Source organism: Zea mays, chromosome 7, assembly GCF_902167145.1.
Source record: "Zea mays cultivar B73 chromosome 7, Zm-B73-REFERENCE-NAM-5.0, whole genome shotgun sequence".
Classification (NCBI taxonomy): Eukaryota; Viridiplantae; Streptophyta; class Magnoliopsida; order Poales; family Poaceae; genus Zea; species Zea mays.
The window spans coordinates 120,883,451-120,955,539 of record NC_050102.1 but is presented as its reverse complement, the minus strand read 5'-3'; the positions used below and the strand labels follow the sequence as shown (position 1 = coordinate 120,955,539).

The window sequence follows — 72,089 nt, the reverse complement described above, 5'->3', positions numbered from 1 at the left end:
CAGGCGAGCCGAGGGTGCGCTCACTGCCCGAGGAGGCCCTCGGGCGAGGCATGAATCCGCCCGGGACTACTGTTCCTGCCCGAGGTCGAGACTGGGCTCGGATGAGGTTGCGTCCCTTGGTAGACGAGGCCCTGACTTGAACCGCGCTTTATCAGATGTTTACGGTTTGTTCTGAAGATGTTTCCCAGCCGTGTTTAGAAGTATTGGGGGTACCCCTAATTACGGTACCCGACAAAGCTGTAGAAGGGTTTTTACTAGGGTATGACTCAAATACAAAGGCGTATAGAGTCTTCAACAAATCATCAAGTTTGGTTGAAGTCTCTAGCGACGTTGTATTTGATGAGACTAATGGCTCTCCAAGGGAGCAAGTTGATCTTGATGATATAGATGAAGATAATGTTCCGACGGCCGCAATACGCACCATGGCGATTGGAGATGTGCGACCACAGGAACAACAAGAGCAAGATCAACCTTCTTCCTCAATGATGGTGCATCCCTTTACTCAAGATGAAGAACAGGTTCCTCAAGAAGAGGCGTGTGATCAAGGGGGAGCACAAGAAGAACAAAGTGTGGAGGAAGAAGCACCACTGGCCCCTCCAACTCAAGTTCGAGCGACAATTCAAAGGAATCACCCCGTCGATCAGATTCTGGGTGACATAAGCAAGGGAGTAACTACTCGCTCAAGATTAGCTAACTTTTGTGAGCATTACTCGTTTGTCTCTTCTATCGAGCCTTTCAGGGTAGAAGAGGCCTTGCAAGATCTGGACTGGGTGTTGGCCATGCAAGAAGAGCTCAACAACTTCAAGCGAAATGAAGTTTGGAGCCTGGTGCCACGTCCAAAGCAAAACATTGTGGGAACCAAGTGGATGTTCCGCAACAAGCAAGACGAGCACGGGGTGGTGACAAGAAACAAGGCTCGACTTGTGGCAAAAGGTTATGCCTAAGTCGCAGGTTTGGATTTTGAGGAGACTTTTGCTCCTGTGGCTAGGCTAGAGTCTATTCGCATTCTGTTAGCCTATGCCACTCACCATCCTTTCAGGTTGTTTCAAATGGACATGAAGAGCGCTTTCCTCAATGGGCCAATCAAGGAGGAGGTGTATGTGGAACAACCCCCTGGCTTTGAGGATGACAGGTATCCCGACCACGTTTTTAAGCTCTCTAAGGCGCTCTATGGACTTAAGCAAGCCCCAAGAGCATGGTATGAATGCCTTAGAGATTTCTTAATTGCTAATGCTTTCAAGGTTTGGAAGGCCGATCCCACTCTTTTCACTAAGACTTGTGATGGTGACCTTTTTGTGTGCCAAATTTATGTCGATGACATAATATTTGGTTCTACTAATCAAAAGTCTTGTGAGGAGTTTAGCAGGGTGATGACACAGAAATTTGAGATGTCGATGTTAGGCGAGTTGACATACTTTCTTGGGTTCCAAGTGAGACAGCTCAAGGACGGCACCTTCCTCTCCCAAACGAAGTACACTCAAGATCTTCTCAAGAGGTTTGGGATGAAGGACGCCAAGCCCGCGAAGACGCTGATGGGAACCGACGAACATGACGACCTCAACAAATGAGGTAAGTCCATTGATCAAAAGGCATACCGGTCTATGATAGGGTCATTGCTTTATTTATGTGCTAGTAGACCGGATATTATGCTTAGCGTATGCATGTGTGCTAGATTTCAATCCGATCCAAGGGAATGTCACCTTGTGGCCGTTAAGCGAATTCTTAGATATTTAGTTGCTACGCCTTGCTTCGGAATCTGGTATCCAAAGGGGTCTATCTTTGACTTGATTGGATACTCAGACTCCGATTATGCTGGATGCAAGATTGGTAGGAAGAGTACATTAGGGACGTGCCAATTCCTAGGAAGGTCCCTGGTGTCTTGGAGTTCTAAGAAACAAACCTCCGTTGCCCTATCCACCGCTGAGGCCGAGTATGTTGCCGCAGGACAGTGTTGCGCGCAACTACTTTGGATGAGGCAAACCCTCCGGGACTTTGGCTACAATATGAGCAAAGTCCCACTCCTATGTGACAATGAGAGTGCAATCCGCATGGCGGATAATCCTGTTGAACACAGCCGCACTAAGCACATAGACATCCGACGTCACTTTTTGAGAGACCACCAGCAAAAGGGAGATATCGAAGTGTTCTATATTAGCACCGAGAACCAGCTAGCCGATATCTTTACCAAGCCTTTAGATGAGAAAACCTTTTCCAGGCTGCGTAGTGAGCTAAATGTCTTAGATTCGCGTAACTTGGATTGATTTATAGCATACATGTGTTTTATGCCCTTGATCATGTTACTTTATGCATTTATGAGATTTGTTGTTTATTTATGGTGCTCAAGTTGTGCAAGGGATCCCCGAACCTCACAAGTTCATGTGTGAGTAATGCACATATTTAGGGGGAGAAGTGCTACAACTTGACCCTTTGAGACTAACCTTTATGTGTAAGTGTACTTAATGTAGTCTCAAGGGTGAATTGAAAGGGAAAGGTGAACTTGGACCATGCAAAGACTTCCACTACACTCCGATATTAGTGTACTCACCTGCAAGTTCATTCTTAAGCTCCTATTGCCTTTTTGCTCTTAATTGACATTTTTGGTGAGGCAATGGGGTTAAAGGGCCAAGAAGGATCCCGTTTTGGTGCTTAATGCCAAAGGGAGAGAAATTAAGGCCAAAGCAAATGGATCAACTACCACTTGAGAATTTTGAAAATAGTATAGTTAGAATTTTTGATTTGTCCAAAATACTCTTATTGCAAAATTTGGTCTCTTGTGGAGAGAATATATGATTATGGGAAAAAGGGGGAGTTTTTGGCACTCGATCAATTTTTTAATTGGAATATCTCTCTTTGTGCCTAAACATGTGTGTTTGACTTAGAGATAGGAAAATGATTTTGATTTGCAAAAACAAACCAAGTGGTGGCAAAGAATGATCCAAATATGCCAAATTAGAGTCGAAAACAATTTGGTCTTCAATTTAAATCGATGTTGCATTGCTTTTTGATGTGTTGGCATAAATCACCAAAAAGGGGGAGATTGAAAGGGAAATGTGCCCTTGGGCAATTTCTATTATGTTTTGGTGATTAAGTGACCAACACATTTAAATAAGCTCTCAAGTGCTAAATAAAGAGAGAAGTGATAATCAAAGCAAAGGTTTGTTTCTAGACTTAGTACATTGGTTTTTGTGTACTAATATATTTGTCTAAGTGCTAGAAATAGAGAAAAGAAGAAGAGAAAAGAGATGCAAAAGACTTGGCTTGGTACAACCAAGACTCAGCTCAGTCCGGCACACCGGACTATCCGGTGGTGCACCGGACAGTGTTCGGTGGTGCATGCTGAAAGCCGGTGAACATGCCGCTCTCGGGAAAATTTGGAGGCGTACGACTATAATTCACCGGACTGTCCGGTGGTGCACCGGACTGTCCAGTGAGCCAACGGCCGCCAGCGCAACGGTCGGCCCCTCAATCCGCGGGCGACGCGTGGCCCGCGCCAACGGTCGGCAGTGGGCACCGGACTGTCCGGTGCGCCAACCAGCCCGGAGTTGCAACGGTCGGCTGCACCAGAATAGAAAGGAGATCGCACACCGGACATGAACAGTGGTTGTCCGGTGGTGCACCGGACTGTCCGGTGCGCCACCCGACAGAAGGCAAGAATTGCCTTCCTTGTTGGCCTCCAACGGCTCCTAGCTGCCTTGGGGCTATAAAAGAGACCCCCTAGGCGCATGGAGGAGCAATCCAAGCATTCACTAAGCAATTCTAAGTCTCCACACTCCGTCTCCACGCTCTTGATCGATCGTGTTAGTGATTTGAGCTCCGTTCTAGCTGTGAACTCTCTGTGCTTCATTTGAGCTCAAGTCTTGGCTTGTGTGCGCGTGTGTGCTGCGGATTTGTGTGTGTTGCTCACAACCTTACTCTTGTGTTTTCTTTGTGATCAATCTTGTAAGGGCGAGAGGCTCCAAATTGTGGAGATTCCTCGCAAACGAGAAAAGATATAAGGAAGAATATCGTGGTGTTCAAGTTGATCATTGGATCACTTGAAAGGGGTTGAGTGCAACCCTCGTCCATTGGGACGCCACAACGTGGAGGTAGGTAAGTGTTACACTTGGCCGAACCACGGGATAAACCACTGTGTCTCTTGTGTTGTTTTTCTTTGTGATTATTGTGATTCGCAAGAGATCGCTCTATAGCCACTTGGTTCTATTTGCACTAACATCTCTATAACCAAGTTTTGTGGCTATTAGTTATTGAATTTTACAGGATCACCTATTCACCCACCCCCTCTAGGTGCTCTCACTTACTAAGATAAAGTGAAACTAATCTAGGCTTGAGAGGTTCCTTTGCTTATTCCCTTATTTTAAGAATGGAGAGGGAGTTGTACCCCTCTATTTGTACTAGTTGAAGTGGGTCCAAGAATTCGTGTGATCATCATCTTGAGTTATATCTTCAAAGCGACTTTAAATGGAGGATTGAGATGTTCCATGAGTGTGCTTTCTAGCATGTTCACATATTGGAACGCAGTGAAGCTGAGTGGACACACTAGGGTGGTGGTCCGACCAAGGGGGATTGGCCGACCCCTTCACTTCCATGTGGATCCACCCCCTTTTTTGTGGGTCCTCTTTAGTGTGTCTTGAGTGGGTATTCAACTTCCAAAGTGTGTTGTCACCTACTTTTTTTATTGTGGCCCAATAATCCATGTATCTTCATCTCATACCTTTAAGAAGAAGCACGAGTTTGATCCAAAGGTAGAGAACCATTTTTAGAGTGCTTCACATGGATCATAGTGGCTTGGAAAGGCTTGTGGGCCCATAGGGGTGGTCAGCTGACCCTCTTATGGTGGTCCCACTAGCTCATTTCTCTCTATTTTGCTATGTCTTGCATAAGAATAATAAAGATACATGTGAAAATTATTATTTCATAAAATATGTTTATAATATGCTTATCTTCCTTTTATTATAACACTTTTGACAATGTTTTAAGTACATTTTTATCGTCAACAACTCACAAACACTTCTTCAATTGCGACGAATGGAACATGACATGTGTACTCTTGAAAGACTTCTAGGTAACTCCAGCTGAAAAGGCACCTATTCTTTTCATTCAAGAATCTAATTAGTTTGATTTCTCCACAAATTTGTAATTCTAAATAACTTTATTGTAAAATTGTATTTCATGGTTTATCTAATGATACTTGTCGGAGAGGAAATCTCTGGCCGGGTGGCGGAATGCACCCACCCTAAATCCTAAGATGAGGAGGGGCCTAAGCGTTTTGCCTGTCTGCTAAGCGATGAACGAACACAAGAACACACAAGAGTTTAGAGTGGTTCGGGCTGCCGGAGCGTAATACCCTACTCCACTGTGTGATGTATTGAGCTTGAGAGCTTGTATGAACTTGTGAGCCTGAGCTGGGTCTAAGTGTGCTTGAGTCTGCCTTGTAACGCCGTGTGCCCTCCCTTTTATAGCTCAAGGGGGGCACGTACAAGGATACTGAGCCCCGACATGCAGGCCCAGGGACATAACAGATGTAATACTTGGAGCAGTTGATCCTGGTCGCCAGTGCAATCTCCTTGTGTCCTGATATCCGCAGTCTGCGTAGCATTGGCGTGCAGCGAAATCTTCCCTGGCAACGTACGAATGATGATGAGCACAGTGCAGTCCGCAACACGGGTGTATTGCCTGCCAACGGAATGGACAGGCACGCTGCCTGCGGGACGGCCTGGTCGCCGCCTGCCAGTGGAGTGGACATGGCACATTAAATGCCGAGGCGGCACATCCGTGCCAGCAGAATGGACTGGGCTCGTTAAATGCTGAGGCGGGACATCGTATGTCAGCGGGACGGACAGGCGGCGCGCCTTATTGTAATACCCAACTTTAGAAAATAAAGAGAGGAATACAAATTTATGTGTAATGACTCCTCATTCTTAAAAATTATTAAGAGACGTGTTTAAAATAAATAATACCTCAATAAAATTTGCATCATGTTGAGGTTTTGTTTGTTTGTGCATTTAATAATAATATAATACTAATATGATACTAATTTGAGAATTTAGATTTAACCCAAAAGTACAATTTAGGGAACTTGAAATAATATAGAAAAAAAAGAGAGCGATGTTATGAAGGACAAAATAAATTTACAAGAAAATAAACCCATCCCATAATGTCATGTTCAAAACACACAAATTTTAGTACAAATTCGCCACAAGATTTGAATTCAAATTCTAGGTTTAAAATAAAAAGGAGAAACAAAGCAGGAAATAAAAATAGAAAAAGAAAAAAGGGACAAAAAACACTTGGGCTGAAACCTCCCTGGCTCGGCCCAGCTTGGGTCTTTCTCGGCCCAAGTGGCCCGCGCGCGCCTGAACCCTTATGCTGGGCACAGCCTGCTTCCTCGCGCCCACTTTGTGTGTGTGACCGAAGAATGGGTCCCACCTGGCGGGTTCATCACCAACCTCGTGAAAATACCGCAGCAAGGTCGCGCGCATCTCCTCCATGCCGAAATCTCCGGTCACCAAACCATCGGGGCGAGTTTTGGGCTCGGACCCGATTCCTCCGGTCGTGCTTCTCGGAGTATAAGAATCAAAGCCGCTCCTCCCTATCCGCTTTTCTGTTGGGCAGCATTGCCAAACCCCGCGCGATGCGCGGATGCCGTTGAGGTTACCCCGATTTGCGAGCTAGGAAGTATGGGTCGGAATTCCGTCGCCCATGGTATATAAATTGATGGCCGCCACCCCTGCCCAACATCAGAGAGTCATCAAGAGCTTCATCATGTGCAGGGAGGAGAAGGGAGAGCGAACCGAGAAGGGAGAGAGAGGAAAAAAAGGTGTAGTCGCAATGGTTCTTTGCCCCCGCCGACTTTCGGTGTACTCGACCTCGCCGCGGGTAATCGCCAGGAGGTATGGAGTCCATCACCGGCGTCGATATGGGCAATGTCGACCTCATCAGCAGTGGATTGATCGTTGGATGGGCAGTATCCGTCCCCTCCGTGGCTAGGATATTCCCATGTCCGCCCTGGGTAAGAAATCGTCGATGAAGTTCTCGTTGCCCTCCTTCCTATGATGCACCAGTTCAATTCAAGTCTCGTGCGTGGACGTTGCTCGGGCTTGTGCCGGCCATGGCCGCCGCCGCGGTCTATGGGCAGAACGCCGCCGCTACCTGGGATTGGCCGGCCGTGAGAGAGGTACGGGAGAGAAGCTCCTGGCCGTCCGATCTATGATGGACAGCCCAGATGTGTGCACGCATATCCTTTCAGTTTGGGCTCACCTCCACCGTAGATCGGGTAGTGTACGTAGTGGATTTGGCTCAGGTATTTTAGATCTGGGCGGTCGATAGCGAATCTAACAGTGATGATTGAATACCGTTTCAGATTAAAGACAAATTTAATCCGAGCCATCTATGGCCGTTCCAACGGCCATGATCCTTGCATACCCCTTCGCGTGGCAACTTCTCAAAAGAGTCCCTCGGGTTAATATAAATCAACCTGCGGTCCACTGTGGGGTTGGACTGAGTCTATGGGATTTTATACGTCAACCCCTAGTCTCTCGCAAAATAGTGTCCCCAGTCCAATCAGAGAATAAAAGGGATAAAACAATTCAGAAAAAGGATTTTTAGTTTAAAAATAAATCCATAAACTTGTTTAATCCATATTTAATTCATTCTAACTCTGAATTGACCCATTCCAGTTTCTATAATTTTTTTAATATTGTCTACCACCTAGTAACACTGTCTAACCATGAAACTTACATTAAAATTGTTCATTTGAATTAATCTATTCTAAGTGCTTAATAATTTCATAAATTCATAATTTAACAATCGTAGCTCCGAATTTAGTGTTTCTTGTTCCTACAATCTTGTTAAGCAGCGTAGAATATTATTATGCAGTTTGATCTTATGTTTGGTGTGATGTTCATTTTGCCTATACCATGTTTGTTTGTATTGCTACGTTTAGAAGTGAGGACACGTGTCATCTGAAGAGCAAGTTGGTACCTGGAATCTCAAGTGCCAGGCAAGTTGTGCCCTTGATCACTTCTTTTTACCCAATCATGTTCTAATTAATCATAATGATCTGCATAGGTTAATTTTGATGGGACCCAATAGGTTACCCTAGTTTGACTATCTTTATACCTTGTTTACCACTGAACTTTTTGGGTAGTACTTACTAGTGCTTTATGTGGTTTTGGGTATGAAGATACAATATTCATGATCACACTTTTATTATCTATTTATTATTATTGTTCATGATAAGATCATTATGTTAATTGGAACATGGAGCGACCACCCAGGAAAACAGTGCTACCACACGGGTTTAATGGGACGCCCTTGGCTGATTAATTAGGAAACCTAGTGGAAGACTACCTTACTCGAAAGGGGCAAGGGCAGTAGGGGAGTGGTCAGTGTAGGGAGGCCCTTGGGATGATTTTGTTGCGATGGCGGTCATGCGAGGGGTCCCTGCATTGGAGCTTCCTATAAACTGTAGCGGGTTTTCTCAAGCTAGTGGAACTTTGTAAAGGCCTCGTAGTGTTACCCTGCCTCGCCTCCTCGGTAGAGGTGTATGGGAAGTCGCGATCCCTTGGCAGATGGGTAACATGACTTGTGGGTAAAGATGCGCAACCTCTGCAGAGTGTAAAACTGGTATACTAGCCGTGCTCACGGTCATGAGCAGCTCAGACCCTCACATGATTAATTTATGGAACTAAATTCAATTTGTCATATGCATTGCATCGCAGGTGATGTTGTTGTTCTACTACTTAATTGGGTTTGGTATTTACTTATACTTAGTAATTGCTAATAAAATTTTGACCAACTTTAAAAGCAATGCTCAGCTCTAACCATCCTCTTTGGTAAGCCTTACACTTCACATGAACTCCCACCTTTGGCGAGTTCATTCACATTATTCCCCACAACTTGTTGAGCGATGAACATATGTGAGCTCACTCTTGCTGTCTCAGACCCCCCACAGGTCAAGAACAGGTACCGTAGGATGAGGCGCATGAAGGATGTGGCGATGTTTTCGTGAGAGGTCTAGGCCGTTGTCTCCCAGTCAACTTTGGGTTGCTGGACTGTTATCTCCTTATAATGTAATTAATTATTTATTTTGTATAGAACTCCTATTATATAGTAAAGATGTGACATTCGATCATGTGCCATGATTCATCATATGTGTGAGACTTGGTCCCAGCACACCTGGTGATTATGTTCGCGCCCGAGTCTTGGTGCCCCGAAACCCGGGTGTGACAGAAGTGGTATCAGAGGAATGTTGACTGTAGGACGAAACCTAGATAGAACTGGACAACCAATACTTACTTATCTTTGCTACTCTGTTCTTTTCTGAACTTATCTTAATCTTTTATCATCTATTTCCGCTTTACTCTGATTATTCTTACTTTTTTCTTCTAAAGACAAATGTGGATTTCACACTTTGAAATCCTGTGCCCAAAGTGACCTTTAGGGATAGGATACCTACTCTTAGGAACAAAAAAATAAAACTAACATTATAGGTATCTATGCGCTTGAGTGTTTGTTCTTATGATATTTTTCTGATTTGGATCTTTGATTAAGTGTGATGAGTTGTGGAGTAATGTCCACAATTACATCTGCATATACATATAGGCATAAATAGAATTCATAAGATAACTAAACAACTTAGATTACCCTCCATTACAGTGTACCAATTTCATATAGATCCATCTTATCTTAAAAGACTCTCCCTTATCTTAACGGATTCTCCCTTATCTTAAAGATTCTTTCTTATCTTAATAGACCCATCTTATCTCGAAAAGATTATATCCTATCCTCATAGATCTAACTAATCTCAAAAGATTCTACCATGGTCTTAGAGACTCATCTTGTCCTAATAAGCATACTTATCCCCACCACTTTGCTTATCTCACAATAGTGTAACACATATGATCTATTCCAAAATAAATTAAGTAGACCTTATCTAGTCTAATCTGATTACACCAATTTAATTCTGACCCCATCTAATCGGAACAGATCTAATCTAATGCACAAACATGTTAGATAATACTAGTAAAATAAGATAGGATCCTACTATGACAAACATGTTTTAATCTAAATTGGAGTCTTAGTCCAACCTGGCCATATGCCACTACCTTAACCATTCGATGGTTGCATAACCACTCTATTTCAGCCTCACAACAAAACATAGATTATGACCAACCCATCTCATGAAATCTATCCTCCCCACAATTATCTTAACTACAAGTCCTTAACTCGCACTACAGGAAACGCCTAAATTTTCGTAGTCCGATATATTTTCGTCGGCCTTTGGGACCGACGAAAATGCGGCCTATTTTCGTGGGTCAGGCTGTATTTTTGTCAGCTTGCCGACGAAAATACGAAAGTTATTTTCGTCGGCCTCTAAACCGACGAAAATAATCTGTATTTTCGTCGGTATCCGCTCGGCCGACGAATATACGGTGTTTATTTTCGTCGGTCTCTGTTCGGCCGACGAAAATACGGTGTTTATTTTCGTCGGTCTCCGTTCGGCCGACGAAAATAAACTTTGAACGGACCACTATTTTCGTCGGCCCCAATGAGGCCGACGAAAATAAAGGCTGTTATCTTCCATCCCGGCCTTCTCTCTCGTCTCTCACGCGACCTCACTCTCTCACGAATCCGCCGCCGCCGCCGCAACCGCGCCGCGCGCCCGCCCGCCCGCCCGCAGCCGCGCCGCCGCGCGCCCGCAGCCGCGCCGTCGCGCGCTCGCCCGCCCGCCCGCGCGCCCGCAGCGTTGCCGTCGCGCGCCCGCCCGCCCGCCCGCGCGCACGCAGCCGCGCCGCCGCGCGCCCGCCCGCCCGGCCGCCCGCAGCCGCGCCGCCGTGCAACCGCCGCCACGCGCCTGCCCGCCGTGCAACCGCCGCCGCGCGCCCGTCCGCCCACCCGCTGCGCCGCGTGCCGCACCCTCGCCGCGCCGAGCCGCCTACCCACGCCGAGCAACCGCACCATCGCCGCGCCGAGCAGCCGAGCAGCCGCACCCTCGCCGCGCCGAGCCGCCTACCCACGCCGAGCAACCGCACCATCGCCGCGCCGAGCAGCCGAGCAGCCGCACCCTCGCCGCGCCGCCTACCCACGCCGAGCAGCCGCACCCTCGCCGCGCCGCGCGCCCTCGACGATTGCCCTCGCCGCGTTGCGTGCTCTCGCTGCGCGCCCTCGCCGCGCCGCGCCACGCCAAGCCGCCTCCCCACGCCGCGCCCACTCCGAACAGCCGTCCCACGCCGCGGCCCCCTCCACCTTGCCACGGTAATGGTTTTACTTAATTTATAGTAATTAGTTAGCCAAATTATTTTATATAATGTATAGATTGATATCTATTTACTTGTTAGTATAAATAGTTAGCTAGGTATTGATAGCTGTTCATTATGTAGCTATCGTGCAGTATTCTGTGTTGGCAACCATCGTGTTGTTGTTTTTTGCAGGTTTTAGAAACATCACTTTATAGTGGAGGTGCTGCCGATTTTTTTATTGACAATTACATTGTTTTCGTAGTTTCGGTTAATGTGTCATTTATTATTTACTATATAGTTATTAGTCACCCGTTCGGAGGGTGATCGGAGGGTGATGTCTTTTGTTTAATCTCCGAGATATTTTTTAATGTTTAGAGTTCAGTTTTAATCGTTAACCGTAGTGAACCCTATGCGTCACCCGTTCGGGAACGGCGAACGTCACATTGGCTTGTGAGGTTCGCCGTTCCGGAATTGTCCACGTATTTTGGACAGCCTGAGAGTGTAAGCCGATGCTTGTGATTTGTGACATGTGCCTTACGATTGACGCGGAATTTCGGTTGTGTAACCTAGTTGTTCTCCAACACACCATGTTCAGGCGTGTGCTTGGAGAGCAGCGGGGTTATGCTGCCGAAATTTCGCGGCAATCGTAGGCTACACGTCATAAATCACAAGCATCGGCCTACACTCTTGGGTGGGTTTTATAACACCCCAGGATCCACAAACACCCCAGAATGCTACTAAACTACACATCTAACATTCGTATATAAAATTTCGACAGCATCTCCTTTGAAAATGGCATAAACGGGGAAGCAACAAAGTATAAATAGATATCATGATAAGAAAACATAATAGACATTAACAGTCTGCTAGCAATGGGAAGACAACCATAACAGCATGAGCTAAATTATCCAGTGCGCACAACTAGTTAGAAACAAACGTCCTTTGACAAGAAGCTTCTAATTAAATCATGACTGCGCCTAAGCAGTGTTATTATAAGAGTGAAGGTGGATGTGCTGCTACTTCCCACTTCCCTTGATGAGCAACAAGCACCTGCATTGAGTAATGCAAGAGTGAGATGAAACATCTCAGCAAGTGAATAATTTTGACAAGATCTTTAAACCACAAATTGAATTCATCAACATTTTAAAAGAGTCACAATTAAAATCAAAAATACTTGTAGATATGGAACTCAGTAGTCCCACTATAACCAATACCATCTCATTTCCTCGAACAACCACAATAGGTTCTATAACACTTCTGTGCGTCAATAATACCTGCAAATATCACTTCAATGTATGCATAGGAATGCAATGTGTAGGTACTCTATCTTCATACCTCTGAGAGTATAAAACCACATCATCTGCAAATATCACTTCAATGAATGCATATGAATGCAATGCATATGTCCTCTGCCTTCATACCTCTAAGGGTATGAAGCCGCATCGTACCCCTCCTCGGGCAACGTACGATGCTAAATTGTATCGGTACGGTCGGACCATAGGTCACGACAAAACTTCAGATGCAAATGAGTCATGCAATGTATATGGCATGCTGCATTTATCAATAACCTTCACTTCCTTCAGATACAATACAAACCTCAAATAATACTTTATTTACCTTCAGATACAATACCAACCTCAAATAATACTTCATTTACCTTCAGATACAATACCAACCTCAAATAATACTTCATTTACCTTCAGGGGTGTGAATTAATCTCATGAATCATACTCGAATCATAATCATCATCAATATATGATTGAGCATCAGTATAATGCAAGCAAGTAAAGCATCACCATAGAGTCCAATTATGAAAGAATCCAATACTTCTGAATATTAGAGTGTAGGCAATAGAAATAAAAGGTTAGAACGGAAGCAACCACCGCTACATTCACTTGCCTTCATCGAAGAAGAAGAAATGTACTAGACATGATCTGAAGTATAGCCACCTGCTAGCGGGCATAAAACTTAGTACAAATATTTCACAAACATTTGCCATCAATCAACAAAACACTCCTACACTTGAAACCAAGACCCAGTGGAAAGACTCCCACCCTGAACCACATGCCATACATCAGCAGCGCTGTTTGTTAATTTTTTATCTTTAAAATTAAAACAGCAGTGATATCAAACAAATACTCTAGGAGTATCTACACAAAATACTCTACAACTTCAGTATTCAATGGATAATTAAATTCTGCCATCTACAAGTTCTAAAACATCTGACAAGATAACTGACTGAATCTGTTTTAGACAGCAGTATGGTTAACTTTAAAATTCGATATCTCCCAAACTACTGAACCAAAAATTATGAAATTCTGTTGGAAGTAAGAACTTTTATCCCTCTACAAAAGTCTCCATAGTTGGAAGAGCCAATTTGGCCATTTACTAGATGAAACCCACCAGTGAACAGACCCACTCATTTTTGTCAGGCAAACAGGAACAGCCACAGTAAAACAAACATAACTGGAGTTTCACAAATCATATGAATGCACTCTTTAACAATCTAGAAAGCTTATGAAATTATCTACAACTTCTTTTACCAACCCACAGTTTAATTCTGTTGATAAAATTGCCTAACTCTTAAGAGAACAGATTCTGCACAGAATTATGAGACTGAAAAACTGCTATAATCAAACTGTCATAACTTTCTGTTCTGATGTCCGATTGATGTGTTCTTCGCGGCCACGGAAAGATCTACAAATTATCTACGACTCATATATAGACTTTTTATTTTTTTGAGGCCACTAAGACCACGGAAAACTGACATGAACAGAAACTGTCGAATCTGCCATTCTGCAGAAATTAAATTCGAGATCAAAACCTAACCCGACATCTAATCCAACCTCTAATCCTTCAATCCACATGATCCACAACCTCCAAAAGCATATAATTATAGGGAGGAACAAGGATCCTATCCTTACCTAGGGTTTCCCCAAGAAAATCTGCAAGAGATGGGGGTAGAACATCTCCTTGATCCTCTCTTCCTCTTCAATCCATCTTGCTCCTCCTCTTCTCGATCCTTGCTGCGTGGGGGGAGATCTAGAGGGAGGAGGAAGTAGTGGAGGGTGGCTGCAAGGGGAAGGGGGAGGGGCGGCCAAGGGGGGGAAAAGGGGGGGTTGGCGGCCAAGAAAAGGGAAAAATAGGGGGGCGACCACTAGGGTTTTGTGGGAAAAAGAAACGACGCATCAGATGTCTCTTGACTTTGCATCCAACGGCCCACAACTCTTTCCCCACATCCACGCACCGAAGATAAACCTTTGGCAACATTTTTTTGGGATATTACACTCTACCCCCCTTAAAAAGAATTCGTCCTCGAATTCGACCACTCCAAGCAAAACACCCAAGGTACCCCATATAGCACCACCATTCGAAACATGGGTCCATTATTGGTCTTAATTAACACAAGAACTTCTACCTTGGACTAATTGTCTAAGGAAACTACACAACCTGACATCAAGCATGAACCAACATGTAATGAAGCTCAAACCAAGTCATAGATGCAATCAACACTACGATTTCACAACATCGAATTTGGATGCAGCCATACATCAGCATCAATGTCTTAAAACGACACTCTTTTATGAAGGGGTAATATGCACTAAGCACAACCTTTACCAACTTCAACAATTCATTTTAATTCAATGGTGAAACATCCACACTAGAGGAATATATAAGAAGATCAAACACCTCACCTCACAGCACGACGAAACAAGTAGTTCTATTGAAACAAAACTCCTAATCTTCCTAAACCTTGTTCTTGCCATAACGAAAAGATAATCATGTAATCTAACATACTTTGCACTCCACCTAAAGGGAGAAAATCTATAGAACTAATGGAGCAATAAAGCCGACAAGAAGCCAATAAAATCTTGCGCGGCACAGTTCATCGAAGAAATGTCAAAAACTCTACATAGAGCACTGACAGCCCAACAACAACACAATACTTGCTTAACCCATGTCACTATACTTCATTCAGCATCTCAACTAAGAAAAATATCCAACTACTAAAGTTAACATACACATAATATGAGTCTTCATCTATTGTAGTTCAGAAACTTACATTTCATTCTATCATATGATGCACTTAGAGTACCAGACATAAAGGGCCAATACTAACCCTGTAATCCTTCACACATTTGGCAAACATCCCAAGCTGATGTAAAAACCACATCATTTAGGAATAGGTGAATAACCACACACAACCAACTCTAGGCTAGGCAATGACTTCATTCAAACCAATAGATAAGTGGTCCAACAATGGCTCCACAAACATGCATCAGGAAGAGAACCATCAAATCCTCAACGTATTCATACATAATCAATGGATCAAGAAAAATCAAAGATTTATTCTACAATTATCATGACTAACATGCAACCACTTTAAACCACATCTAGGCTTTGTGGCTACTAAAACACACGATAGAAGAGAGACATGTAAGCCATTCTGGCTATGTAAAGACTTCCCCCAAAATCCATATACAAGTACCAATATTCATTTCTTTCAGAACTGGTTTCTCAACATAAACAATCATTCTTTGCAAAGATAGTTGGAGCTATCCACCAACCGCTCAACAACTTAAATTCAAATTGATGATTACCTTGTACCCCAAAACACGCAATTCACACTCCTCTTAGAAACATCCTCAGTCAAGCATATATAACAATATTATTGTAATAAAACTCAACCATGAAAAACATAGTGAAAACATCATAGGCATACTTGTATATCACAAGCATAATAAAAACTTCATTCTCACAAATGATCAGCGATATTTACCGCATTAATAAAACAATATCAAAATTTCAGAAATAAATTATATCAAGCATTAAGCCATAAACAACTTACCACATCACCGTAAAGGAATCGAGAGGGGTGAAATTATTGTCATCTGCACTTCAAAGTCACTAATATATATCAAAGATACTTGAACCCATACCCTTCCTATATGTGCAAGTGTGTCAAATTTATCTTCAAATTGCCAAGAATCTAAAGCCTAAGCTTTGATACCAACTGTAACACCCCGGGATCCACAAACACCCCAGAATGCTACTAAACTACACATCTAACATTCGTATATAAAATTTCGACAGCATCTCCTTTGAAAATGGCATAAACGGGGAAGCAACAAAGTATAAATAGATATCATGATAAGAAAACATAATAGACATTAACAGTCTGCTAGCAATGGGAAGACAACCATAACGGCATGAGCTAAATTATCCAGTGCGCACAACTAGTTAGAAACAAACGTCCTTTGACAAGAAGCTTCTAATTAAATCATGACTGCGCCTAAGCAGTGTTATTATAAGAGTGAAGGTGGATGTGCTGCTACTTCCCACTTCCCTTGATGAGCAACAAGCACCTGCATTGAGTAATGCAAGAGTGAGATGAAACATCTCAGCAAGTGAATAATTTTGACAAGATCTTTAAACCACAAATTGAATTCATCAACATTTTAAAAGAGTCACAATTAAAATCAGAAATACTTGTAGATATGGAACTCAGTAGTCCCACTATAACCAATACCATCTCATTTCCTTGAACAACCACAATAGGTTCTATAACACTTCCGTGCGTCAATAATACCTGCAAATATCACTTCAATGTATGCATAGGAATGCAATGTGTAGGTACTCTATCTTCATACCTCTGAGAGTATAAAACCACATCATCTGCAAATATCACTTCAATGAATGCATATGAATGCAATGCATATGTCCTCTGCCTTCATACCTCTAAGGGTATGAAGCCGCATTGTACCCCTCCTCGGGCAACGTACGATGCTAAATTGTACCGGTACAGTCGGACCATAGGTCACGACAAAACTTCAGATGCAAATGAGTCATGCAATGTATATGGCATGCTGCATTTATCAATAACCTTCACTTCCTTCAGATACAATACAAACCTCAAATAATACTTTATTTACCTTCAGATACAATACCAACCTCAAATAATACTTCATTTACCTTCAGATACAATACCAACCTCAAATAATACTTCATTTACCTTCAGGGGTGTGAATTAATCTCATGAATCATACTCGAATCATAATCATCATCAATATATGATTGAGCATCAGTATAATGCAAGCAAGTAAAGCATCACCATAGAGTCCAATTATGAAAGAATCCAATACTTCTGAATATTAGAGTGTAGGCAATAGAAATAAAAGGTTAGAACGGAAGCAACCACCGCTACATTCACTTGCCTTCATCGAAGAAGAAGAAATGTACTAGACATGATCTGGAGTATAGCCACCTGCTAGCGGGCATAAAACTTAGTACAAATATTTCACAAACATTTGCCATCAATCAACAAAACACTCCTACACTTGAAACCAAGACCCAGTGGAAAGACTCCCACCCTGAACCACATGCCATACAGCAGCAGCGCTGTTTGTTAATTTTTTATCTTTAAAATTAAAACAGCGGTGATATCAAACAAATACTCTAGGAGTATCTACACAAAATACTCTACAACTTCAGTATTCAATGGATAATTAAATTCTGCCATCTACAAGTTCTAAAACATCTGACAAGATAACTGACTGAATCTGTTTTAGACAGCAGTATGGTTAACTTTAAAATTCGATATCTCCCAAACTACTGAACCAAAAATTATGAAATTCTGTTGGAAGTAATAACTTTTATCCCTCTACAAAAGTCTATATAGTTGGAAGAGCCAATTTGGCCATTTACTAGATGAAACCCACCAGTGAACAGACCCACTCATTTTTGTCAGGCAAACAGGAACAGCCACAGTAAAACAAACATAACTGGAGTTTCACAAATCATATGAATGCACTCTTTAACAATCTGGAAAGCTTATGAAATTATCTACAACTTCTTTAACCAACCCACAGTTTAATTCTGTTGATAAAATTGCCTAACTCTTAAGAGAACAGATTCTGCACAGAATTATGAGACTGAAAAACTGCTATAATCAAACTGTCATAACTTTCTGTTCTGATGTCCGATTGAGGTGTTCTTCGCGGCCACGGAAAGATTTACAAATTATCTACGACTCATATATAGACTTTTTATTTTTTTGAGGCCACTAAGACCACGGAAAACTGACATGAACAGAAACTGTCGAATCTGCCATTCTGCAGAAATTAAATTCGAGATCAAAACCTAACCCCACATCTAATCCAACCTCTAATCCTTCAATCCACATGATCCACAACCTCCAAAAGCATATAATTTTAGGGAGGAACAAGGATCCTATCCTTACCTAGGGTTTCCCCAAGAAAATCTACAAGAGATGGGGGTAGAACATCTCCTTGATCCTCTCTTCCTCTTCAATCCATCTTGCTCCTCCTCTTCTCGATCCTTGCTGCGTGGGGGGAGATCTAGAGGGAGGAGGAAGTAGTGGAGGGTGGCTGCAAGGGGAAGGGGGAGGGGCGGCCAAGGGGGGGGGAAAGGGGGGGTTGGCGGCCAAGAAAAGGGAAAAATAGGGGGGCGACCACTAGGGTTTTGTGGGAAAAAGAAACGACGCATCAGATGTCTCTTGACTTCGCATCCAACGGCCCACAACTCTTTCCCCACATCCACGCACCGAAGATAAACCTTTGGCAACATTTTTTTTGGGATATTACAGGTTTAGGGCCTTTACCTAATAGGGAGTTCACCTAATTAAGCCACGGACGATCGTTGATGTTTTTTACTTTTGTTTAGCCTTTGAAATGGACGGTGATCGGAGGGTGATGTATGACGGGTGGAGAAAGGATGGGGCACATTCGAATGAATGGATGGGTGTAACAAAGGATTTTCTTGAGCACGCTTTCAAAGATGCAACTGGTCGTCTAGTGAAGTGTCCTTGCAATCGCTGCGAGAACAAGTGGCCTCAGAAGAAGGAAGAAATGGAGAAACACCTTTGCAAAAGTGGGTTTATGCCGAACTACCTTGTATGGTACCAGCATGGAGAGTCTATTAGACATGTTGACGCGGAGGTGGAGCTTGATGACGATCATGATAGGATGGACGATATGTTGCATGATCTTGGTAGGGAGGTTGAAATGAACGCTGAGGAGCCGGGGCAGCTTCCACGCGATGCTCAAGAATTCTTCCGGCTACTCGCCGCGGGAGAAGAGAGACTGCACGAGCACACTCCGATGTCAGTTCTTGGGACTCTCACAAGACTAATGGCGATAAAGTCGAAGCACAACATTTCAAACAGTGCTTACAACGACATCGTCCAACTTATGGGCGAGGTTCTCCCGGAGAATCATAAGTTGCCAAAGAATATGTACTTCACAAAGAAGATGTTGGCTGGTCTTGGGATGACATATGAGAAGATCGACGTGTGTCCCAACAGTTGCATGCTATTCTTTGAGGAGGATGACAAGCTGGACCGTTGTAAGCATTATGAAGCTTCTAGATATGTCGAGGTGACAAATGATGAGGGTGAATTGGTAGTTACGAAGGTCGCAGCTAAGCAACTTCGTCGGTTGCCCATCATACCTCGGCTTTCAAGGTTGTTCCTCAACAAGGAAATAGCTCTGCATATGATGTGGCCAAAGAATGGTGTACGTCTCGTCACTGATCCATACATAATGGTCCATCCGTCGGACGGTGATGCGTGGAAGGCATTTGACGAGTTTGATCCCGAATTTGCAAACGACCCTAGGAGTGTACGGCTTGGTCTATCGACGAACGGATTCACACCTTTCAATACCAGTGCAAGCCCTTACTCGTGTTGGCCTGTCTTCATTGTGCCATATAATCTTCCTCCTGAGTTGGTCAATAAAGAAGAGTTCATGTTCCTTGCACTAGTCATCCCAGGCCCCGAGCATCCAGGGCCAAAGCTGAATATGTTTGTTCGCCCTTTAATTGAAGAGCTGAAACAATTGTGGAGAGGTGTGAAGGCTTATGACAGCCATACTGAAAATGAGTTTACCATGCGCGCTGCTTATTTGTGGTCAGTGCATGATCTTCTGGCGTATGGAGATTGGTCTGGATGGTGTGTCCATGGTCGGTTGTGCTGTCCCATATGTATGAATGATACGGATGCATTCAGATTGAAGCATGGTGGGAAAGTGTCATTCTTTGATGCTCATCGACGTTGGACTCCATTCAAGCATGATTTCAGGAATTCGCTTACTGCATTCAGAGGTGGAGCCAAAATCAGAAATGGGCCACCAAAGAGGCAAACTGCACCGCAGATAATGGCATGGCATGCTTGTCTGAAGCAAGGAGAAAATGATAGGTTCCAAGGCTACGGGGAGGACCATAACTGGACCCATATTTCATCAATATGGGAGCTTCCGTATGCAAAAGCCTTGATCATGCCGCACAACATAGACTTGATGCACCAAGAGCGTAACGTTGCTGAAAGCATCATAAGCACATGTTTCGATGTGACTGATAAAACGAAAGATAATATGAAGGCAAGAAAAGACATGGCTGAAATTTGTAAGAGGCCGATGCTCGAGTTGAAAGTAAGCGATGAAGGGCATGAAAGTAGGTCGCGAGCTGATTACTGCCTCAAGCCGGATGAAAGGAAAGAAATATTTAAGTGGTTGAAGAATCTGAAATTTCCAGATCGGTATGCGGCAAATCTGAAACGGGCAGTCAATCTGAAGACCGGTAAATTGATCGGTTTGAAAAGCCATGACTACCATATTATTATGGAGAGGCTGATGCCCGTGATGTTTCGAGGCTATTTTAAGGATGAGCTTTGGAGCATATTTGCAGAGTTGAGTTACTTCTATAGGGAAGTATGCGCAAAGACGGTATCGAAGAGGTTGATGCAGAAATTTGAGAAAGAAATTCCAATTCTTATTTGTAAATTTGAAAAGGTTTTCCCGCCAGGATTCTTCAATGTGATGCAACATCTAATTGTGAATTTGCCTTGGGAAGCTTTGGTAGGCGGACCAGTGCAATTCAGGTGGCTGTATCCTATAGAAAGGGCGTTGAAAAAGCTCAGGGCGTCTGTTCGAAACAAGGCTAGAGTCGAAGGGTGTATTGCGGAGGCTTTTGCCCTTAAGGAGATATCTCAATTCTCAACCAGGTATTTCGCTCGAGCCAACAATGTGTTTGCGCCTTCAGTGCAACTTCATGTCGAAAATGAATCACCCCAAAGCACCCTTCAAATTTTTGCGAATCCGGGTAAAGCAGTTGGAAAAGGGAGTGTACGTAACATTGAAGCATCAGATTTGAACACGCTAATGCTATATATGTATAGCAATATTGACAGCACACAGGAGGCGTTCGAGTAAGTTTTCCTCATAGTTACGTCCATTTTCTCATCTCATAATTTCTATAGTGTGTAATCTCCATGTTTGTAATATGTCCAGCATGTTTGATGAAGAATGTTGGAAATCTACTAGTAAACCTACGGCCATCCAATTAGAAAATCTTCGACGTGATGGGTTGAAAGGTGGACCAAACTTCGTGCAGTGGTTTCGTAATTATGTTAGTAATTGTCGTTCTCTCATTGTCCATACTTAATCTTTGAATTTTGGACTTGGAAGATATAATGCATATACTAATTACTTGTATAGGTTTCCAAAAACTCTATGCACCCGGACTTGCAGCAAATGGCACATACCTCTGTGTCCGTCCGAAACTATACTCGCTATGATGTAAATGGATATCACTTCCGAACCGCGAAATTGGAGAAGAGTCGACCATTGGCAGCCACCACCAATAGTGGTGTGTTGGCAAGTTCATATGTTGACGATGACAAAGTAGTGGACTATTACGGTGTTCTTCAAAACATTGTAGAGTTGATTTTCGATGGCCCCAAAGAACTTAAAGTCGTGTTTTTCGAGTGCGACTGGTTTGATGCTCATAGTGGGACTCGTGTCGACAAGTATGGTAATGTCGAGGTGAAGCATAGCTCTAGGATTCCGAGCAGTATGAGCGATGTTGTCCTTGCAAATCAGGCAAAACAGGTGTACTACCTGCCATATCCTCACCCAAGCCTTAGGGCTTGGTGGGTTGCAATCAAAGTCAACCCACAAGTCGTCGTTCCAGAGAGTGCTGACTACGTGAGTACGAGCAGGGACAACGATGATGCTGTTTTTCAACCAGAAGCGGCGTCGAATCAAGACATAGCTCACCGATTCCATGTGACCAATGGAGAAGGACTTGAAAATCTCTGTTGCAATTCAAGCGACTTAATTGAAGAACCTAGGTCAAAGCGCAAACGACCTGTCGTCGTTAGAAGATCAGTAAGGATCCAACGAAATCAAGAGCGTATGAATAAACAACGAGCCGACGAAGCATCATCGGATGCGGATGACTTTTGATTAGTATGTTTCTTTTAGTTAATCAATTAAGCTATGTATTCCAATTTCCACATTATTAATTTTCATATTATTTGTTTTATATACTGTGGTTTGACATTAATTTATCTACAGTTGAACATGTTCAAGCATAGGAGATCGAGGAGGAGTGGGGGCAGCGCGGCCAGCGAGGACAGCTCGGGCAATGGGCTTTTTCAGGGCACCTCACAGAGCCGACAGAGGCAGCAACAACTTCTCGACTGTCTAGACGAAGTGCAGGGTGAGGAGGGTGAGCAGGAGACTCCTCAGCAGGATGCTCATGTGCAGGGTGAGGAGGGTGAGCAGGATGAGGAGGGTGAGCAGGATGAGGAGGTTGACCCAATGGGGGCAGGCAGCGCGGGCGACGCGTAAGATGGTTCTACGTCCTTCAGGTATTATTATGCATATTAGTTTAATTGATATTAGTTTCTAATCATTTCATCATATTGAATTTACTTGTATACTTAGGTATAAGAAGAGCAATGCGCTTGGTCCGAGACCTGCCGAGAGGAGGCTCATCCGGCCGCATGGAGAATGGTGGGGCTTATTTCTGTTGTGTTAATTTTTTAATGTGAACGTGATTGCACTAGTTTACTTGTTTTATTAAATTTTGTAGGTCATGGGAAGACTTGACTTGGGACGGTACAGGCAGACGTCCCAAGGTGAACGCGGTGTTGGGTAGCCTCTGTCGCTTCTACTACCCTGGCATGGTGGAGCTGAATGGCGAGAGGTTCGCGGCTATGCAGTGGGCTGACTGGGGTCTAAAGGACTATGTCGAGCCAGGGGAGTCAGGGGAAAGCAGTAGCGGAGGGGGAAGTTCGGAAAAAAAAACGAAGGACTTGTTAGGTGGCTGTGTGGGACGAGTTCTGGGTGAGTTTACTTTCGTATATAAGCAATTCATTGAATTATTGCTTCTCCTAATCTTACTTTAACTTAACTTCTACATTGATATGTAGGGGAGGTTCCAATTGCCGGATGACATCGAGGAGGATCAGGCTCAGTGGACACGTGTGAAGAGGCACTTTCGGAAGTGCGCTGATAAGATAATCAAGGATGCCATGAACAATGCTCGCATCGCGGCCGTCAACTACTACTACAAGAAGATAAAGGGGCAGAAAATGAGCAAAGCATTAGGGGCCAATGAGATCTACCTCACAGAGGAGCAGTACCTGGAGAGCGTTGTGGATTGGCTGGCGAAGGACATGGAAGCCTGGAGGTGGTTGGCTAAGAGATGGGCGTTGCTTGAGTGGATTGCAGAGTCCAACAAGCACCGTGCCAACCGTGGCACTGAAGGACCGGGGCACAGGTACGGCGCCGATGGACACCTTGGTACCGCACGCCGCATGGTAAGTATATAAATCAAACTTGTATGTTACATCTATGAAAATTATATGGTTTAACTCTTCTTTTTCATGCAGGAAGCTAAAAGTGGAGTTGCTCCAAGTTTTATGGAGGTTTACGTCCGTGGTCACCGTGGCCCTGATCCGGCAAACCCTGATGTGCTATGCAGCGAGGCGGCAAGGGAGAAAATGGTAAACAAGTTTGTATTTACGAATTAAATTGCATGTTTTGTGTCTAACTCCAACTTTCTTTGCAGAATGCATATGAGGAGGAAATGACTCAACGCCATGGGCCTGACTTCGACTGGATGCATTCAGACTTAGATGCCTCGGCGTTGTACCATAGTGGTGGGGGTAGAAAGCATGGCAGGTGAGGTGTTTGTGTTTGATTCGACGATTTCATTAACAAGAATGTGTCCACTTAATGGCCCAACTATGTGTATCATGCAGGTTTGCCTTTGGCACCGGCGTTGTGGAGTACAACAGGACATTAGGTCAAGGGAAGGCATCGTCTTCGGGAGGGAGTTCTCGCTCCTCCAGGTCTGCTCGAGAGGCTCAGCTGGAGGAGGAGACTCGGGCAGCACAGGAGCAGGCTCGAGCAGCACAGGAGCAGGCTCGAGCAGCGCAGGAGCAGGTTGGGCAGCTGACACAGTATATGGCTTCTTATTTTTAAGTAATTCGTCTATCTCATCACGTGTCGTCATTGAATTCAAAGTATAATGTTGCGATTCTAACGTTGCATCCATTTGCAGGAAATGACTACTAGACTCGGCCCTGATATGAACTTGCCCGCTTTTCGCCCTCCCCAGGTAACACTATCTGAACACTTCAATTCCATAGCAACTCTTTCTTTATTATCAAAAATGGCTCGCAGGCACAAGGATGGGGACAGTGGCCAGGACAAGCTCCAGCGTCGCAGCCACAGTGGACCGGTGTTGGGTGGACGCAGGCACCTCCAGGCACTTGGACGCCTCCACCCCAAGGATCGCAGCCAGTCCCGGGATGGGTGCCACCGGTCTCCCAGCCACCGGCGGGCTCTCAGCCATTTCAAGCGTGGATGGCACCTCCACCGACGGGGTGGGTGCCACCACCTATGGGGTGGCCACCACAACAGTACCCGTGGATGCATGCACAACCTCCTCCTCACCATGGATCACAGGTGACGTTCCATGTTTAGTTTTATGCAAATATTGACCAAACACAACAATGTATATGTATAGTGATAGCAAAATACAGCCTTATTTGAATGATTGATGAATTGCAGGGTTCAGCGTCACATGCTCATGGATCGGAGGGTGGTGTCAACGTCCAAGACTTCCTCGTCCATGGTGCTGGAGGGAGTGGCCACCTTCCTGGTGGCGGAGGAGGGAGTGGCCAAAACTCCCACAGCCCGCCGGAGTGATCAGTGAGGAGTGAGGAGTGAGTAGTGAGTAGTGAGTACCTTATGGACTTATGGACTCTAGACTTATGGACTAGAGTTTTGTGAATTGTGTATTTGAATGGACAATGGACTTATAGACTCTAGACTTATTTGAATGGACTATGGACTATTTATGTATATGTGAATGTGTTTTGTGAATTATGTATTAGGCTTGTGAATCTGTATATGTGAATTGTGATATATTGTGTATATTGTTGTGAATTATTAATAGGTGCAGAAAAATCTGTTTTGGGGGGGGGGAACCATTAATTTTCGTCGGCCTCGGTGGTGGCCGACGAAAATATGTTCCCAGACTATTTTCGTCGGCCACCACCTAGGCCGACGAAAATATCCTGCACGTATTTTCGTCGGCCACCACCGGCCGACGAAAATAAATGGTCGACTGCCTATTTTCGTCGGTACCGACGAAACTAGCCGCCTATTTTCGTCGAACTTATTTTCGGCGGCTATTTTCGTCGGCCTGCCGACGAAAATTCTCTATTTTCGTCGGTTTAGGCTTATTTTCGTGGGTTTTTGGCCCACGAAAATTTAGGCGTTTCCTGTAGTGTCGGATGTCAACTCCAAAAAGAAAGGCCAAACAAGACCAACTACGTCAAAGAAGGATAAGCATCAACTCAAGTCTTCAAAGATCAAGTTGAATCGTCAGCGAAATCAAGATCCACAGTTCTGGATGAAGTCTTTCCTTATTATACTCTTCCTTGCCACAACCTATACTTGCCATAACTGTACCTCATCTGACATAATAAATGGCTAGACATATATATCAATATTTTCCAAATCATCTACTAACATGTATAAAAAAAAGCTTCAAACATAACTTTTGATTCCTAAACCAAATGAGAAACTAAATTTCAAACCAAACTGGTTGCCCCCCTTTTTCTTACAAATCTCGAGGACGAGATTTCTGTTAAGAGGGTAGGATTTGTAATACCCAACTTTAGAAAATAAAGAGAGGAATACAAATTTATGTGTAATGACTCCTCATTCTTAAGAATTATTAAGAGACATGTTTAAAATAAATAATACCTCAATAAAATTTGCAACATGTTGAGGTTTTGTTTGTTTGTGCATTTAATAATAATATAATACTAATATGATACTAATTTGAGAATTTAGATTTAACCCAAAAGTACAATTTAGGGAACTGGAAATAATATAGAAAAAAAGAGAGCAATGTTATGAAGGACAAAATAAATTTACAAGAAAATAAACCCATCCCATAATGTCATGTTCAAAACACACAAATTTTAGTACAAATTCACCACAAGATTTGAATTCAAATTCTAGGTTTAAAATAAAAAGGAGAAACAAAGCAGGAAATAAAAATAGAAAAAGAAAAAAGGGACAAAAACACTTGGGCTGAAACCTCCCTGGCTCGGCCGAGCTTGGGTCTTTCTCGGCCCAAGTGGCCCGCGCGCGCCTGAACCCTTATGCTGGGCACAACCTGCTTCCTCGCGCCCACTTCGTGTGTGTGACCGACGAATGGGTTCCACCAGGCGGGTTCATCACCAACCTCGTGAAAATACCACAGCAAGGTCGCGCGCATCTCCTCCATGCCGAAATCTCCGGTCACCAAACCATCGGGGTGAGTTTTGGGCTCGGACCCAATTCCTCCGGTCGTGCTTCTCGGAGTATAAGAATCGAAGCCGCTCCTCCCTATCCGCTTTTCTGTTGGGCAGCATCGCCAAACCCCGCGCGATGCGCGGATGCCGTTGAGGTTACCCTGATTTGCGAGCTAGGAAGTCTGGGTCGGAATTCCGTCGCCCATGGTATATAAATTGATGGCCGCCACCCCTGCCCAACATCAGAGAGTCATCAAGAGCTTCATCATGTGCAGGGAGGAGAAGGGAGAGCGAACCGAGAAGGGAGAGAGAGGAAAAAAAAGGTGTAGCCGCAATGGTTCTTTGCCCCCGCCGACGTTCGGTGTACTCGACCTCGCCGCGGGTAATCGCCAGGAGGTATGGAGTCCATCACTGGCGTCGATATGGGCAATGTCGACCTCATCAGCAGTGGATTGATCGTTGGATGGGCAGTATCCGTCCCCGCCGTGGCTAGGATATTCCCATGTCCGCCCTGGGTAAGAAATCGTCAATGAAGTTCTCGTTGCCCTCCTTCCGGTGATGCACCAGTTCAATTCAAGTCTCATGCATGGACGTTGCTCGGGCTTGTGCCGGCCATGGCCGCCGCCGCGGTCTATGGGCAGAACGCCGCCGCTACCTGGGATTGGCCGACCGTGAGAGAGGTACGGGAGAGAAGCTCCTGGCCGTCCGATCTATGATGGACAGCCCAGATCTGTGCACGCATATCCTTTCAGTTTGGGCTCACCTCCACCGTAGATCGGGTAGTGTACGCGGTGGATTTGGCTCAGGTATTTTAGATCTGGGCGGTCGATAGCGAATCTAACAGTGATGATTGAATACCGTTTCGGATTAAAGACAAATTTAATCCGAGCCATCTATGGCCGTTCCAACGGCCGTGATCCTTGCATACCCCTTCGCGTGGCAACTTCTCAAAAGAGTCCCTCGGGTTAATATACATCAACATGCAGTCCACTGCGGGGTTGGACTGAGTCTATGGGATTTTATACGTCAACCCCTAGTCTCTCGCAAAATAGTGTCCCCAGTCCAATCAGAGAATAAAAGGGATAAAACAATTCAGAAAAAGGATTTTTAGTTTAAAAATAAATCCATAAACTTGTTTAATCCATATCTAATTCATTCTAACTCTGAATTGACCCATTCCAGTTTCTATATTTTTTTAATATTGTCTACCACCTAGTAACACTATCTAACCATGAAACTTACATTAAAATTGTTCATTTGAATTAATCTATTCTAAGTGCTTAATAATTTCAGAAATTCATAATTTAACAACCGTAGCTCCGAATTTAGTGTTTCTTGTTCCTACAATCTTGTTAAGCAGCGTAGAATATTATTATGCAGTTTGATCTTATGTTTGGTGTGATGTTCATTTTGCCTATACCATGTTTGTCTGTATTGCTACGTTTAGCAGTGAGGACACGTGTCATCTGAAGAGCAAGTTGGTACCAGGAATCTCAAGTGCCAGGCAAGTTGTACCCTTGATCACTTCTTTTTACCCAATCATGTTCTAATTAATCATAATGATCTGCATAGGTTAATTTTGATGGGACCTAATAGGTTACCCTAGTTTGACTATCTTTATACCTTGTTTACCACTGAACTTTTTGGGTAGTACTTGCTAGTGCTTTATGTGGTTTTGGGTATGAAGATACAATATTCATGATCACACTTTTATTATCTATTTATTATTACTGTTCATGATAAGATCATTATGTTAATTGGAACATGGAGCGGCTACCCAGGAAAACAGTGTTACCACAAGGGTTTAATGGGATGCCCTTGGCTGATTAATTAGGAAAGCTAGTGGAAGACTACCTTACCCGAATAGGGCAAGGGCAGTAGGGGAGTGGTCAGTGTAGGGAGGCCCTTGGGATGATTTTGCTGCGATGGCGGTCATGCGAGGGGTCCCTGCATTGGAGCTTCCTATAAACTGTAGCGGGTTTTCTGAAGCTAGTGGAACTTTGTAAAGGCCTCGTAGTGTTACCCTGCCTCACCTCCTCGGTAGAGGTGTATGGGAAGTCGCGATCCCTTGGCAGATGGGTAACATGACTTGTGGGTAAAGATGTGCAACCTCTGCAGAGTGTAAAACTGGTATACTAGCCGTGCTCACGGTCATGAGCAGCTCAGACCCTCACATGATTAATTTATGGAACTAAATTCAATTTGTCATATGCATTGCATCGCAGGTGATGTTGTTACTTTTGTTCTACTACTTAATTGGGTTTGGTATTTACTTATACTTAGTAATTGCTAATAAAATTTTGACCAACTTTAAAAGCAATGCTCAGCTCTAACCATCCTCTTTGGTAAGCCTTACACTTCACATGAACTCCCACCTTTGGCGAGTTCATTCACATTATTCCCCACAACTTGTTGAGCGATGAACGTATGTGAGCTCACTCTTGCTGTCTCACACCCCCCATAGGTCAAGAACAGGTACCGCAAGATGAGGCGCATGAAGGATGTGGCGATGTGTTCGTGAGAGGTCTAGGCTGTCGTCTCCCAGTCAACTTTGGGTTGCTGGACTGTTGTCTCCTTATAATGTAATTAAATATTTATTTTGTATAGAACTCCTATTATATAGTAAAGATGTGACATTCGATCATGTGCCATGATTCATCATATGTGTGAGACTTGGTCCCAGCACACCTGGTGATTATGTTCGCGCCCGAGTCTTGGTGCCCCGAAACCCGGGTGTGACACTTATCCGCAATAAATGCAGGGGCCGCGTAACCCAGAGGCCTTACGTCAGGCTCCGCCCGCCGGCTTATGTCACGCACAGTAGGGCACGTGGCAGCATCGGGTCTCCGCCAGGGCGGGGGGCAGTGGCTCAAGCGGACAGGTCCGCACCAGGCTGGGTCCGGACACATGTCGTTACCGGACCCCCGCCTGGGTCCTGTCCAAGGCCCGTGCATGTTTCGTCCTAGGACCTTGCTGTGCGTGGCCCGGACCCTGCACAGGGGGGGTCCGGGGCCCATCCCAGGGGTCCGGGCACGCCCGTGGAGGTTCTGGACCTTACTCGGAGGTCCGGTCTGTACGTACAGGGGTCCGACACTTCTCGATGGGGGTCCGGACCCACTGTTGATACCTTGGAGTATATCGTCTTTTCTGGCCGCGTGGCGACCCGGGAGTCGACCACGTGGTGGGGTCAGGCGCTGTTTACCACGCGACTAGAGGTAGCCGCATGGGCACCGCGCTTTCACACTGTAGCAAGGGGTACCCCTGTTTCAGGGTACCGACAGTGGCCCACAGACCCACCATAAGGGAGGATGCGAGCTTGCGGGTGGGACCAAAACTTGTACTTCGCATCAACGTGGCATGACTGGTGACTAGGGCGTCTCTTCTGCGAGCGCTGCATTAACTCAGTGCATCTGGTGACGTATGCGCTGTCAGTTCGCCCTCGGTCATGTCGACTGCCACATCTATCCCCGCGGCTGACTGACCCACGACCCCACGTCTGGCGGTTCCATCGGGTCATGCGCGGGGCGCCTTGTTACCACCACCTCGGTTAGAAAAATATCTTCCTGAAGCGCCGGGTCATGCCGTTGCAGGGTAGGTCGCGTCTGTGTTGCTGGTTCACCGGCCTCAGTGACATTGGTAGGATCCAGCGCGGGCCGAGGACCGACCTGTCCTGGGAGGAGCTGGAGGTTTTAGTGAAGGGAATCACTGGTGAGGCTTTTATCCCCGAATCCTTGATACCTCCCCAGGGCATTCCGCTGCTCTGTGATGATCCAGGGATGCGGTCGGCGGTGCTGGACTGGCTGCCGACTCTTGATGAGAGCGGCGTGGCGATTCGCCAAACCGGCGGCCGGGACCCCCACCGGGGGATCCATATTCCCGGTGTACCAGCCGGGGGTTCCTAGCCCACCGATGCGGGCTCTAGGGCTCCCCCCGTGGCCCCCAGCTCCTTGAACAAGGGCAAAGGGGCTGTGGGCGGCTCTTCCTCTCTGGGTGCCACCGGGAGGTCGGAGGGAGAGAGGCGACACCGACTATGCCGCGCCGACGGGTCTTTCGTCATGGACCCGCCCCTTGATTCGGACCCCCCAGAAGCGTCAGAGGACAGCTGGCGGGGCCGAGGAGGCCGGCTCCCAGGCCCAGGGCGCGCAGAGGCGCGTCAGTCCTCGTCCACCACCACCATCAGACCCGCCGCCACCGCCACCGCCACCACCATCGGGCTCGCCGCCACCACCCCAGGGGCAACAGCAGCATCAATAGCAGCAACAGGAGCAGCAGCAGCAGGGGCAGCGAACGTCCCGCTTCCAGGGTCGCTGGAAGGTTCAGGGCCCCAAGTAAGTGTAGCCCTTTTTTATTTCTTCACTGGTCTAGTTATCATGTCAACGGGTATTAACCCATCCTTTGCTCGTCAGGGCATCTTCTCCCTCTGCATACAAAGTCGTGCCTCCCTCGCCTCCGGCTGCTGTCACCGAGACAGTGCCACCGGGCCCCCAGGCTCCAGCTATGGATCCGGCTGCAGCGGCGCCAACACCAAGCGGTGCTGCAGCGGCGGAGGGGGTCCCCACTGCCCTGACGGCTGCCACAGCCTCAGCGACGGTGGTGCCATTGAGTACACCGTCGGCAGCGGCAGAGGAGGCCCTAGCCGCGTCCGTCACCACTATCGAGCCCGACAGAGGGGGCGCATCCATCTCCAACCCGCTGCCCACTCCGGAGGAGACGGAGGTGATTTTCGGGCGGCGGCTCCGATCCGGCACCGAGCCAGAAGCGGCGTCGATTCCCCTCTCCCGGGTGCTATCTCGCGCCCATCAGGCCCTCCAAGAGACTGGGGCGGCGATCCTGTGGGAGTGGGAGGCGCTTGAGACCGAACACCAGTGCCTCAGCGACTGGCTTACCCAGCTGGAGGAGTGCACCAAGGCAGCGTCCCACCAGTTCGCCTTTGAGCGGTCCGAGCTTGAGTGGGACCGCAAGGACTACCAAAAGGACCTCTAGAAGGTATTCACCCGGGAGCTGGAGGTGACCCGGAAGGAGAAGAGGCTAGCCAAGAAGGAGGTGCACTTGGACCAGAGGGAGGAGGTCATCATGGAGCTCCAGTCGAAGCTGAATGCCTACAACAAGATGCTGGAGGAGCAGCGGGACCAGCAGGCCGCGGCTGTGGAGGACCTGCGAAAGGTGCAGCAGGGGCTTGATGACAGGGCCAGCAGCCTTGCCCTGGCCGAAGAGAACCTCAAAGAGAAGGATGCCTCCCTGGATAAGCGGGCGGTGGATCTCGCCTGGCGGGAGAAGGACCTCGCCTTCAAGGAGGAAATGCTTGAGAGGCGAGATAAGCTGCTGGCCGATTATGAGCTCGAGGCGGAGGAGAAGGAGCGGACGCTGGAGGAGAAGGAGCAGACACTAGGGGAGCGGGTCCGCCAGTTCGAGGCGGCGCAGGTGGCCCTAGGCTCCCAGGCTATGGAGGCGATGAGGAAGACACTTGAAGATCTTCGGGCGGAGCATCGCGCCGGGGTCCAACGTATCGCCGCCTAGGCCGATGAGGCAAGCTCGACACTGGTGCCGCTGAGGGTGAGCCCCAACCCAGTGTCGGAGCAGCCGACGTCCATCTCCGACGCGCTCCCGGTGCTGGATTCCGCCGCCGACCGCCTCCGACGCCTGAACCAGATCCTTGAGGCCCGCCTAGAGGCCGAGGGCAGCATACTCTGCCGGTTGGTAATAGAGTACATCCTAACGTGCTTCCGGAGCCATGACCCGGCCATCTCCTTGGTGTCGATGATCGCAGGTCTGGTGGTCGACACCGAAGATGCCGCCCGGGAGGGCGTACTAGATGTTGTGGATGCAGTGGCCGAGCGCTTCCAGCGGGATCCCGCTGATGATGAGTAGCTAGGTCTGCAGGGAGAAAGCAAGGGTCCCGCTGGGAAGCGGCTTGTAATACATTTTGATTTTGTAAGATACTTTTAAGTACTACTTATCAAGCAATATTACAACTTATCCGCATGCTACTTTTGTTTTGTTATGTGCGTCGTTACCAACTTCTTCCCTGGTACTTGGCCCCCCTGGGATGTGGGCTCAACATGTCGAGGTTGGATGCCAGCATTCTTAAAAGGAATTGGTGATATAGCCCCCAGGAGGTAATCTCGACTGGGACCCGGACCTGCACACAACCTTGGCTAGGAAGTTTTATTAGCGCACCCGTAGGACCCACTAACTGGTATCTTTTATCCTTTGATTTACGCAACAGGACCGGTAGGACTTGGCCTGGGAAGCCAAGCCGTGTGCCCGGACCCCCTGAATCACATTTCCAGATACTAGGACACCCATCACAGAGTGGTGGAGCGTGTAGGCTTACGTACGGGACCAGACTAAGCGGATTCACGGCTCCGGACCACCCCAGGGAACGTGCGTCCATTCTCTAGAACTGGACCCCAGGTTCCCAGACCCACAGGGCTATAGTTCCAAATATTAGGATACCCATCGCAGAGTGGCGGATCGTGTAGGCTTAGGGTGCAGGACCAAGCTAAGCGGCTACACAGCTCCGGACTACCCCAGGAGACAAGTACCCATTCTCTAGAACTGGCCCCCAGGCTACCGGACCTGGCTACTCAATGCGGATGTCACTATACCAGCAAGGGAGGGAAACCGTATGGGTGGGTTAGATAAAAATAATGGTTGTAAACTTAAGCAGAATAAAATCATCACAAAGCAAATCTGGGGGGTGAATCTTCTCTTTATAACTTGATATTCATGAGCGTAAACCAACAGATCGGGTTTATGAGGGCGGACCTTACCAGGCTGGCGTACATATATGCGCTACCTAGTTACAAAGGAAGAAAACTGAATTCCCCAGCTTTGCTTTTATGGGAAAAACTTACGGAGGTGCTCTATGTTCCAGGGATTGGGCAGAGGCTCTCCTTCAGCTGTGGCAAGACGGACACACCCGGGTCGGCACACTTCCGTCACCTTGAAGGGTCCTTCCCAGCTGGGGGAAAGATTATGGAGCCCTTATCGGTTTAGTACTTGCCTCAGGACTAGGTCCCTGACCCTGAGCTTCCTACTATGCACGCACCGTTGGTGGTAGCGCCTGAGCGCTTGGTTGTACTGTGCATTTAGGATTGCCGCTTGCCATCTATGCTCATCGATGAAGTCCATGTCTTCACGCTGCAGCTGTTCCTGCATAGACTCATCGAAAGCCTGGACCCATGGGGAGCCCATGATGATTTCCGGGGGAAGGCAGGCTTCGGCCCCGTAGAACAGGAAGAATGGGGTCTCCCCGGTAGCTCGGCTGGGTGTTGTCCAGTTCCCCCATAGCACAGACGGAAGCTCACTGACCTAATTTGCACCATGATTCTTCAAGCAGTCGTAGGTGCGTGTCTTGAGTCCCCTGAAGATCTCTGCATTTGCCCTTTCCACTTGGCCGTTACTCCTGGGATGAGCCACGGACGTGAAGCAGAGCTGGGTGCCGATGCCCTCACAATACTCCTGGAAGATCCGACTTGTAAACTGGGTTATGTTGTCCATAATGATACGGCTTGGGACCCCAAATCTACAGACGATGGACTTGAGGAAGGCGACAGCGGCACCCTGGGTGATGCTGACTACACGGGTGGCCTCTGGCCACTTGCTGAACTTGTCGATGGCAATGAAGAGGTACCGGTACCTGCCGACGGCCCTGGGAAATGGTCCCAAGGTATCCACCCCCATACAGCGAATGGCCAGGAGGGCAGAATCATCTTCAGAGCCTGAGCTGGTGTGTGTATCTGCTTTGCGTGGGATTGACACGCCTCGCGGGACTTTACCATCTCAGCTGCATCCTAGAGAGCGGTTGGCCAGTAGAAGCCATGCCGGAAGGCCTTACCGACCAGTGTGCGGGATGATGAATGGCTTCCGCACTCTCCTCCATGGATCTCCATGAGCAACTCACGGCCCTCCTCCTGGGTAATGCACCGCATGTGAATGCTATTGGCGCCGTGGCGGTAGAGATTCCCTTCCACCACCGCGTAGGGTTTAGCCAACCACACTATGCGCTATGCGGACACATGGTATTCAGGAAGGATATTCTCCTTCAGGTAGTCCCGGATCTCAAAGATCCATGCATCAGGACCACTCTGAGATATTGGATGCGGCGCTAAGGGGCTGGCAGGGCCCCCTGTAGCACACAGCCTTCGGTGGGTTCTGGGATGCCACCAGGACCGCTAGCTTTGAGGTACTAGTCTCGCCCCCTTCACCCAGTTCGGTAGGCTGGGCGGTGGGTCTCAGCAGCCATCTTTCGAAGACGCCCTCAAGCACGGGTGCCCAAGTTGATGCCTTCACGGAGAGGTCACCTACCGCTGAGTTAACGGTCCGTGGGACATGCTGCAGTTCCAGGGCTATGAAGTCTTTCTCTAGTTTTCTCACGTGGAGAAGGTAGGCTGCGAGCCTGGGCTCGTTGCAGCTACACTCTCGCGGACTTGCTTGATGATCAGCTGGGAGTCTCCCTTCACCAAGAGTTGTTGGATCCCCAGGGATAGGGCCACCGACAAGTTGAAGATCAGTGCTTCGTACTCTGCCATGTTGTTGGTGGCCTTGAACTCAAGGTGCACCATGTACTTCACTTGATCTCCGCTTGGGTCGATGAGGACCACCCCGGCTCTGCCAACTTGTTGGCGGGCGGATCCATCAAAGTAGAGCGTCTAGTGGGGCTCGGTGAAGACCGAACCCCTGGGCTTCGCAGGTGTGGGGTCCGAATCGGGGTTCGGACCCCCAGAGACACTCGGGGGAGGTGTCCACTCCACGATGAAGTCAGCCAGGACCTGGCTCTTTACGACGTGGCGAGGTTGGAAGTCTAGCTGGAACTCAGCGAGCTCTGCGGCCCACTTGGCGATGTTCCCATGGCGTTAGAGTTATGGAGGATGGCCCTTAACGGAAAGGAGGTCACCACCACAACCCTGTGCGCCTGGAAATAGTGGCGTAGCTTCCTGGACGCGACAAGCACATCATAGAGGAGCTTATGCGTCTCAAGGTACCTGGTTTTTGCCTCATGAAGGACCTCGCTAACATAGTAGACCGACCTCTGGACTGTCCGGACTCCTACAACCGGTCCCGAGTCCTCTGGTTCCTGGCCTTCTGGTGTTGTTCTTTCGATGACTAGCACCATGCTTACCGCTTCTGCGGCTACCGCGATGTATAAATACAGCGGCTCCCCTGGCTCCGGAGCTACCAGTATTGGTAGGGACACCAGGTGCTGCTTTAACTCCTGGAAGGCTTGTTCCGCATCTTCGTTCCAAGAGAACGACCCGAACTTCCGCAACAGCTTGAAGAAAGGCAGCACCCTCTCAGCCAGCTTTGAAATGAAGCGGCTAAGGGCGGCTAATGACCCCGTAAGCTTCTGGACGTCCTTGATACGGGCCGGAGGCCTCATTGCCTCAATCGCTTTGATCTTCTCCGGGTTTGCTTCAATGCCCCGGTACGACACCAGGAACCCCAACAACTTCCCAGTGGAGACACCAAAGACGCATTTGTCTGGGTTCAGCTTTGTGCGGGTTGCCCGTAGCTTGTCCAAGACCAGGGTTAAGTCTTCCACTAGGGTCGACCCTCTCTTAGTCTTGACCACGATGTCATCGACGTAGACTTCCACTTTGTCCCTAATTAGGTCCCCGAAAGTCTTACTCATCGCCTACACAAATGTCGGCAAGGCGTTTTTCAGACCATAAGGCATAACAACATAGCAGTAAAGCCCATCCACTGTTACAAAAGCGGTATGCTTCCTATCTTCGCTAGACATCTGGATTTGATGGAAACCAGAGTAAGCATCTAGGAACGACAATAGGTCGCACCTGGAGGTAGAATCCACGATTTGATCTATACATGGAAGTGGATACGGGTCCTTGGGACAGGCCTTGTTTAGGCTGGTGTAGTCGATGCACATTCGAAGCTTCCCATTCGCTTCGGGGACAATGACTGGGTTGGCCAGCCACACTGGGTGATGAACCTCTTCAATGAAGCCAGCGTCTAGCAGCTTCCGGACCTCCTTTCGGATGAAGTTCTGCCACTCGACGGACTGTTTGTGAGGCTTCTAACTCACCGGCCTGGCGTCAAGGTTGATCTTCAGATGGTGCTCGATCACCTCCCTGGGGATCCCAGGCATCTGCGACGGCTCCCATGCGAACACGTCGGCATTTGCCTGGAGGAAGGTGACAAGCGCGAGTTCCTATTTTTCGCCCAGATCACCCGCAATGCGAGTGGTCTGGGTGGAATCTGCAGTAAGCCAGATGGCTTTAACGGGGACGCCATCTGCCCCGGATGGTTGCACCTTTGGCACCGTGGGGAGCGCCTTGGTACCGGAGGTTGAGGGGTTCCCTCCTCCGTCGTCCGGGCAAGCGGTCTCTACCACCAGGGCCTGCAGCTTCTCTACGGCTGCAAGCGCGGCGGTGCGGTCGCCCCGCACGGTGAGGACCCCGGTTGGAGATGGCATCTTGAGGACCAAATACCCGTAATGGGCAATGGCCATGAACCGATACAGGGCCGGCCTACCGATGATGGCGTTGAAGGGGAGGTTAACCTCCGCAACATCGAACACGACGTTCTCCGTGCGGAAGTTCTCCTCGATCCTGAATGTAACCGGGAGTGCGATGCTTCCAAGGGGATACACCGGCTGTGGGCCCACTCTGGAGAATGGGCGAGAGGGTCCCAGACGGGACCCTAGGATCTGCAACTGTTTGAATGCAGCATGGCTGATGACGTTGAGGCCTGCCCCGCCGTCAATCAACACATGGTGCAGCCGCATATTGGCGATGACAGGGGCAGTGATGAGTGGTAACACACCGGCCCCTGCCATGTTGTCGAGGCAGTCGGATGCCCCAAAGAAGATGGTGGTGCTCCTCCATCGTTGATGTGGAGTAGCCTTCGGGACCCCTGGAGTTGCCAATAGGACCTCGCGGCGCAGGGACTTGACGTTCCTGTGGGAGGTGAGCTCCCAGCTCCCGCCGTACATGATGTACAGCTTCTTGCGGCGGTCGTTGTCGTCCCCGGAGTAGGAATCTCCGGTGAAGACGTCCTTGAGGTCCCCCTCGGGTGCCTGATACCCGAGTTCTCGTTCTCCCGCGGCCACCTCGCCGTCGTCGACCCCCTCCTTACCAGGCCGGCGATGGGGTGGGGAGCTGTCCTTGGACGACTGCTCGCGTCGCTTGCTGACGCGCTTCGCGAGCTTGATGATCTCGCGGCACTCCGAGGCACTGTGGCGAGCATTGGGGTGAACAGGGCATGAGCCGCTGTTGCCTCCCTGTGGTCGGGGCGCTTGTTGCGCTCGCTCCGGCCCCCAGTCACGGCTGCGACAATCGGAGCGGCAGACTGCGACTTCTCATGGCCGCGATTCTTCTTCTTCTTTTTGCCGTCCTGGGTGACGGCGCCGGAGCCTCCGTCTGGGGGACTCCGATTTGTGGCGCTGAGTGCCATGCACAGCCCTCGGCAGCTCTGGCGCACTTGTCGGTCAGAGTGAAGAGAGTGGAAACAGTTTCCACGTCGTGCGTGGCTAACTTCTCTAACATCTTTTCATCACGTACCCCCTGGCGGAAAGCAGTGATGATGGAAGCATCTGATATACGAGGTATGGTGCCTCATACCTTGGTGAAGCGGGAGATGAAGGCCCAGAGAGTTTCTCCGGGCTCCTGCCTCACTGCGTGGAGATGAGCTTCCACGCCATGTTGCTGGTAAGCACTGGCGAAGTTTGCCGTGAACCACGTGCAGAGCTCTTCCCAGGAGTAGATCGATCCTGGGGAAAGGTTCATGAGCCAAGTGCGGGACGGCCCAGACAAGGCAACATGGAAGTATGTCGCCATTACGGTGGTGTCTCCACCGGCTGCCGTAATGGCGGTGATGTAAACATGCAAGAATTTTGACGGATTTGTCGTACCGTCGTACTTCTCTAGGAGGTGTGGCCGGAACTTGGATGGCCAGGTCGCTGCGCGGAGATGATCCGCCAGCGTGGCGCAGCCCACGCCAGCCAATGGGACACCCGCCTGGATCTGGGCGCCCGTTGGGGTCTACGGTGCAACCGCAGCGAAGTCGTAGTCGAGGTTGTGACCCTCGACATTTTGTCGGCGCTCACGCGCCCTCTCTAGAGAGACGCGGGCATCCTCGCCCGCACGCCTGCAGTTGAGTTCCGCCCGCAGGTCATTAGACCTCTCCATATAGACTGGGGCGTCCTCGCCCGCTCGTCGGCGGTTGAGCTCCGCCCGCAGGTCCTCAATCGGCGCGGCCCTCACCGAGGGAGAGCGCACTGATGCCGACGCCTCATGTTGGCGCCAGGACGACCGAGGCCTTGGCCTGGTTGAGGCAGAGTGTGCCATGCCAAGCAGGCGATCGACGTCGTCGCGCCACTTCTTCATGGCCCCCGGGGAGGCCGTGGAGCTAGGAGGGTGGCGCAGCAACTCTCTGGCCGCTGACAGTGCCCCAGGCGCAACCCTAGACGTCATGGACGTTTGCGCGGAAGCGTGCTGCCACGCATAGTGCACAGTAGTGGCCGCACCAGGCGCCGGGAGGTTGGTGGCCCGAAGTGTGGAAGAGGCAGCACGAAGTCCTCGGGCAAGAAATCATGGTGCTCGATGATGTGGACCATGGCGTCGAGCAGAAGAACAAGCAAAAACCTAAAGCCTAGCCCCCTACCTGGCGCGCCAAATGTCGGAGAGGAAATCTCCGGCCGGGTGGCGGAATGCACCCGCCCTAAATCCTAAGATGAGGAGGGGCCTAAGCGTTTTGCCTGTCTGCTAAGTGATGAACGAACACAAGAACACACAAGAGTTTAGAGTGGTTCGGGTCGCCGGAGCGTAATACCCTACTCCACTATGTGATGTATTGAGCTTGAGAGCTTGTATGAACTTGTGAGCCTGAGCTGGGTCTAAGTGTGCTTGAGTCTGCCTTGTAACGCCGTGTGCCCTCCCTTTTATAGCTCAAGGGGGCACGTACAAGGATACTGAGCCCCGACATGCGGGCCCAGAGACATAACGGATGTAATACTTGGAGCAACTGATCCTGGTCGCCAGTGCAATCTCCTTGTGTCCTGATATCCGCGGTCTGCGTAGCATTGGCGTGCAGCGAAAGCTTCCCTGACAACGTACGAATGATGATGAGCACAGTGCACTCCGCAGCACGGGCGTACTGCCTGCCAACGGAATGGACAGGCACGCCGCCTGCGGGACGACCTGGTCGCCGTCTGCCAGTGGAGTGGACAGGGCACATTAAATGACGAGGCGGCACATCCCTGCCAGCGGAATGGACCGGGCTCATTAAATGCTGAGGCGGCACATCGCCTGTCAGCGGGACGGACAGGCGGCACGCCTAATCCGCAATAAATGCAGGGGCCGCGTAACCCGAGGGCCTTATGTCAGGCTCCGCCCGCCGGCTTACGTGACGCACAGTAGGCCACGTGGCAGCATCGGGTCTCCGCCCGGACGGGGGGCAGTGGCGCAAGTGGACAGGTCCGCAGCAGACTGGGTCTGGACACGTGTCGTCACCGGACCCCCGTCTGGGTCCTGTCCAAGGCCTGTGCATGTTCCGTCCTGGGACCTTTTTGTGCATGGCCCGGACCCTGCACAGGGGGGGTCCGGGGCCCGTCCCAGGGGTCCGGGCACGCCCGTGGAGGTTATGAACCTTACTCGGAGGTCCGGTCTGTACGTACAGGGGTCCGACACTTCCCGATGGGGGGTCCGGACCCACTGTTGATACCTTGGAGTATATCGTCTTTTCTAGCCGTGTGGTGACCCGGGAGTCGACCACGTGGTGGGGTTGGGCGCTGTTTAACACGCGACTAGAGGTAGCCGCATGGGTACCGCGCTTTCACACTGTAGCAAGATGTACCCTTGTTTAAGGGTACCGACAATACTAATTATGTACTATAGTTATTAACATTTTCTTGTATATATACTTGGTTAAAATTAAAATTGCTTGATTTCTTGAGAGGCTCGAAGAACACTAAGAGGGAGTATTATATGCCAAGAGAAAGTGAGATTGGTGTGTATACAAATATGCCACAATATATTCGTAGCAGTATACATCGTTAAGAGTAGCCGCATAAACAGCTTACTGTTACTGTCGTACAGATTATACAGTTACAAAAACGAGGACACAAATTAGCACATTTACAACACATTACATTCATTTATATGCACATACATACTCGCATTCACATCCGCTGTAACCATCAGGACGACGACGGTCACCGATCGACTACATACATTTCCCAAGAGCCGTACGTCCGTCCAGCCCCGGACTCGGCCGCCAACCTGGTGCCTCCAGCAGGTTCTTATTGTAATCTTGTATAGCAACACACATTGTACTACAGATCACATACAAATCACTAATAAGACACAATCACACGGTACCATTAATCAATCTGACGATCGAGATAAGCACACATGGCTGACCCAAAGCATGCAATGCAGATGCAGGCTTATGCGACGACCGGCAGTGTCTTGCTGAAGCAACCGTTGGCGGTGGTGCAGTTGACGAAGCAGGTGGCCGGATTGGGGTTGAGCACACAGGTGATCCCGCAGATTATGAGGCAGTTCTGGCACGCGGGCGGGCAGAACTCGCCAACGCCGCCGTGCTGTTCGGCAAGAAGGCTCAGCTCGAGCTCCAGGAACTCCCGCAGCAGGAGCGCGCCGGCCGCGGCCTGGTCCTCGTCACCGGGGGATGCTGACGACGCAACGCAGCGCGCCAGGTCTGAGCCGACAAACAGGAGCAGCACGCACACGGCGGCAATCTTCAGAGCAGCCATTGCGAGTCGATCGTGAGTTCGTGACTCTGATATATCGTTTCCTTGTTATAGATTGAGAAGAATTGAGATTGAGATCGTCGGATTGATCGACGACGGTACGTATACAAGATAGAGATGCGAAATGTAGTAATGAGACAGTGCTATTTATAAGGGTGCAACTGCAATTAATTTATCTACTATCAGTCACGTAGCTAGGTAACTGAAGCTTGCTGGGCTCTTAAAAAGATCCCAGCTCGATCAGGGTTAATGAAATGGCGGGATGCTGATTTCGTGCAAGCAGGCGACGATAAACTTATGTTCAGTCCTGTAAGTAATATGCAGCTAGTATATCAGATCCGATGATGCAATGCATGAATGCTTCGTTCCACCAAACTCCAACGAAATCCAGCTAGTAGCGTACATAGTAAATTAATGAAACAGCGCCGCCCTACGTCGCCGTGCATGATCAAGCTAAAGGAAATAAGGTAATATCGCTATCAAATGACGCCGTGTTATCATGCCATGGGTGGCCCGGGCCCTACAATGATATGGCCTCAATGGACCGATATACAGTTGTTATTAGCTAGTGTATGTGGTGGAGTGGAGGAGAGGGATGAGAGCGCTCGCGTTCGTATCCAGTCGTTTTGTGGAGCGAGAGTATCCTAAATATTTGCTATTTATGGACATCAGGAGCCGCTCCGCTCTCCTTTATGGTAACCAAACATAAAAAAAAAGAATGAAGCCGTTTTATTCCCATCCGCTCCTCAACCAAGCACATTCTTATTTACGTTTTCTTTTATATAAGGTTGTGTGCCATCCACCTAGGTACGTAGAGGGCGGAGAAATCTATAACGTTCGTCACTGGTAGTCTACTCTAGTACACTATCGTCGGAGTTTGGTGAAACTAACCATCGATAACTGACCCTGCATTGCTTCCTGGACTGAATCTTAATTCATCGCCGCCTTGCACGAAATCAGCGGCCCATTTAACTAAACTGACCTTGGATTATCTTTTTTACATGTCATCTCCCCTTCTTTCGCGCTCCATATTCCCTCCTAATTAGTATCGCCTCCTGAGGTCTCATACTCTGATTCTCAGTGTTTGAACACACAACGTACATGTGGTATTCATTGGATATATATTGTTAGAAAATAAGCATTTTCAGTTTTAATTTAATCCAGAAAATCACAGTGATGTATGTGATGATATGTATGTGCATATGTATATCACTACTCATATAAGCAGTAAACAACAGTAAAATATGCATAAATACTAACAACAGAGTGTACCCTGGGGAGGGATGCTCAAGGCATCAGTGACTCCATTCACAAGAAAAATCTCGTGTGTATGTTCGATGTAATCGTACGCAGTCAATGCAGACAGATGTACGCAGTGCAGTCTCTTGAACGACGCCGGCGACGAGGAACTTGATCAGCGTTGGTCGGGCGAACGGAGCGAGCAGTCGTGAGTACGCTCCCTAAAAACCTGATCGCCCGCACACCCGTGCAAGTGTAGCTCTGCGGACGGCGATTTTGTAGGCCTGCTCTCCCACACTCTCTATGCTCGCAGAAGGTGGGACTGGAATGGTTGTGTGCAACGCGTCTGAGACTGTTCACTATGCTATCGTAACCAGAAGCAGCCTCACCTCCTCCATATATATATATATATATATATATATATATATATATATATATATATATATATATATATATATATATATATATATATATATATATATATATATATATACACATGTGTAGAGGGAGGCCAACGGATAGTAACGGTCGCCATCAGAGCTACCGTTAAAGCCAGCCAGAAACTGACACCATCAGTGACGTCCATTAATAGCTGACGGTCATTACAACCCATCCGTTACTAGCAATAACACAGGAAACAACCATTAACGGACGACGATAACGGATGATCATCACTCCAGGCGAAATGCGTAACTATTAGAAAGGAAAATTCGGACCAAGGTCCGATCAACCACGGCCACGGCCCGGCCTAGCGGCGGCGCGCGCGCGTGTTACAGTCTTTCATCCTTTTCCTAGCTTATCAATAGGTGCACCAATGGTCCACCTATTTAAGTTGATTGAATTGTCCCTTGAACTTTCGGTATGGTACTAAAGTACTAGTACACCGTAGCATTAAAGTGTGCCTTTAGCATTGACTATTATTGAATATTAATTTTTGGGCCAGACCCACATTAATTCAACGATCCCCACCAAATGCTAAGTCACACTAAAATGCTCTCATCATCTCAAACGTTTAATATACTGGTATTTCGATGGAGACTGTTAAGTTGAACATCCACCTAGAATATAGACTACACTTGACCACAACTGCACAATGGACTAGTCCTTGAATTGGCACTTTTGTGTGGAATAAGTTTCATCTAAACTCTTTACCAGTACTAGATTGCCGAGCGCATCCCCTCTGATTGGAGCATATAAGTCAAACTCCATAGCCTTTCATGGGTATCTAGAGACCACCCAGATCTCATAAACTGTGACTAGCAGTTAACACATATAGGTATGTTCCTCTAAAGATGTTCTGTAGGACAACATCTTTGCTTCACAAAGCCACTTGGAACATATTAAGGTGTCAACACCAACTACCTTACAGTAAGGAAAGATGTGCATGTGAAATGAACCTTATTAAGGGACTTTGCTCTTGGTCTACCACTAGCTTGTTTCACCATTCTAATTCACAGGATCTCCGATCACATAGAATAGGTTACCACTATGATAAACTTTAGGTGGGCCTCAGGTCCATCTCATTCGATGCACTATCTATCACACTATGTGATAGCCCCTTAGTAAATTGATCTGCCGGATTTTTAGACGTTTGGACATAGTCCAACGCTATTACTCCGCAATTTCTCAATATCTTGACAGATTTCAAACACCTCTTTATGTGCCTCGTCGACTTCATATTATGTTTAGAACTGTTATCTTGATTATCATAGTCTGATTATCACAGTTCATAGAAATAGCCAGCACATGTTTTTCAACCACCGATAAATCCATAACGAGTTCACAAAGCCATTCAGCCTCAACTGAAGCGATATCTAATGTTGTGAGCTCTGCTTCCATAGTCGACCTCGTTAAGATAGTCTGCTTGCAAGACTTCCATGAAACAACGCCACCTCCAAGTGAAAACATATATCCACTTGTGGCATATATCTCATCAGCATCAGATATCCAATTTGCATTACAATAACCCTCCAGTACTATTGGGTACCCGGTATAATGGATGCCTAAACTCATAGTACCTTTTAGATAGCGTAGAACTCTCTCAAGAGCATGCAGTGATCATCTCCCGGATTTGAAACAAACCAGCTAAGTTTGCTCACAGCAAATGAGATGTCAGGCCTCGTAGCACTAGCTAAGTACATGAGTGAACCAATTATTTGGGAATATCTCAATTGATCCCTAGATATCCTTTGATTTTTCTTCAAAAGCATACTAGGATCATAAGGTGTTGGAGCAGGTTCACATTCGCTATAACCAAAGCGACTCAAAACCTTTTCCACATAATGGGATTGCACAAGTGTGATCCCACCATTGCCTTCTCTCAGTAGCTTAATGTTAAGAATAACATTAGCTTCTCCCAAATCTTTCATTTCAAAATTATTAGACAGAAAGTCTTTTGTTTCTTTAATCACATCAAGACTCATCCGAAAGATTAGAATGTCATCAACATACAGGCATAAAATTACTCCCTCGCCCCCACCATACCGATAATATTCACATTTGTCTGCTTCGTTCACAACAAAGCTGGCAGATGTCAAAGTTCTATCGAACTTTTCATGCCATTGCTTTGGTGCCTGTTTTAGGCCATATAAAGATTTCAATAATTTACACACCATGCCTTCTTGATCGTTTGCTTCAAACCCCGCTGGCTACTCCATGTACATTTCCTCATCTAGCTCTCCATTTAGAAATGTTGTCTTAACATCCATTTCATGGACAAGATTGCGAGAAGACCATGAGAGGCTGCAGAGAAAGTAGCACTCGAATTGTGGTCAATCGAGCCACAGATGAATAAGTATCAAAGAAATCCTCACCTTCTTTCTGTGAGTAGCCTTTAATTACTAGCCTCGCCTTGTACCTTTCAATAGTACCATCAGACCTAAGCTTTTTCTTGAACACCCATTTACTCCCAATGGGCTTACACCCATAAGGACGCTCAATGACCTCCCAAGTTGCATTAGACATAATAGAATCCATCTCACTCCTTATTGCTTCCTTCCAAAAGTCAACATCAGGAGAGGAATATGCATCTACAATGGTACTTGGTGTGTTATCCATAAGATATACAATGTAATCATCACCGAAGGACTTTGCAATCCTTGGTCTCTTATTCTTTCGACTTGATACATTGTCATCTTTCACGGGATTATGTATATGGGATTCCTCAGTGTGTTCTACTGGGATAAAATGCTCATGGGGTATCAATGGTTGACGTATCATGTGTAGCTTTCATGGAAAATTCGTTCTAAAAACGTCACATCTCTGAACTCCATAATAGTACCAACCAGCATGTCCAGTACTCCAAAGTTTATAATTAAAAACCTATATCCAATGCTGTGGAAAACATATCCAAGGAAAACACAATCAACAGTTTTCGGTCCTAATTTGTGCTTCTTGTTAATTGGCACATTCACTTTAGCCAAACAACCCCAGGTGCGCAAATAGGAGATATTTAATTTCCTCTTTTCCCATTCCTCGAATGGTGTGATTTCTTTGTTCTTTGTGCGAATTTTATTTAGGACATGACACGCTGTCAAGATCGCCTCTCCCCACCATCTTAGATAGTCCTGAAGTCTCTAACATGGCGTTAACCAAATTAGTTAGAATATGGTTCTTTCTCTCAGCAACCCTATTGGATTGTGGTGAGTATGGCGGTATCCTCTCATGAATAATACCATGCTCCACAAAAAAATCAGAAAAATCACCTGAAAAATATTCTCCACCACGATCAGACCTTAACTATTTAATTTTTTCTCTCGAGTTGATTTTTAGCTTCAACTTTGTAGGTCTTAAAATAATGCAAAGCTTCGTCTTTTGATTTTAAGAGATACACATAACAAAATCTAGTAGAATCATCAATACAAGTAATAAAATATCGCTTGCCTCCTTTAATCAATATTTCGTTCATCTCGCATAAATCGGAATGTATTAAGTCTAGTGGTGCCAAGTTCCTCGCTCTCGCAGCCTTATGAGGCTTGTGAGGTTGCTTAGATTGCACACACACACCTGGCACTTAGAACCTTTAACTAAATCAAATTTTGGGATAATTTAAATTTGCTAACCACGACACACAACCAAAATTGATGTGACAAAGTCGTGAATGCCAAATATACGACTCGTTCGAAATCACATTGCTCACAGACTTATTACACACATCATGCAAAGATAAGTGGAACAAGCCTCCACTGTCATAGCCTTTTCCAACAAACATCCCATACTTTGACAGTATACATTTATTGGACTCGAACACAAGTTTATAGCCATCTCGACATAAATGTGAGCCACTAACAAGATTCTTTTTTGATGGAGGGGACATGCTGCATGTTCTTCAATAGCACCATCTTTCCTGAAGTAAACTTCAGAAAGACTTTACCAACACCAAGAATACGTGCATGTGATTCGTTCCCCATCAGCAAGGCTCCAGCCCCTTTGCCTTGATAAGAAGAAAACAAAGAAATATCAGCACACACATGAATGTTAGCACCAGTGTCAGCCCACTACTCTGGTGATTGACACACTGAAAGAACAGTAGATAAAAGATTACCATACCCCGATGTCCCTTATGCGGTATCGCTAACAACCATGTTTACTGATTTCTTCTCTTGAGCTGGTTTTCTCTTGCTTAAATTTGCGGTCTGGACAAGCGCTTGCCCAGTGTTCAGTACTCCTGCAAACAAAGCAACCAGCTCCTTTGTTCTTCTTTTTGAACGAGGCTGTCTGCTTAGGTTTCGTGGCATTTTGTTGCCTGTTCTTCTTTTTATTATTATGTGACGCATTGGAGTTTTTCTTTTGTACCATATTGGCACTAGAAGTCTCAACTCATTTTCCACGAGTGTCTTTTGCTCTCGCCCTCTCCTCAACTTTAAGAGAACCAATAAGCTTAGCCATGCTAAACTCTTGTCTCTTACATTTTAGAGTGGTAGCAAAATCCGTCCAAGAAGGTGGCAGCTTAGAGATTATACCACCAGCCATGAATTTGCCACGCAAGACACATGGGAACTGTTTGAGTTCCTTAGCCAGTGCCTATATTTCATGATCCTGTTCAACTACACGACGATTTTCCAACATCTTGTAGTCAAACAGCTGCCCCATGATGTACAACTCGCTACCAGCATCAGAAACACCGAACTTCTTATCTAATGCATCCCATAACTCTTTTGTAGATGTGCACATTAGATAAGAATCAGCATACTTGTTGGCAAGAGCGCCAATCACGGCGCCTCGAAACAGGTTATCGGCAACATCGAACATTCTCTCCTCTTCAGGAGTGAACTGTTCGGGTTTCCCCTGTGCGGCGTGATAGCAGTTCATTGCAATCAACCATAGTATCATCTTACTACGCCATCTTTTGTAAAACGTACCATCAAAAGGTTACTTGGTTTTAACGCAGCAACAAAACCACTAACAGAAAAATGCCTAATATCAGGTTTTTGGATTGTTAGAGAAATAGGCATTTTTAGTTTTAATTTAATCCAGAAAATCACAGTGATGTATGTGACGACATGTATGTGCATATGTGTATCACTACTCACATAAGTAGTAAAAAACAGTAAAATATGCACAAATACTAAGAACAGAGTGTACCCTGTGAAGGGACCGATGCTCAAGGCATCAGTGGCTCCATTCACACAAGACATCTCGTGTGTATGTTCGATGTAGTCATACACAGTCATGCAGGCAGATGTACGCAGTGCAGTCCCTCGAACTGCGCTGGTGACGAGGAACTTGATCAGCGTTGGTCAGGCGGACGGAGCGAGCAGTCGCGAGTACGCTCCCCAAAAACCTGATCGCCTGCACACCCGTGCAAGTGTAGCTCTGCAGACGGTGATTTTGGAGGCCTACTCTCCCACACTCTCTGTGCTCGCAGAAGGTGGGACGGGAATGGTTGTGTGTTGTAACCAGAAGCAGCCTCACCTCCTCCGTATATACATACACGCGCAGAGGGAGGCCAACGGACAATAACGTTCGCCATCAGAGCTACCGTTACAGCAAGCTAAAAACTGACGCCATTAGTGACGTCCATTACTAGCTGACAGTCATTACAACCCATCTGTTACTAACACAGGAAACTACCATTAACGGACGACGGTAATGGACGATCATCACTCCGGGCAAAATGCACAACCGTTAGGAAGGAATATTCGGACCAAGGTCCGATCAACCACGGCCACGGCCCAGCCCGGCAGCGGCGCACGCGCGTGTGGCAGTCCTTCATCCTTTTCCTAGCTTCTCAATAGATGCACCAATGGTCCATATATTTAAGTTGATTGAATTGTCCCTTGAACTTCCAGTATGGTACTAAAGTACTAGTACACTGTAGCATTAAAGTGAGCCTTTAGCATTGACTATTATTGAATATTAATTTGGGTCATGCCCACATTAATTCAACATAGATGACATTATTGAGTCATTGAGATCCAAGTCTTTCTCTAGTATATATAACAAAGGAGGGGTTAATAGTATGAGTACAAAGATATACAAGTTATCTAGTCTAGACTTTAGTAGAGCATAACATTAGATATAAAACTACAAACAGTATACCCCTTTTTTGCAGGAAGCAAACCATATCATTTGTTATTACAAAGCACAAGTTCCAAACACCAGCTTGTCTATTACTCCCTCTGTGGGTGTAAATAGATCAATGTAAAGGGACCTACTTTCATAGTGAAGTAACATAAGGTGGTGTGCTGGGGCCGAAGATGCATGACACACATTGAAAACAACATGGCATAAGGAGCTTGGTTTAGTGTCCCCTACCATGCCACCGCCACTAGAGCTCGATCCTATGTGCGTGAGGGTGACGAAAGCGCCATGGGTTGCAGGTGCTGTGCGCAAGCACCGCCGGCAAGGTGATGACGACCAGGGAGGAAGTGAAGAGAAAGGTGTTACATCGTCTTATGCCCCGAGTTCAGCGGCGGTCGCGCCGTCGAGGATAAGCAGGACAGTCGAAGTATGTCGGTGGCAGAGGAGGAGGTGGCGGCTCTCGCCCATCTACCTGAATGGACTGACTATGTAGCGCTACACTATGGTGGAGGAGCAGGGCTGAGCAAAGGAGTGCAAGGAACAGGGCTAAGCAGAGGAGTGTGAGGTCTGTTGTGGCGTCTAAAGTAGTGTCTCCTCTCAAGCCAAGGGGTGTGTGCAAAGCATGAAGACATGAGAAGAGGGGGAAGGTGCAGGTCTTCCTAGCCACACACAGGAAAAGGCTTTAGGAAGAAGAGATGAGTACAGAAGAGGTGGAAGCAAAGAGAAGGGAATAAGAGGATGTGAAGGCAATTACAAAGAGCGAGATGAGGAATATGATCCAGGAGCTCATGGGACTGGGGTTGATTAGTGCCAAAGTCAATACTGGTCCATCTAAGTTGAAGTTGGAACTTGTGCCAAATTATGTAAAATTAGAGGGCAGTAAGAATTACTTGAGTTGGTCCAAAAGAGTGTGTGCGCTTCTAGGAGGCAATGCAGTGAATCATTATTTGAAAGAGACATTTGTTGAGCCGGCTGATAAGCTTAGCACAGAGTGGAGAGTCTGGCATGCGGCGAACTATGTGATAGTGGCATGGTTATTGTCATCCATGTCTCCTGCTATTAACAAGAGGGTGGAAGCCATGCGTGTTGTATCGCAGATATGGAAGACTATAAGTAACATATACTCTCGAAAGAGAAATGTGATGATGATGATGATGATGATGGAAATTTAGAAAAAGTCAAATGAGGTAAAATAGACAGGGGGATCAATGGAACAATATGCTAGTGAGCTTGAGTACTTGTGGGGACAACTAGATCACTACGCTCCTCTCCAAATGGCTTGTCCTTAGGATGCACAGATTGTTCATAAGTGGGTGGAGGACAGGAGAGTAAACCATTTCCTAAAGAATCTAGATCCTGAGTTTGAGAGCAGGAGAGGTGCCTTCTTTCACCAGGAGAGTCTTCCTACCATGAATGAGGTTGTGTCAGCTATGATTAATGAAGAGAGCAGACTTCGAGTAATGAGTAGTGGTAATCATGTGAAGCTGGCCTATGATGTAATTGATGATAAAGAGTGCTATAATTGCGGGAAAAGGGGGCACTTGAGTTATAGTTGTCCTAATCCTAGAGGAAGTGATGGCCAAAGGTGGATCTGGTGGAGGTCTAGGAGGTGCTCGGTGTAGCTATGGAGGAGGTCGTGGTAGTCGCGGTGGAGGTCAAGGTAGAGGTCGTGGGCCCCAGGGTTAATGTAGCTACCACTAAAGAGAGTCCCTCTGTTACTCTAACTAAGGAACAAGTTAAGCAGTGGGAACAATGCCAGAAGGGTAAGTCTTCTGAGTGTCTCACTTCACCTGATGGGTAAGCCACCACAAAGTAAAGTGTTCGAGAAAAAGTACTTGGACTTAATGACCATGAGCTGGGTCACAAAAGCGAGTATACTTATATCTGTGTGTTCATGCAATGACTCTTTGGAGTCTTTTAGTAGGTTAAAAAATCTTGAAACCCCTGGTGTGGGAGAATCCTCGATCGAAGCTTAGGTTTAACTCTAGACGTAGCGAATATAACATCTCATGCATCGCATCACCGCCAGCCCAATCATTGTTCTCCTCCTTTTCTACATTCGGGTTGGGTACTACCTCACCATGATGTTTCCACACCTTATATTCGGGTATAAATCCAAACTGACAAAGAAACTCTTTCCTTATTAAGGAATATATAGTTTTCGTGCCTCCTACAAGGGTATCTGATAGTGTCAGTTGATGACAAGGAGAACACACGTGTCCACAATTTTTTTTGTCTTGGCTACCCACTCATCAGAATGTCATCCATTCCTACTCCAGCCATTATATATCCATTCATGATCTCCCGTCATGCCTGAGGCTGTTAAAGTGAACCATATCGTAAAAACATCATTCAACTTATTTAAGGGTATCGATCCTATATCTATAGGCAAGGATAAGTCTTAAACCCACCCAAGAGTGATCGATAGGGCGCAGATTTATGACAAGCCAGCAGGATCCAAAGGAAATTTTAGCAGCACAACCTCGTTGTTCTTCAGCTACACGCCAAATATGGTGCAGTAGAGAACAACGAGGTTATGCCACCGAAATTTTCTTTCGATTCTACTGGCTTGTCATAAATCCGCGTCCTGTCGGACACACCGAGATTGTCCATAATAGGGACAATTCCAGACGGGTACGTCTCACCTGCGTTGAGCATGTGAGACAAACCTTTCTGGAACGGGCGACACATAGGTTACGCTACTAACAAATAAAATAACACATGCTAATAAGATAGTAAATGACTAAAAAAATACTATACCACACTTCTCAAACTAAATCATAAAGCACACCAATAAGAAATTAATATTCCTGGAACCACTAAAAACAAAAACATGTGCTATTAATGAAATCAAAACAAACAAAAATACTTGCTCATTTGGAATTAAAGTTAAACATTATATTAATTAATAGAATGAAACTGACATTTCAACGCATTATTAACTAAACATGTGATTAATTATATTTTCAAATGCATAAACATATAACTATTAAAAAGTAATGGAAAACGACCTAATCAAATAAATAATTATACATAAACATTGATTGCATAAACTATTACTCACTAATTTCGACAGCTAATAAAAAATGGCCGCCGAAAATAAATAAATAAAAAATATCACCTCTCATGCTAGGTCGCAGTGAGGCAGCGGTGAGGAACAGGCGGGGCTGATCAGACTCAGGCGGTGAGGCAGCGGTGAGGAACAGGCGGGGCTGATCAGACTCAGGCGGTGAGGCAGCGGTTGGAGGCATCGGTGGGAGTTGCACGCGGCAATGGCGAAACAGCGGCAGCTTGGAGCGCCGCGGTCCGCGCGCGTGCGACCGAACAGAAAGAGAAGGTGACCTGGATATTTTTTATCTGTTCATTTGCTGCGGCTAGGCAGTGGCAGCCAAAAATAACATTAATTTCGACGGTGGATAGTGGTCGCCAAAAATTAATGTAATTTCGGCAGACTATAAAAACACAGAAAGTAACCTTAATTTCGACGGCGGCCGCTGGGTCCCCGAAAATGACCACAGTTGCTGTTGTGAAACTAAGCATGCATTGCATCATCGGATCTTATGCTGCGTTACTTCCAAGACTGAACATATGTTCATCGTCGCCTGCTTGCACGAAATCAGCAATTCCGCGCCATTTCATTAACCTGAGCTTGGATCTTTTTAAGAGCCCAGCAAGCTTCAGTTACCTACGTGATGACTGATAGTAAATAAATTTATTGCAGTTGCCCCATCTATATAAATAGCACTGCCTCGCTACTACATCTCCCATCTCTATCTTATACTTACAGTCGATCGATCTGACGATATCAATCAATCACTGGGGAAGTAGGAACGATCAGAGTCACGATCGAGTCGCAATGGCTGCTCTGAAGATTGCCGCTGTGTGCATGCTGCTCCTGTTTGTCGGCTCAGACCTGGCGCGCTGCGTTGCGTCGTCAGCATCCCCCGGTGACGAGGATCAGGCCGCGGCCGGCGCGCTCCTGCGGGAGTTCCTGGAGCTCGAGCTGAGCCTTCTTGCTGAACAGCACGGCGGCGTTGGCGAGTTCTGCCCGCCCGCGTGCCAGAACTGCCTCATAATCTGCGGGATCACGTGTGTGCTCAACCCCAATCCCGCCACCTGCTTCGTCAACTGCACCACCGCCAACGGTTGCTTCAGCAAGACGCTGCCGGTCGCATAAGCCTGCATCTGCATTGCATGCTTTGGGTCAGCCATGTGTGCTTATCTCGATCTCAGATTGATTAATGGTACCGTGTGATTGTGTCTTATTAGTATGTGATCTGTACTGCGTGTTTGGTACAAGAACCTGCTGGAGGCACCAGGTTGGCGGCCCGTGCAGACGTCCGGACGGCTCTTGGGAAGTGTAGTCGGTGACCGTGGTTATCAACGGATGTGAAGCGAGTATATATCATATACAATTGTGCATGTAAATGAATGGAATGTCTTGTAAATGTGTTAATTACTGTCCTCGTTCGTGTATATAGTATGTATGTAAGTAAGCTGTTTTATGTGGATACTCTTAACAATACAGTACTCCATCAGTCTCAAAACATTAATCGTTTTTGCTCTTTATTTATATGTCTATATTTAAATGGATAAGATAAATCTAGACACATATATCAAATATTGTATGAATCCATTAATTAACCAAAACGTATTTTAATTTGAGACGGAGGAAGTACTACTTTGTTTTTTAGAGTATAAGGACGTCACGAACTCACACCACTACATACATCACACATATACACACACGGGTGCACTTCATTACACACTAGAAAGAGATTGAGAGGACTAAACCTCTACTGCGTAGGAAACACACAATACCACACAACGTGCACACATATGTATACTCTATATCTAGGTTCAGGCTCCACTAGTAGAAAGTTTCACTACCGGAATCCGGGTCTTTGCCGAGTGCCGGACTCTTTGCCGAGTGCTTTTTGTCGGGCACTCGGCAAAGACTTCTTTGCCGAGAGCCGCACTCGGCAAAGTCCTGCACTCGGTAACGATTTCGTTTACCGAGTGCAGGACACTCGGTACAGAAATACACTTGATAAAAATAAGTTTGTCGAGTGGCAAACACTCGGCAAATGTGGCTCTCGGCAAAGGGCCGTCAGCGGCCGTTCTAAAGCTGACAGCCGTCAGCCTTTACCGAGGGTCGGCACTCGGCAAAGAACTCTTTACCGAGTGTCTTCTGTGGACACTCGACAAAGCATATTTTTATTTTTAAAATTTTGTCCACCAAACTTTTTGTGGTATGTTACTACACTATGTAAACCTACATGTATCATTTATGGACAATTATAACAGAGTTTTCAATCGGTAGTAGATTTAGTTCGTTTATTTGAATTTCTTCGGAAAATTCAGATTTGAACTGCAGGTCACTCGAAACTTAAAAAATCGTGCATGCAAAAATGATATCCATGCTACTTAGCACAAGTTACGACCGATTCCAGGAGCGGACCGAAAACTTCGAGCAACATGCTCACTAAACATGGCCGTGAACTTGCCATCCACATGTTTAAAAATTATATAAAATACAAACAAAGTCAGAAAATCATGAAACTTGTCCACGTGTCATGATATCATATATACATGTTGTGATAAAAATTTGAGAAAGTTTCGAGAAAGTTGAGACGTACTATGTGTAGAAACCTATGAGAACTACACATGAAATCATAGAGTTTCAATGTAGTCCGCCTAGGTTTCTACACATAGTACGTCACAGCTTTCTCGAAACATTCTCAAATTTTTGTCACAGCCTCTACATATGATATCATCTCCAAAAGACAAGTTTCATGATTTTTTATTTTGTTTGTGTTTTATACAATTTTTAAACAACTCGATGACAAGTTCACGTCCATGTTGAGTGAGCATGGTGCTCGAAGTTTCCGGTCCACTCATGAAATCGATCGTAACTTGTGCTAAATAGTATAGATACTATGTTTGCATACACGGTTTTCCAAGTTTCGAGTGACTTGCAGTTCAAATGTGAATTTTCCGAAGAAATTCAAATAAACGAACTAAATTTACTAGCTATAGAAAACACTTTTTAAATTGTCCCAAAATGGTACATGTAGGTCTACATAGTGTAGGAACATACCACAAAAAGTTTGGTTGTCAAAATTAAAAAAATGAAAATGTACTTTGCCAAGTGTCCAATGATGACACTCGGCACAGAATCCTTTGCCGAGTGTCCAATGGTGGCACTTGGCAAAGTACATTTTTATTTTCTTTGTCGAGTGTCACCAAGGGGACACTCGGCAAAGAGAACTTTGCCGAGTGCCGGATCGGGGGCACCCGGCAAAGATTATTTTAAAATTTTAAAAAAAATCTTTGCCGAGTGCCCGATCGCAGACACTCGGCAAAGAGCGCGTACATAGCGCTGAGTAACTCCTCCCTCTTACTCTCACTCTCACTCTCTTACCGCGCCGCCGTCGCGCCACCGCCGCTGCGCCCTCGCCCCGCCACGCCCCTACCCCCTCGGCCGCCGCCGCGCCCTCGCGCTAGCCCGTGCGTCGCGTCCGCGCCCTCCCTGCCTGCGACCTCGGCCGCCGTCGTGCCCTCCCTGCCCTCGCCCGCCCGCCGCGCTGCCGTGCCCTCGCCCGCTCGGCCGTCGTGCCCTCACCCGCCGGCCGCGCACTCGCCCACCCGTCGCCAAAGTGCACGCCGGGAAAGTGCACGTGGCCAACCTCAAACCCCCACGCCCCGTCGTCTAGCCCGCGACCCGCCGTCTCGCCCGCGACCAAACCTCCAAGGTGATTGCTTGCTTTCGTTTTGTGATATTGTAATTAAAAAGCTTTATGTTCTACGTGTATGATTTATATGAAATGATTAGGTTTAATATTGAATTAATTATATACGTGTATGATTAGGTTAATATGTAGTCTCTTTGTGTTAAATTTATGTACGTGTATGATTAGGTTAATATGTAGTCTTGTTGATTGCTGGCCATCGTGCCATTGAATTATGTGTGGATGTCAACCATCGTGTTGATAGTTTTATTTGCAGGATTTCGAAACCTCCCCGTGTAGAGGAGGTGTTGCCGAAATTTTCTATTGCTAGGCTTCTGTTAGAGGATGGTGGATCGTGAGTGGATGTACACGGGCCGTAGAGGAAGGAACGATGTCACCTCTGAATGGATTAGAAAGACCGATGATTTCATGGAATGGGCATATGGCGAAGCTGCTAAAGGAGCGAGTCTAGTCCCATGCCCATGCACCAAATGTGCCAACCGGAAAAGAAAACCAAAGAAGGCCATAGTAGAACATATTTGGAAGAATGGATTTACGCCGGGCTATACTCAGTGGATCTTTCATGGTGAAGCGCATCGTACGAGAGAGGAGGTGCTGAGACAACGCATCGAGGATTATGATGCCGATGCGGGGGTAGCGGATATGTTGAACGACTATCAGGAGGCACAATACACGGGAGGATATATGGATGACGAGCCAGAGCCGACTGCAAAGGCATTCCACGACATGTTTAACACGGCACAGAAGCCCCTTCACGGCCAGACAAAGGTTTCTCAATTGGATGTCATTGGGCGTGTAATGGTGTTCAAGTCGCAGTACAGCATGAGTAGAGACGCATTCGATGACTTGTTGACGGTTATTGGGAGCCTGCTTCTGGATGATCATGTTCTACCAAAGAGCATGTACGAGGCACAGAAACTCCTTCGTGCACTCAAGATGACGTATGAGCAGATTCAATGTTGTCCGAAGGGCTACATGCTATTTAGGAAAGAATACGCGGAGGCAAAGTACTGTCCCAAGTGTAAATCGTCTAGGTTCATGGAGGTAGACTCTAGTGATGGACAGAAGAGGCATCTCGACATCCCCTTGACAATCCTACGACACCTTCTGTTCATACCGAGGATCCAGCGTCTGTACATGACAGAGGAATCCACGAAACAGATGACATGGCACAAAAATGGAAAACGATACAATTCTGACAAGATGGTGCACGCATCCGATGGTGAAGCATGGAAACACTTTGATGCCATTCACCGTGAGAAAGCCGAAGAGGCTCGTAATGTACGTGTTGCGCTGGCCACAAATGAGTTCAATCCCTATGGAATGAGCGCTGCCCCATACACATGTTGGTCTGTGTTTGTTATCCCAATCAATCTCCCCCCTGGTGTGTGCTTTCAAAGGCAGAATATATTCGTATCGTTGATAATTCCCGGACACCCAGGGAATAAAATGGGCGTGTACATGGAGCCTTTGATCGAAGAATTGGTACGTGCCTGGGAGGAAGGGGTATGGACGTATGACCGAGCTACGAAGATAAACTTCAGAATGCATGTTTGGTACCAGTACTCCATGCATGACTTACTGGCGTATGGGCTATTCTGCGCCTAGTGTGTTCACGGTAAGTTCCCATGCCCAGTTTGCAAGGAAGCTCTCAGGTTCATTTGGTTGAAAAAGGGTGGCAAATATTCGTCCTTTGATAAACATCGACAATTTCTCCCTCCCGACCATCCATTCCGCCTAGACATCAAGAACTTTACGAAAGGTGTCGTAGTGACAGACCGCCCACCTGCAATGATGACTGGTGCCAAAATTCGTCAATAGATAGATGGGCTTGTGGCCAATACAGAAGGTGGTTTTGTGGGATATGGTGAGCAGCATATGTGGACACATAAGTCTGGCTTGACTCGGCTCCCCTATTATGATGACCTGCTCCTTCCACACAACATTGACGTGATGCACACTGAAAAGAATGTTGCCGAGGCACTATGGGCAACAATTATGGACATTGTCAAAGGATAACGTAAAGGCAAGAGTGGATATGACAGCGTTATGTGATAGACCAAACCTAGAGATAAAGCCGCCAAGTGGCGGAAAGACGTGGAGAAGGCCTAAGGCTGATTTCGTCCTAAGCAGGGCCCAGAGGAAGGAAGTACATCAGTGGATCAAGATGTTGATGTTCCCTGATGGGTATGCAGCTAACCTGAGTAGGGGGTGAACTTATCTACTATGTGAGTCTTAGGGATGAAGAGTCATGACTTCCACATATGGATTGAACGGATTCTTCCTGCGATGGTTCGAGGCTATGTCCCTGAGCATGTCTGGCTAGCGCTTTCAGAGTTGAGCTATTTCTTCCGTTAGCTTTGTGCAAAAGAGTTATCTCGGACCGTGGTTGCAGACTTGGAAAGATTGGCACTCGTGTTACTGTGTAAGCTTGAGAAGATATTTCCACCCGGCTTCTTCAATCCAATGCAGCATTTGATTCTTCATCTCCCCTATGAGGCACGAATGGGGGGCCCGTGCAGGGACGTTGGTGCTATCCAATCGAGAGATGTCTAAAGACTATTCGAAAGAAATGTAGAAATAAATGCAAAATCAAAACTTCCATTATAGAGGCATACATTCTAGAGGAGGTGTCAAACTTCACAACAACTTATTATGGTGACAAGCTGCCGAGCGTGCATAATCCACCCCCTCGTTACAATGATGGCGACAATGAATCGAACCTTAGCATATTTCAAGGCCAACTCGGAAGCGCAAGTGGCTCGACCATCATGACCCTGACATGAAGAGTTGCGGCATATCATGCTATATGTATTGACCAACCTTGAAGAGGTGACGCCATACATGGAACAATTTCTTCATGAATTCTGGCGTCGATCAAGGGACCTCACTCCACTGGAATATGACACTCTTCTTAGAAAGGGTGCGAGAAATGGGTTGCCCGATTTCATTTCCTGGTTCAAATGTAAGGTACGTGCTTAGTTTGTAAAAGAGATACGTCTTTGAACTCAATTTAGCGTCTTTTAACTTGCGAATACTTGCAGGGCCAAAGAGATCCGTCTATGAGTGCCGAGTTGAGACAAGTAGCCAACAACTTTGCTTATAGGGTCAAGAAATATTCTGGGTATGATGTCAATGGATACCGTTTTCGCACAACAAACTACGACAAAAGTCGGCCCAATCGGAAAACAACGTGTTCTAGAGTCTTTATGCCCGGCCTTGACGATGTCGATTATTTTGGACGAATCGAAGAAATATATGAGCTCAATTTTTATGGTTCCAAACCTCTTACTCCAATGATATTCAAATGTCATTGGTTTGACCCTCAAGCGACGAGACGGACACATTCTAATCTTGGGATAGTCGAAATTCGACAAGATTCCACCTTACCAGGAGACGATGTCTATATTGTGGCCCAACAGGCCACACAAGTGTATTATCTCCCATATGTGTGCCAAACGAAAGAACATATTAAGGGTTGGGATGTTGTGTATAAGGTATCACCGTATGAGAGGTTACCTGTTCCTAACGATGAAGATTACAACTTAGACCCGGACACATATGATGGAGAGTTCTTCCAAGAAGATGGGCTAGAAGGGCGATTTGAGATAGACTTAACCGAAGCTATCGGAATGGACGTAGATATTGAAATGGTTGTTGATGAGGAGGATGATGAGGTGCAAAATGATAATGACTTAGTAATCCTTGAAGGCAATGACATTAATGACAAACTTGCGTCTTCCGAGTGCCCGAGAAAAAGTACTCGACAAAGAAGGCTTTGTCGATGCACTTTGTGTCGAGCCCTCTTTGCCGAGTACGACACTCGGTAAAGTCTTTGCCGAGTGCTTCAGGCACTCGGCAAAGCCGTCGATTCCGGTAGTGTTTTCTACATGAGATTTTCTTAACGAACCACATGTAGTTCTACAGGCGGTTTTCTTAACAAACCACCACTAAAAATCATTTTATTCTTAATTTTTGAGTTTTTCAAATGATCTCATATGAAAAAATCACCAACATAAAAGTTGTAGATCTCTAAAAGTTATGAAACTTTATAGTTGACAACTTTTTATTTGAAATTATTTCGGCTCTCAAAAATTGCATCTAAATCTATAATATTTAAAATTTAAATTTTGCAAATGAGCTCGGATGAAAAAGGTGTCAAAGTAAAAGTTGTAGAACTTCAAAATTTATTTAACTTTATAGTTGACATTTTTTATTTAAGTTCGTTTACGGTCTCAAACTAACAATTTACACTCAGTTTGTTGTAATATGTGGGCAACATGAAGCATCACAATCCTCTGGGACTCAAATGTGATTCAAATACTAGTTTCAGGAGGCTAGTATACACATTTATACATCAGATGGTTTCAGATCTGTTTAAATGAGGCAAACCTATAAAGGTGGCGATCAACTTTAATAGTTGGTCTACAACTCACGACATATCATCAGAGTGGGGCTGAATCGGCCCAATATATGCAGCGAAGCAAATCAGCTGTCCAACAGCACAGACATGGTTGGGAACAAGCGTAACTCTTACCCGATCAGTGATCTCCTTTTCTGAAAAACAACAAATAAGCAACAGTGAGTACTTACGTACCCAACAGCCCCCTTCACCACGGAATGAGAAAATCAGATATAATGCATGGAGTATGTGGAGCTTAGGATATTTTTGTAGAAAAAGCAATTTTTGATGCAAGGCTATTTTTTAAAACATTTTATCATTCTCAAAGTGCATCCTCTCCCAAGGAAGTAGGACGTTTTTCAAAATAGAACCAAATCCCCTAGACTAAACCATCCAGGAATCTCGATAGTTTCTCGCTGGTTTTCATTTTCAAAAACAGCTACTGGACTTCTCGTCCACTATAGATCACGGCTCAACGTCAGACCTTTTAAAACCATTTTCAAAACATTTTGGGAAAGAAAAGACTAATTGTCAAATCCATGTCATAACTCATCCATATCCGTGGACACGGACTATTTTAATAGATTTTTAAGTCTACGCAGAGGTGTACACTTTACCCACTAGTCCAATTTTTGCATTCTCACCGTCGTGAGATTCGAATACCGAAACTCTTTTCTCCCCTGCACGACTTTACCTTAACGACTATACCAAAAGGAACAAGGCCACCTCCTCGTCCAAACCAGGACAGAATTATTCCCCTCCTTGTCCTTCCGGTGCTCTCCAGCCACCATAACCCTAGGGTGCAGACCGTGCAAGTTCAGATCAAGCGACTGCCCATACAATCTTGATTGGTTGTACTTGATAAGAGTATCAGTAAGGACTGATGACAAACCGGTCCTTATGTGAGAGGGACAATCCTTCATGCTCACATCTAACCCGGCTGAGCCAACACCTTAAGGCCCTCCCAAACCAGGGAATCCCTTATCATCCCTCTCAAAGGTGACAAGGGTGATAACCCTTCATCATACCCATTTTGAAAAACATTTTATTTTGAAAAATGCACACCTTTTTTCAAATAATTTTGTAATAAAAATGTCAAGGAGTATAATGATGAATTGCGAAAAAAGTTTTAAGACTGGGTGGCCATATTAACATGTCTCTTAGTAAGAAAATCATATAATGCATAAAATAACAGGCTGAGGGATGTGTTTGAAAACATAGGTACTTTATGCATCAAAGGGATTGTTGGGGCGAAGGCGAAGACGCTATCTAGTGAGCTTGTCGTGCTTTAACCGGTGAAAGGTTGAGAGCTCGCGCCAGGCTTAGAAATTTTTGGGGAAATATTTGAATATTTGGGGACATTTAGAAATTTTTGAGCGAAGTGCCAGGAAATATTTCTGGGCTATTCATGGACAAAGGTTTATGTTGGTGGCAACTATTCCTACCTGTGTCACATGGGACAACTGTAAGGAGGGACCCAGACAACTGGAATGCTGTCATATTCTGGTCTGAGCTGGTTGTGGTATCTTGGACTAGAGTGTTATAGGATTGATGGCATATCCATATAAACATGGTTTTCCTTTGTTTTTGGAAGCCTAGTTCGAAGAAACCTCAAAGTTAAGTGTGCTCAACTTGGAGCAATTCTGGGATGGGTGACCAACCAGAAAGTCCTGGAAGGAAAATTACAGTCACCAGAGTTCGTATGATTGAGATATTGGTTTGACATGTCTTAGGTGAGCTGATCATCATGATGTATGAGAAGTTGAATATTCGGGCAATCGGACGAACGGTGAATATTGAATATGAACGATCCGATGAACAGTGATTAGTCGTTTGAATGAACGATGAACAGCGAATAGTTTGTATGAATGAACGATGAATATGGATTATGAACGAACAAATGAACGATGAATAGTTCGTATGAACGAATGATGAACGATGAATAGTTCGTATGAACGAACGATGAACATTGAATAGAGATTTTGAACGAACGTACGAACGATGAATAATTCGTATGAACGAACGATGAACGATTAATAGGGATTATGAACGGACGAACGATCGGGATTTTAGCAGCATAACGGCTGAACAATCATTATTTGGACGAGCGAATGGACGAACAATCGGACGAACGAACGAACCATGAACGATCGGACAAACGATCAGACGGACAAACTATGAACAGTTGGACGAACGATCGAATGAACGACCGAACGATCCTTATGCTTATGTTGTGCTTGTGTGAGAGTGTGAGTGGGAGTGGGAGTGAGTTGGCATGAAATGGCTTGGGATGACATGAGAGAGCCTCTTGCCCCTCTATTTATAGGCAAGGTGGGGGATAAGAAAGAGGAGGCGATGATTAGTGGGAGATAAGCATGTATTAGCCGTGGATAAGTGAAATTAGCTTGTAGAGCTCATTGTATGATACCAGAGGCGTATATATACGCATGAGCATATGGAAAATTATTAAGAAAATATTTGTAGGGATTTTAAAAATGATTTCGAGGTATTTATCAGGAGAAAATATATGGAGAAATATCAATGGAATATTTAGGTTGTATTTCTACAAAGAATTTGAAGGGATTACTTGGAAAATATTTGTAGGGTATTTTGAGGAGAATTTTAGAGAGACTATATACCTCTATATTTTCTTTGTTGAGATTAACTTGCAAAAAAACATTTTGAAACAAAATTTAAAAATTCATTTTGAATTTAGAATGAGTTTGAGAAATTTTCTAGATTTAAATTTTCGGAGTGCTACACAACAAAACTATAGTCTAGACACAAAGGATGTCATAGGCGGAGTGGTAGAGGAGGGTACGAGAGCGTAGCACGTGAAAATTGCCACGACTTGCGACGGAGACAGGCGGCTGGGGTGGTCCGATGACTCTCCTAAATAAAATAAATTCTTTTGCTGCTTTTAAAACCCGTTTTATGTTTCCTAGAAATAATTTTCACTGTGGTTTTATTACGCTGATCGCCAAATCGATTTCCACTAGCGGTTTTCTTACATCATGCGCGAGTGGAAATCCATTTTCACTAGCGGTACTTAATTACTCGCCTGTAAAAACGATGATTTCTATTTATATTACATTTTAACTTTTCAAAAAAACAAATATGTTAAATTTTAACTAAATATATAATAATATTTATATTTATATTACATAATTAGTATCGTTAGATGAACCATAAAATATATTTTTATAATAAACTTATCTATGGGTACGAATTATTGAGAGCCATTTCATATTCTTGAAAGAGAAGAAGAGGTATCTTATCAGCTGGAGTTAACTAGAAGTATTTTAAGAATACACATGATGTGTTCTATGTGTCACAATTGAAGAACTGTTTGTGAGTTGTTGACGATGAAAATGTCATACATCCATATACTCATAACACTGTCAAAAATTGTAGGATAAAAGAAAGGCATGCATATCATGAACATATGTTTTGAAATAATAAATTTTGCATGTACCTTGTGAGAGCACCTAGAGGGGGGGTGAATAGGTGATCCTGTAAAAACTTGAAACTTAATGCCACAAAACTTGATTAGGAGTTAGCACAATAAAGCCAAGTGGCTAGAGAGGAGTTCTTGCAAGACACGATAACCACAAGAAGATCAACACAGATAGGCACAGTGGTTTATCCCGTGGTTCGGCCAAGTCCAATACTTGCCTACTCCATGTTGTGGCGTCCCAACGGACGAGGGTTGCAATCAACCCCTCTCAAGCGGTCCAAAGACCTACTTGAATACCACGATGTTTTGCTTTGTTTTACTATATCCCGCTTGCGAGGAATCTCCACAACTTGGAGCCTCTCGCCCTTACAATTTGATGTTCACAAAGAAGCACGGAAGTAAGGCTGGGATGAGCAACGCACACAAGACACAAAATCAGAGCACAAACACTCACACAAGTCACAACTCGAGCTCACAACACAACCCGAGGAGTTCTCTACTCAAATGGAGCTCTAGTTGCTATCACAAAGAATCAAATGCGCGGAATTGGAGTCTTGGTGCTTAGGAATGCTTAGAGAATGCTTGGTGTCGTCCTCCATGCGCCTAGGGGTCCCTTTTATAGCCCCAAGACAGCTAGGAGCCGTTGAGAGCATTCCAGGAAGGCAATTCTTGCCTTCTGTCGCCTGGCGCACCGGACAGTCCGGTGCACCACCGGACACTGTCCAATGCGGATTTCTTTCCTATTTTGGCGCAGCCGACCGTTGGAGATTTAGAGCCGTTGGCGCACCGGACAGTCCGGTGCCCCCTTCTGACCGTTGGCTCTGCCACGCGTCGCGCGTGGATTACGCGGCCGACCGTTGGCCCGGCTGACTGTTGGTCACCGGACAATCCGGTGCACCACCAGACAGTCCGATGATTTATAGAAGCACGCCACCGACGATACCCGAGAGCAGCCAGTTCGCCAGAGCCAGCCTGGCGCACCGAACACTGTCTGGTGTACCACCGGACAGTCCGGTGCACCCAGACCGAGCAGAGTCTTGGCTGCTCAGCCAAGTCTTTTCCAAATTGGTCTTTTCTTGTTTCTAGCACTTAGACACAATACATTAGTCTCCAAAACAATGTACTAAGTCTTAGAAACATACCTTTACTCTTGATTTGCACTTCTTAAGTCTTTGGCACAAATATTACTCAAAGCATTTGTGTGGAGCACTTAATCACCAAAATCTTATAGAAATGTCCCAAGAGTACATTTCCCTTTCAATCTCCCCCTTTTTGGTGATTAATGCCAACACAACAGAAAGCAACTAAAAGAAGTGCGACATCAATGCAAATGAAAACAAGAATTCATTTTGTTTCAAATTTGGCATATTTGGATCATCCTTTGCCACCACTTGGTTTTGTTTTTGCAAATCAAACTCAATTTTCTATCTCTAAGTCAAACACACTTGTTGAGACATAAAGAGAGTTGTTCAAAGAGAAATTGATCGAAGATTTCAAAAACTCCCCCTATTTCCCATAATCAAATATTCTCCCCACAAGAGATCAACTTTTGACAAAAAGAGCCAATAAGAGAGTTTTGTCAAACCAAAAGCTCTATTCTACTATTTTCAAAATTCTCAAGTGGTAGCTGATCCATTTATTGCTTTGGCCCTTAATTTCTCCCCCTTTGGCATCAAGCACCAAAACGGGATCATTTTTGGCCCTCGAACCCCATTGCCTCACCAAAATCTTCAATTAAGAGTAAAAGGGCAATAAGAGCATGGAGATGAACTTGGAATAAGTTACCCTCTCATCGGAGTGCAGTGGAAGTCTTGCATGGTCCAAGTCCACCTTTTCCCTTTCACCTTTGAGACTAAATCAAGCAAACTCAAGCACACGGTTAGTCTCAAGGGGTCAGGTTGTAGCATGCCTCCCCCTAAATAAGTGCATCACTTGCAAATGGACTTGTGAGGTCCGGGGATCATGAGTACAACTTGAGCACCATTAATAAACAACAATATGCATAAAGGAACATGATCAAAGGCATAAAACACATGTATGCTATAAATCAATCCAGGTTCCATGAATCTAAGACATTTAGCTCACTACGCAGCCTGCAAAAGGTCGACTCATCTAGAGGCTTGGTAAAGATATCGGCTAGCTGGTTCTCGGTGCTAACATAAAACACTTCGATATCTCCCTTTTGCTGGTGGTCTCTCAAAAAGTGATGCCGGATGTCTATGTGCTTAGTGCGGCTGTGTTCAACAGGATTATCCGCCATGCGGATAGCACTCTCATTATCACATAGGAGTGGGACTTTGCTTAGATTGTAGCCAAAGTCCCTGAGGGTTTGCCTCATCCAAAGTAGTTGCGCGCAACACTGTCCTGCGGCAACATACTCGGCCTCAGCGGTGGATAGGGCAACAGAAGTTTGTTTCTTAGAACTCCACGACACCAGGGACCTTCCTAAGAATTGGCACGTCCCCGATGTACTCTTCCTATCGACCTTACATCCAGCATAATCGGAGTCTGAATATCCAATTAAGTCAAAGGTAGACCCCTTTGGATACCAGATCCCGAAACACGGCGTAGCGACTAAATATCTAAGAATTCGCTTAACGGCCACTAGGTGGCACTCCCTTGGATCGGATTGAAATCTAGCACACATGCATACGCTAAGCATAATATCCGGTCTACTAGCACATAAATAAAGTAAAGACCCTATTATAGACCGGTATGCCTTTTGATCAACGGACTTACCTCCTTTGTTGAGGTCGACGTGTCTGTCGGTTCCCATTGGAGTCTTTGCGGGCTTGGCGTCCTTCATCCCAAACCTTTTGAGCAAGTCTTGTGTATACTTCGTTTGTGAGATGAAGGTGCCATCCTTGAGTTGCTTCACTTGGAACCCAAGGAAGTAGTTCAACTCGCCCATCATCGACATCTCGAATTTCTGAGTCATCACCCTGCTAAACTCTTCACAAGATTTTTGGTTTGAAGAACCAAATATTATGTCATCGACATAAATTTGGCACACAAAAAGATCACCATCACAAGTCTTAGTGAATAAGGTTGGATCGGCTTTCCCAACCTTGAAAGCATTAGCAATTAAAAAGTCTCTAAGGCATTCATACCATGCTCTTGGGGCTTGCTTAAGTCCATAGAGCGCCTTAGAGAGCTTACACACGTGGTCGGGGTACCGTTCATCCTCGAAGCCAGGGGGTTGCTCCACGTACACCTCCTCCTTGATTGGTCTGTTGAGGAAAGCGCTCTTCACATCCATTTGGAACAACCTGAAAGAATGGTGAGCAGCATAGGCTAACAATATGCGAATTGACTCTAGCCTAGCCACAGGAGTAAAAGTCTCCTCAAAGTCCAAACCTGCGACTTGGGCATAACCTTTTGCCACAAGTCGTGCCTTGTTCCTTATCACCACCCCGTGCTCGTCTTGTTTGTTGCGGAACACCCACTTGGTTCCCACAACGTTTTGCTTGGGACGAGGCACCAGTGTCCAAACTTCATTTCTCTTAAAGTTGTTGAGCTCTTCCTGCATGGCCAACACCCAGTCCAGATCTAGCAAGGCCTCTTCTACCCTGAAAGGCTCAATAGAAGAGACAAAAGATTAATGCTCACAAAAATTAACTAATCTAGAGCGAGTAGTTACTCCCTTGCTAATATCACCCAAAATTTGGTCGACGGGATGATTCCTTTGAATCGTCGCTCGAACTTGAGTTGGAGGTGCCGGTTGTGCTTCTTCCTCCATTACATGATCATCTTGTGCTCCCCCTTGATCACACGCCTCCTCTTGATGAACCTGTTCATCGTCTTGAGTTGGGGGATGCACCATTGTTGAGGAAGAAGGTTGATCTTGCTCCTTTTGTTCCTGTGTCCGCACATCTCCAATCGCCATGGTGCGTATTGCGGCCGTTGGAACGTCTTCTTCATCTACATCATCAAGATCAACAACTTGCTCTCTTGGAGAGCCATTAGTCTCATCAAATATAACGTCGCTAGAGACTTCAACCAAACCCGATGATTTGTTGAAGACCCTATACGCCTTTGTATTTGAGTCATAACCTAACAAAAACCCTTCTACAGCTTTGGGAGCAAACTTAGAATTTCTACCTTTCTTCACTAGAATGTAGCATTTACTCCCAAATACACGAAAGTATGAAACATTGGGTTTGTTACCGGTTAGAAGCTCATACGAAGTCTTCTTGAGGAGGCGATGAAGGTAGACTCGGTTTATGGCGTGGCAAGCCGTGTTCACGGCTTCCGACCAAAACCGCTCGGGCGTCTTGAACTCTCCAAGCATCGTCCTCGCCATATCAATGAGTGTACTGTTCTTCCTCTCTACTACACCATTTTGTTGTGGTGTGTAGGGAGCGGAGAACTCGTGCTTGATTCCTTCCTCCTCAAGATACTCCTCCACTTGAAGGTTCTTGAACTCGGACCCGTTGTCGCTCCTTATCTTCTTCACCTTGAGCTCAAACTCATTTTGAGCTCTCCTTAGGAAGCGCTTGAGGGTCCCTTGGGTTTCAGTTTTATCCTGCAAAAAGAATACCCAAGTGAAGCGGGAAAAATCATCAACTATAACAAGACCATACTTACTTCCTCCTATGCTTAGATAGGCGACGGGTCCGAAGAGGTCCATATGAAGCAACTCCAAAGGTCTTGATGTGGTCATCACATTTTTGGTATGATGAGAGCTTCCCACCTGTTTACCTGTTTGACAAGCTGCACAAGGTCTATCTTTTTCGAAGGTTACATTTGTTAGACCTATCACATGTTCTCCCTTTAGAAGTTTGTGAAGGTTCTTCATCCCCACATGTGCTAAACAGCGATGCCACAGCCAGCCCATGATAGTCTTAGCAATTAAGCATGCATCTAGACCGGCCTCCTCTTTTGCAAAATCAACTAAGTAGAGTTTGTCATCTAATACACCCTTAAAAGCTAATGAACCATCACTCCTTCTAAATACAGACACATCTACATTTGTGAATAAGCAATTATATCCCATGTTACAAAGTTGACTCATAGACAACAAGTTATATCCAAGCGACTCAACTAAGAACACATTAGAAATAGAGTGCTCGGATGAAATAGCAATCTTCCCTAACCCTTTAACCTTGCCTTGATTCCCATCACCAAATATGATTGAGTCTTGGGAGCCTTTGTTCTTGACGTAGGAAGAGAACATCTTCTTCTCCCCCGTCATGTGGTTTGTGCATCCGCTGTCGATAATCCAGCTTGATCCCCCGGATGCATAAACCTGCAAGGCAAATTTAGGCTTGGGTCTTAGGTACCCAACTTTTGTTGGGTCCTACAAGGTTAGTGACAATATCCTTAGGGACCCAAATGCAAGTTTTATCTCCATTGCATTTTGCCCCTAATTTCCTAGCAATCACCTTCTTATCCTTTCTACAAATAGCAAAGGAAGCATTGCACACATGATAAATTGTAGAAGGTTCATTACTTGTTTTCCTAGGTACATGAACAACATTTCTTCTAGACATAACATTTTTCTTAGCCAAATTTCTATCATGCATAATGGAGAAACTTGAAGCAAACATGGCATTTGAATCATAAGCATTACAACTCCTATCATAATGAACATTTCTAGAATGTCTCTTATCATCATAAATGAAAGCATGATTCTTTTGACTACTATTAGTCATAGGAGCCTTCCCTTTCTCCTTGGCGGGAATGGGAGCCTTATGACTTGTTAAGTTCTTGGCTTCTCTCTTAAAGCCAAGCCCATCCTTAATTGAGGGGTGTCTACCAATGGTGTAGGCATCCCTTGCAAATTTTAGTTTATCAAATTCATTTTTGCTAGTCTTAAGTTGGGCATTAAGACTAGCCACTTCATCATTTAACTTTGCAATAGAAACTAGGTGTTCACTACAAGCATCAACATTAAAATCTTTACACCTATTGCAAATCACAACATGTTCTACACAAGAGTTAGATTTATTTGCTACTTCTAGTTTAGCATTTAAATCATCATTAGCACTTTTTAAACTCGAAATGGTTTCATGGCAAGTAGATAGTTCACAAGAAAGCATTTCATTCCTTTTAACTTCTAAAGCAAGAGATTTTTGTGCCTCTACAAATTTATCATGTTCTTCATACAAAAGATCCTCTTGCTTTTCTAACAATCTATTCTTATCATTCAAAGCATCAATCAATTCATTGATCTTATCGATTTTAGTTCTATCTAAGCCCTTGAACAAACTAGCGTAGTCTATTTCATCATCGCTAGATTCATCATCACTAGAAGAAGCATAAGTAGACTTTCGAGTGTTTACCTTCTTCTCCTTTGCCATGAGGCAGGTGTGATGCTCGTTGGGGAAGAGGGACGATTTGTTGAAGGCTGAGGCGGCGAGTCCTTCGTTGTCGGAGTCGGACGACGAACAGTCTGAGTCCCACTCCTTGGCAAGGTGTGCCTCGCCCTTAGCCTTCTTGTAAGCCTTCTCCTTTTCCCTCTTCTTCTCTTGTTCCTGGTCACTATCATTATCGGGACAATTAGCGATAAAATGACCAATCTTACCACACTTGAAGCAGGAGCGCTTTCCCTTCGTCTTGCTTTTGTTGGGATGCTCCTTGCGACCTTTGAGTGTCGTCTTGAATCGCTTGATGATGAGGGCCATTTCTTCTTCGTTAAGCCCGGCCGCCTCAACTTCCGCCACCTTGCTAGGTAGCACCTCCTTGCTCCTCGTTGCTTTGAGAGCAACGGTTTGAGGCTCGTGGATTGGGCCATTCAACGCATCATCGACGTATCTTGCCTCCTTGATCATCATCCGCCCGCTTACGAACTTTCCAAGTATTTCTTCGGGCGACATCTTGGTGTACCTAGGATTTTCACGAATATTGTTTACAAGATGTGGATCAAGGACAGTGAAAGACCTTAGCATTAGGCGGACGACGTCATGGTCCGTCCATCACGTGCTTCCATAGCTCCTTATTTTGTTAACGAGGGTCTTGAGCCGGTTGTACGTTTGGGTTGGCTCCTCTCCCCTGATCATTGCGAATCTCCCAAGTTCGCCCTCCACCAACTCCATCTTGGTGAGCATGGTGACGTCATTTCCCTCATGAGAGATCCTGAGGGTGTCCCAAATCTGCTTGGCGTTATCCAAGACGCTCACCATATGATATTCATCCCTGCACAATGAGGCTAACAACATAGTAGTAGCTTATGCATTTTTGTGAATTTGTTCATTAATAAACAAGGGACTATCCGTACTATCAAATTGCATTCCATTCTCGACTATCTCCCATATACTTGGATGGAGAGAGAACAAGTGGCTACGCATTTTGTGACTCCAAAATCCGTAGTCCTCTCCATCAAAGTGAGGAGGTTTACCAAGGGGAATGGAAATAAAATGAGCATTTGAACTTTGCAAAATACGAGAATAATCAAAAGAAAAGTTTGAATTGACCGTTTTCTTTTTCTCGTGGTCGTTGTCGTCGTTGTCCTTTTGGGAAGAAGAGGACTCGTCGCTGTCGTCGTAGTACACGATCTTCTTGATACACCTCTTCTTCTTCCCTTCCTTCTTCTTTTGACTCGAGCCGGAGTCAGTAGCTTTGTCGTCCCTCGACTCGTTGAAAATGGTCTCCTTCTCCTTATCGTTGACCACCATCCCCTTTCCCTTAGGATCCATCTCTTTGGGCGATTAGTCCCTTCGTGAAGAGAATTGCTCCGATACCAATTGAGAGCACCTAGAGGGGGGGTGAATAGGTGATCCTGTAAAAACTTGAAACTTAATGCCACAAAACTTGATTAGGAGTTAGCACAATAAAGCCAAGTGGCTAGAGAGGAGTTCTTGCAAGACACAATAACCACAAGAAGATCAACACAGATAGGCACAGTGGTTTATCCCGTGGTTCGGCCAAGTCCAACTGAGAGCACCTAGAGGGGGGGTGAATAGGTGATCCTGTAAAACTTAAACTTATAGCCACAAAAACTTGGTTAATCGTTAGCACAATAATTGCCAAGTGGCTAGAGAGGAGCCAAGACACAATAATCACAAGAAATCAATCACAGAGATGACACGGTGGTTATCCCGTGGTTCGGCCAAGTACAAAACTTGCCTACTCCATGTTGTGGCGTCCCAACGGACGAGAGTTGCACTCAACTCCTCTCAAGTGATC

The 72,089-nt window shown here is 46.0% G+C and overlaps 2 protein-coding genes across 3 annotated transcripts; one reads left to right on the top strand and one right to left on the bottom strand.

The window, feature by feature from the left end:
- Positions 1-40,852: 40,852 nt before the first annotated feature.
- Positions 40,853-41,720, bottom strand: LOC100276642 (uncharacterized). Of its 2 annotated transcripts, XM_020540415.1 has the most exons (2): positions 41,241-41,720; positions 40,853-41,152 (listed from the first exon to the last, which is right to left on the bottom strand). In XM_020540415.1, exon 1 carries the CDS (start codon positions 41,591-41,593, stop codon positions 41,267-41,269), a length of 327 nt encoding a protein of 108 aa, XP_020396004.1. In that variant the 5' UTR covers positions 41,594-41,720; the 3' UTR covers positions 40,853-41,152; positions 41,241-41,266.
- Positions 41,721-53,131: 11,411 nt separating this feature from the next.
- Positions 53,132-53,898, top strand: LOC103632763 (uncharacterized). The gene has a single exon (XM_020541262.1). The coding sequence runs from the start codon at positions 53,208-53,210 to the stop codon at positions 53,526-53,528; it is 321 nt and encodes a 106-aa protein (XP_020396851.1). The 5' UTR covers positions 53,132-53,207; the 3' UTR covers positions 53,529-53,898.
- Positions 53,899-72,089: the final 18,191 nt, after the last annotated feature.

Coding starts and splice junctions, on each gene's coding strand:
- LOC100276642 (XM_020540415.1), bottom strand. CDS start 41,593: ATGGCTGCTCTGAAGATTGCCGCCGTGTGCGTGCTGCTCCTGTTTGTC.
- LOC103632763 (XM_020541262.1), top strand. CDS start 53,208: ATGGCTGCTCTGAAGATTGCCGCTGTGTGCATGCTGCTCCTGTTTGTC.